Source organism: Lathyrus oleraceus, chromosome 1 (genome assembly GCF_024323335.1).
Source record: "Lathyrus oleraceus cultivar Zhongwan6 chromosome 1, CAAS_Psat_ZW6_1.0, whole genome shotgun sequence".
NCBI lineage: Eukaryota > Viridiplantae > Streptophyta > Magnoliopsida > Fabales > Fabaceae > Lathyrus > Lathyrus oleraceus.
This window is the reverse complement of record NC_066579.1, coordinates 341,418,011-341,490,099: the sequence shown is the minus strand read 5'-3', so window position 1 is coordinate 341,490,099 and position 72,089 is coordinate 341,418,011. Positions and strand designations below refer to the sequence as shown.

The 72,089-nt window shown below is 35.0% G+C and overlaps 2 protein-coding genes across 2 annotated transcripts; one reads left to right on the top strand and one right to left on the bottom strand.

The window, feature by feature from the left end:
- Positions 1 to 30,633: 30,633 nt before the first annotated feature.
- LOC127105772 (uncharacterized) lies at positions 30,634 to 31,671 on the bottom strand. The gene is made up of 3 exons (XM_051042979.1): positions 31,525 to 31,671; positions 30,890 to 31,184; positions 30,634 to 30,785 (listed from the first exon to the last, which is right to left on the bottom strand). Exons 1-3 carry the CDS (start codon positions 31,669 to 31,671, stop codon positions 30,634 to 30,636), a joined length of 594 nt encoding a protein of 197 aa, XP_050898936.1.
- A 26,477-nt stretch (positions 31,672 to 58,148) lies between these two features.
- On the top strand, positions 58,149 to 59,895 carry LOC127135460 (pre-mRNA cleavage factor Im 25 kDa subunit 1). The gene is made up of 7 exons (XM_051062163.1): positions 58,149 to 58,559; positions 58,654 to 58,699; positions 58,778 to 58,871; positions 58,952 to 59,019; positions 59,155 to 59,241; positions 59,327 to 59,437; positions 59,536 to 59,895. The coding sequence occupies exons 1-7, from the start codon at positions 58,417 to 58,419 to the stop codon at positions 59,605 to 59,607; spliced, it is 621 nt and encodes a 206-aa protein (XP_050918120.1). The 5' UTR covers positions 58,149 to 58,416; the 3' UTR covers positions 59,608 to 59,895.
- The last annotated feature ends 12,194 nt before the right edge of the window (positions 59,896 to 72,089 follow it).

Here is a 72,089-nt window from a genome sequence, read left to right as displayed (position 1 = left end):
GTCAAAGGTAGTTTTATGAAAAACTAGTGCTTAGATAACCTTTCAAGTCTCTAAAATCTTCTAAGTTTTTGACGTATGTAGAAAGTTTCGACCTCGACTTGGTATCGAGTGATTAGTTAGATCTGCTTTTGAGATTTTTCTAAACCATGTTCAAGATCTGTTTCTAAGACTCTTCCAACCCATATTCAGCATGCTAGTCAAAACGCTCCAATCGACGTATTTGACATGTCGAAACTGGTATTTAAATGTTAACACTTAGAATTCTCTCCACACAACATTATTTGTTGACTCTTTCTCCAACTAGAAATTCTAAACTAACATATGCCTCCAAAAAATATCACTTTCGATCATGTGTCAAATAGAAGAAAGATGACGTTTTTTTGTAAACCATCGATATTGTTCAACTAGTCTGTACATGTCACAACAACTAGACGTTTTATCATTATTTATTTGTATCTGTGGGTCGTAATTATGAATTTTTACCAAACCATCATGTCATACACGTGCATGCTGCTCATCATCATCATCACATATTTCTTATGAGATTAATGCATAATTAACTTAAATGAGAAAAAGGAAATCATTTAATTTCTTCCTTTTCATCTTTTCCCGTAATCGCTTGGTGCCAATTATCGACTTGCATGTGCCATGTATCCAAAATTATTAGAGGGAAAAATTGAAACGTTTTCTTCCATTTGGCTATTTAAATGTTTCTTCCTCGACTTTTTCTCTTTCACCATTTCCTTCTCAAAAAAAGAAACGAAAAACTCTAGAGAACTCTCTGCAATTTATGTCATCTTCTTCATCGAATTTATTTCCAAAACTTGAGAATCAACATTGGTTCCCAAATTCAAACCTGCTCACCGTTCTCCCTTAGTCGCTACCATTGAAGAACCTCTATTCATCAATGATTGTGCTTACGTACTTGAACCTCCCATGGAATATGGGAGAAGAAATGTATGGCATGTTGATACATTGATTCTCTACTCTATTTCAGGAACCATTTTCTCTTTCATGGGTCCAGTTCCTAGACGTGTTAAGAACCCCATATGCTAAGAGATTTCTTCCCCAAATATAACTCCCACATGCTTATTGCAACCATGTGTTTATGGGATACCTCCACCAACACATTTCACCTTTCCTGTGGGATGATAACCCCAACACTCTTTAGTATTACTGCTATTGTTGGCCTTCGACCAACTGGAGAGTCCTTTGATCCTTCAACAAAAACCAAAACTAAACTTGGGTTTGTTTTCACCAAAACTGCCTACATCGCATTCATCTAAGGTCATCATACTTCGACAGATCGCATGGGTAACCATGAACATATAACCTTCATGACTTACTGGGTTGTCTGCTTTGTTTTATGTTCTCGATCCGTTCAAGTGGCTAAATAAATTTCCCCTCGACCACCCAACTTTATGAAGGGATGAATATATGCCTCATCAAGCTGATTTTATGGGGTATGTATGAATCTATGGGGTTAGCATCTCAAGAGCTCAAGAAAATAAAAAATTATGACAGTCTTTAAATGGATGGCCTCATCTGGCTCTTGTAGATGTGACTCAATGCCACTTTAGAACCTTCCCTAAAAACCAGAATTCCTCCTAACTCAAAGGTGGGAGTCGGAGGCATGATGATCGCCTAACTCACGCAAGATGATGGTAAAGTTCTGTCTAAAGAAGTTTATGAGACTTACTTTGACATGTTTTTACAAATGTAAGACATTTCTTTCGACTATGACACTTTTTGCCAGTTGACAATATGTACCTGCATGGTTCAGAAAACCATTTCCAAATCCCTAATGTAATGAAGAGAGGTAAATACATAATACTTAGTTGGCATGCTTCCACCCCACTGTTATGTGGACAAGGCTTACCTCCTTCAAATCAGGGATAAGAGCAACTGCCTACCACTCAAACTTGGTGGCTAGGCAGTTTGGTTTGAGCCAACTACTTCTTAAAAGCTTGATTCCCAAAGCAGGGGCTTGTTTCTTTTCTACCAACACACCAAGCGATGAATTGCTTAAGAGTTTTCATAGTTTTTGTAAGAAGAAATAGATAATCCTCAATTCTTTCAAATTATCCCTTTCTTTCCATTGTACCGAAGAGTTCGGAGACTGGTGGCCCCTTTATTACGAAAGCATGTCAGACCCTACCCTTATGGTCTAACGCCTAAAAGATGTTTTCTCCTTTCTATGGGACTTGGAGAAGAAAAACAAAGGTAATTTTTGTCGACTGGTTCTAGAATGTAAGAAATACTTTGGATATATTTGCTTTAACTTGTATTGATTTCCTTTTAGGTCCTAACCCGTTTTCATTGACTTTTAGAGGCGTTCCCTATAATCCAAAATCATCTATTGTTGTCTCTCAAGGAATAAGTACTACAGGAACTTTACAGGTAGATTCCTAACTATTTTCCTTTAGTTTTATGTCGATGTCCTAATATTTTGTTTTGCTCCTTCATGGTCGAAAGAAGGCAAAGACTTCTTCTAGTGCAGGGCCCTCATGACAAATGAGCAAAGGAAACAAGGATGATGTAGCTTCAACCAATGAAGAAACTCTAGTTTGTACTCCCTCCGATCTCATATATAAGCAACTTTAAATAAATAAAAAATTCACCCTTTAAGAAAAATATCTAAATGCATTTAAGTCTTACGCTCTTTCTAATTTTACCCATACTTTTTTCTTTGGAAATCGTTAAAAGCATATAAATGTAAAAAAAAATAGGGATATATTTGGAATAATGACATTGGATGTAATACAAATAAGTGAGTTTTTCTTATATTTAAGACCATTGAATTTTTTTGTGGCTTATATTCGAGATCGGAGGGAATACTCTTTGTTTCTCACTCTTCTTCATTTATCTGTCTCTTTCATCTTATTGACGTTCTAGCGAAACTCGCTAGTCTCCATAGAAAGAGGCAGAGTTCAAAATCAATGAAGAAAGTTTGCAGTCTCCTCAATCTAACCCCCTAAACATTAGCCAGATGCAACTATCAAAGTTGTTGGTGCCAACTTTGCAGAATAGAGGGAAGGGAATGCACATGTCGAATATTTTGGCATTGGAATGAAGAAGAAGAAGAAGAAGAAGAAGAAGAAGAAGAAGAAGAGGTTAGACAAGAAACCATTGCGGTTTTTGATGACGAAGGGACTAAGGAAAGCAACATTCATCTGCTGAAAAAGAAAAGAGGTAACGGAACTCCTTGAAAATATGCTCAAAGTCCTAAGAGTGTACACCTAAGTTCACATCCAATTGCTAATAAGGTAACTCATTACCTCGTTTTTTTTCTTTAATGTATATCTTTTTAAACTCTAATGTTAATTCAAATTCCTTACTTGGGAAACATGTCGATGTAGACCCTACAAACCCCCAAGTACAACCATATGCATCATGCAGTCATGTTGACTTTTCCAGCATCAAATATATGACGCCTTCGACAACCACTTCACCATCTATCCATCCACGTACCGACGTTGGCGATGGCGGGATAATTATTGACCAATCAGGAAAAGCTACTGGGGGAAATTTGGACCCCATTGCAGAAACTGCTGAAAGTCTAACAATTGAATCTCCACCTGAAGGACAAGGCTCACCTATACCTCTAAAGCAAATCCTCATGAGCTTGAAAGGGTAAAGGCTCCAATGCCAAAAACACCATAGGTTGTTCCAGTCGAAAAGAACTCAGGTATCAGTACGCCTGACAAAGTTCCAGAACATATTGGGTCTCCTTCTCATAAGGGTATTCAGGAGCATAATCAGTCATCTCCTACTCCAGGGTCTCAATCCCAATCTCTAAAGAACCTTAGTAATACCTCTGATTCGATTATACATCCCTCAGAGATTGGATTTCACGTTTTCATCAACTATATATTTAAATAATTGAAAACTAAAATTGATATAAGTTGTAACATTATATTTCAATAATTCTCAAGAATCATTTTTGGTACAATGTTAGGACTTGGCTTACTGAATCAAAATTGTTTAATTTTTTCCATTTATGTTTAGTTTTATATTCAGGTTGTTGTCTATCTCTTAATTTAATTTAATAGTAAATTGAGTTGGTTCAATTTTCTAAGCGTACCAGTCATGGAAATCTATGTTAATTTGATATTTAGTTTTGTTTAATTGACAATATTATATCTATTCATGGAGGTTAGTAGTTGATTAATGAAACGATTGACTATTGAATAGACTTGGCCTTTATTATTCGGTAAAGTTGGCAATGAAATATAGTGGACTGTGGCCATTATTAACTGCTATGTGTGACCGAAACAAAAAGAAAATAATATTACAATACTATGTGACACCCTGTAATATATTAGCTACTTTAATATATATATATATATATATATATATATATATATATATATATATATATATATATATATATATATATATATATATATATATATATATATATATATTGGTGATTTTAGTATCATCAATGTATTTTTAGTAGTAATGTGATTTACTATAGGTCGATGCAATTATGCGTTAAAGCTTGGAAACAAGTTAGGGGTAGTGCGGAGTGCACGCTCGTCGAGTCAGCGTATAATTGAATGCGAATAATTGAAACGGGGTTCCAACGTTCAAAATTTTCTTTTGAATTTCGAATCCTTTCCCAACCGACGTAACCGTTTCTGAACAGTTCCGTCTTTTCGGTTTCTGTTATTGATCTCCTATATAAGGAGTCATTTGGCCTCAGTTTGAAAACACATAACGAAACCAAACTTTCTCTCTACATTCCGAACATTTCTCTTTGCCAGAAACAAATTGTTCTTCAAGAATTATCCCCACAAAGATTTCGTGAACCCAAGCAAGAATAGAGTCGAAATACTTTGTTCGGAAAGTGTACGAACACGATTCTTCGAAGTTATCCAGGATTATTATACCCGAATCTCTAACAAACGAACAAAGTAATTTCTGATAATCATGGCTGAAATTCTAGTTATCAGACTTTAGATGTCACACGGGTTGTTATGACATCCAATTCTGCGCAGACAAGAATTATGCAGAACTTAAAAGTAAGTGCAGTAAATAACACAAGTAATTGTTTACCCAGTTCAGTCCAACATGACCTACATCTGGGGGCTACCAAGCCAGGGAGGAAATCCACTATCAGTAGTATTAATTCAAAGCTAAACTCACCCGTTTACAACTCTTCACTTAATCCCTATCCAATGCAATTTCAATCTTACTCTAAGATCAGAGTTCCTACTCACTCCCCCTCAATCACCTCAGTGATTACTACCTTTAAAGAAAATTTTGAAGTCACACTTCAAACAACTCTTGATTGTGCTTAACAGCTTTAATCAAGATACACAGCACTCACGCTTAAAAGCTTTGAGCGACACAACACTTACAACTCAATGAACACCCTATGCCAAAGCAATCATCTACGTGATAGTGGCTTGGCTTACAAGATATGTCTAATACAAGACTCACAAAAATACAGCAGTGAAGTATGATGGACACACTAAATCTTCACGCCTTAAAATCCCCAGTTCTGAATGAAGGAACGACTTCCTTTTATATTGCAGTACTTGGGCCTTTGCACTTGTATTCTCCTGAATTTAAGGTCACGCGAGTTCCCCTAAATTCCACATCTAGGTTACTAACAAATAAGCTATTTGTTAGGTTCATTAAATGTAGCTTGGTTGTTGATTTCCTGGATTTTCTCTCAGCAGTTGAATCCCTGAAGAATAGCCTGAGAAAAAGCTGAAACAGAAAACTGAACAACCTACAATATAGCATATGCTGTCAGGAATGAATGTCACGACATTCAGCTTGACATCAAGGATCATATGCTAAGTCTGTTTTTCCAGAAAACAGACTGTACAATTTTGTTGACCTGTATATGACCAAAATGATCATACTACAGTAACAACTTACATTAATAAATGTCACAGTATCCAATTTGACATTTACACATTTGGCCTTAAGTCAGTTATGTTATCCTCTTGAAGAACAGACTAAGAAACATGCTGAAGTATAGCAGAACACCACTCTGTCTATTGTTCAGTATATGCTGTCAATGATGAATGTCATAACATCCAGTTTGACATTCAGACAGTAGGCCTTATGCCAGGTCTGGTATTTCCTTGATAACCAGACTGGAAATAAATACTAAGTTCTAACAGAACACCAGCTGTTTTATTCCTTAGTATCTGCTTACAAGGATGAATGTCACAACATCCAGTTTGACATTCAATAAATCCTGTATTAGCTAATCCTGCAGTACCTACTCAAGTGTGTCATGACATCAGTCAAGACATCATAGTACAGTTAGATATTCTAACCTACAGTGCAGTCACACATACACACCATGTCATGACATCAGTCAAGACATTAGAATCCAGCTAGTGTTTTACCATCTAATGCAGCCAATTAAACACCTACAAACTCCCCATTTGGCAAATTTTTGGCTAAAACACTTTGATCCCCATAACAGAGTTCATAGCAGCGGAATCACTCATCTAGCAGGAAATAGACCTAGCTAATACACTCGGAGTGGCAGCACACTCACACACATGGAAGTTAAATAAAAACTTCTAATCGCAGCACACATACAGAGGTACAAAAGCTAAATAAAAGCTTCAACACACATCAGCTGCAGGGGAGTGAAGTTAAATAAAAACTTCATCACACATCAGCTGCAGGGGAGGGAAACTTGAATCTGTCATGAATATCTGTTTTAACAAAATAATCTGTTGTCCTGGGGTATCACCCTTGTTACTCCCCCTTTTGTCAAAAATGTTGCCAAAGCAACACTTGAAATTACAGAACCACAAATAATAAACAGAATTACACACAAATGACAGAATTAAAAAAAAAAAAAGCATTATGCCTCAGCCTCCTCCTCAGAACTGGCCTCCTCCTCACCCTCTGAGCTTTGCCTTGCAGCTCCATCTGTATCCTCACCAGACATCTCCAATTGAAAAATCAGCTTTTCCAAGGCGAGCTTCCTAACCTCCAGCTATTTGCAAGTCTCTCTGAGCACAGCAATGACAGCAGCCTTATCTGGATGGTTGCCAGCATTGGATGTTTCTCCAGATGTCATGACAATGTCAGGAACATGCTTACCCAGGAACAGTTTGTAGCTGAAGGCCAGTGGACTCTCTCTTCTTTGCACAAAGTCATTGTCTGTCAAGATGTTTGGGAATTGGTTCAACACAATGCCACAAATGAGAGACGGAAAGGCTATAGGTCCCTTCACACTGAAACTTCCAGCATGTTTCATGGTCTGATCAAAGATGTAGGTGCCATAGTCCACCTTTGCCTTGGTACCAACAGCATAGATGAACTTTCCTAACATCACAGACACAGTTGACTTGTGATTAGTAGGGACCCAGTTTGCAGCTCCAACTTTGTGTAACATGGCATATTTCACACTGAGTTGGCTGGCCACCAGCTTCCCTTTAAGAGGCCACTTCCGGACTTGATTTGCAGTGATGACTTGACAGATTCTGTTGTCAGTCACTTCAAGCTCTGGGTGCACTTCATCTGCTCTTCCCAAATACAGATTGATGACTGAGGGGGAAAAGGTCACACACTTGCCACGCACATAGACCTTTCTAAATTCTCTGGACTTCCCATCTGCACACTCCTCTGACAGATTGACTATGAACTCCTTCACCAAGGTCTCATAGCACTTTGGGAGTTGAGTCACAGTTCTCATTAGCCCTGCCTCTTTAATCAGGTCCACAATACTCCAAGGCATTCTGAGCCAGTTCCCTCTCCAAGGCCAGTCTTTTGTGGTAGACATACTTCCACCTGTTCACACTAGAGGCAAAGTGGAAGGACACATTGTCAATGGGTACCTCTGGAACACTAGCAGCCAACTTGCTAGAGGTTGGCTTCTTCTTGGACAGGGATGTCGTGACATCACAAGGAACATCCAAGTCAGACTCCACCACAGCAGCCTTGGTCTTCATTTTCTTGGGCACCTCTTTGCTCCAAGATTTTGCAGGTCCAAGCCCTTTTCTTTTGCGTGCACTCTCTGTCACTGCTTGCTTGGGAGAGGTTGTCTCATCGACCTCCTTGGTTGGGTACCTCTGTACCACAGACTTTTTCTCCCTCCTAGTCCTAACCATCTTGGCTATGCTAGGAACAACTGAAGCCAAGAGTTCATTATCGGAGAACTCTTCCAGGTTGACTGTTTCAGCTCTAGGGTTGTCATCAACACCTTGAGTGACATTGACCTTCTCACCTCTCACCTTGTTTACAGGTTTATCGTTCTTAGGGACCTCTTCAGGTATTCCAGACACATTATCTCTTACCACGACTGCGGTTTCTCGACATGCAACCTCATCGGGTATGATAGTGTTCAAGGGAACGGAAACCCCAGGAACATTCTGATCACCAGACAGAATCTTAGAGACAATAGAGGCAATGGCATTATGCACATACCTCGATCCTTCCTTGGATGGTTTGTCCAGAGCGATAGCTGAGGAGACTCTGGAGACCGTTTCTTTCGGTCTTCTTGCATGAGAAGATGTTGCAGCGTCAACACCAATCTCCTCCCGGTTAGGGTTGCAGGACTCCGTGCTGGGGGAATCGGACACAGTAGTGTAGGAGGTGGAATCGGATTGGTGAGCCATGCTGAATATCTCAGAGGGGAGTTGAACCGTTTCTTTGGAAGAAGGTTTGCACGAATGAGAGTTGAAGCGACAAAATGTGAAACGCTTGTTGCAAGAGTAAGGTCTATTAGTTTTTGACCACTCAGAGCACACTATTTGTTGTTTAATAATTTGACTTACTAAACAGTAGCTACCTGACTTCATTAGTTGCTATAACTTATCAGACGTATACATTCCCTCTTTGCCCTTACTATTTTTAAGCTGATTAACGTACAATGTCATGACATTCTGGGTGACATTGTACTCAGTCTGCATCAGGTTCCTCCATACTGGGGTTGACCACCTGCTACCAGAGGCTAGGTATTTGGTTTCTGCAGATGACAACAGTACACCCATCTGTTTCTCCCTTGCTGTCATATCATGGCCAATATGTGCCACTGGCTCAAAACCTTCAATCAGACATTTTCCACAGTCTGTCTTTTTATCTAAAGACAGATATGGGACTCCTCTCATAGTTCCCTTAGAAATGCTCTTCTTCATTCCCTTTACATGAAGTTGGTCAGGTCTTCCATGTCCCAGCTTCCCTTCCTGATCTCCCTTGGCTAAGGAGCACTTGGGAAAGTGGTCTGAGTCTTTAGATTTCCATAGATAGCAGTTATCTTTGGATCGGTCTCCTCTCATCACTTCCTGATTGCACCCATTCAGCACCACACATCCTCCCTCAGTGAATTCCACCTTGAATCCCTGGTCACATAGCTGACTTATGCTTATGAGATTTGCAGTCAGTCCTTTTACAAACAGTACATTGCTTAGTATTGGAGCTTCAGGATAATCCAATTCACCCACACCCTGTACTTCTCCTTTAGCTCCATCATCAAACGTCACACATCTGATGGTAGAGGGTTGTGGATTCCCCAACAGGTTGCTCATCCCAGTCATATGCCTTGAGCAGCCACTGTCAAAGTACCAGTCGTGTCTGGTAGGTGCCCTGGGAGAAGTGTGAGCTAGTTTAGCAACACATTGTTGATTCTCATGGGAGAGATTAATCTCAGATGTCTGCTGCTTTGGTTTGACATGAGGTGTCTGATTCGCAGCCCATTTTTGTTTCTTAATGGGGGCGTTGTGCTTGGATGCCTTCTTCTTAGGTCTTCCCTGAGAAGTCTAGTTTGGATAACCATGCAGCCTGTAGCAGAAGGGTTTTATATGACCGAATCTCCCACAGTAATGACATCTCCATTTTTGAAATTTCTTCTTCTGATGTTTACTCATTCTGGTTCCCTGATGTTGAGACATCGGATGTGACTTCCGCTTGAATTTCTGACCTCCAGCCTTAGACCTTTTTGGTTCAGACGAAGAATTCTTAGCGAAGCCTAAGCCAGACATGGATCCTGACATCTGTCCTACCTTTAGAATCTCTTCCAAGGTGTCAGTTCCTTTATTCAACATCTTGATGGATTTGGTCATTTGGTCTAGCTTAGAAGTCAGCAAGGAAATCTCACAATTTAGACCCTCTATGATTTTCAGCTGCTTCTGTTTCTCAGCTTCCAGCTCTTTGATGAGTTTCTTCTGCTTCTCTCCTTGGATGCATACTTCTGCACTTTTAACACATAGTTCTTTATATGAGGCAGCAAGTTCATCCAAGGTAAGCTCATCTCCGCTTGAGTTATCCTCTGAGGCACACACACTGGTCAGAGCTGTGACATGTTTAGCAGACTCTCCTTCAGATTCACTCTCAGTGTCTTCTTCTGACCAGGTGGCAGTCAGCCCTTTCCTTTGCATCTTGAGGAGGGTAGGGCATTCTGCTTTAATATGACCATATCCTTCACATCCATGACACTGGATTCCCTTGCCTTGGTTGAACTTTTCTTCAGGAGTTGATCTTTTCTTTATGTCAGACGGGATGTTCTTGACATTGGGTCTACCCTGTTGATCAACCTTCTTTATGAACTTGGTGACCTGTCTTCCAAGCATGGCTATGGCTTCTGCAATGCTTTCATTTCCTCCACAGTTTCCTTCTTCTGATTTCTCTTCAGTATTTGAAACAAAGGCTATGCTCTTGTTCTTCCTGTCAGTATCCTCACCTAAGCCTATTTCAAAGGTTTGGAGGGAACCAATGAGCTCATCTACCTTCATCTTGCAGATGTCTCGAGCCTCTTCTATGGCTGTGACCTTCATAGCAAATATCTTAGGCAAGGACCTGAGAATCTTTCTTACAAGTTTCTCTTCAGCCATTTTCTCACCTAGTCCACCAGAGGTGTTTGCAATCTCAAGAATATTCATGTGAAAGTCATGAATAGTCTCATCCTCTTTCATCCTCAGATTTTCAAACTTGGTGGTCAGCATCTGAAGTTTGGACATCTTCACCTTTGAAGTACCTTCATGGGTTACCTTGAGGGTATCCCACACTTCCTTAGCTAGTTCACAGTGGTGCACCAGCCTGAAGATGTTCTTACTGATTCCATTGAACAATGCATTCAAGGCCTTGGAATTTCCAAGAGCTAATGCCTCTTGCTCCTTGTCCCACTCTTCTTCAGGAATCTGCACACTGACTCCATCTTCACCTGTCTTTGTTGGATGTTCCCATCCTTTGTTGACAGCTCTCCAGACTTTACTATCTAGAGACCTTAAGAAGGCTATCATACGAGGCTTCCAGTCATCATAGTTAGAGCCATCCAACATGGGTGGTCTATTTGAGTGTCCTATATCCTTGTCCATGGTACTAGAAAGTAACTTCCCTAGATCTCACCCAGAAATTAACAGGCAGGGTGCCTGCTCTGATGCCAATTGAAATTCTAGTTATCAGACTTTAGATGTCACACGGGTTGTTATGACATCCAATTCTGCGCAGACAAGAATTATGCAGAACTTAAAAGTAAGTGCAGTAAATAACACAAGTAATTGTTTACCCAGTTCAGTCCAACATGACCTACATCTGGGGGCTACCAAGCCAGGGAGGAAATCCACTATCAGTAGTATTAATTCAAAGCTAAACTCACCCGTTTACAACTCTTCACTTAATCCCTACCCAATGCAATTTCAATCTTACTCTAAGATCAGAGTTCCTACTCACTCCCCCTCAATCACCTCAGTGATTACTACCTTTAATCAATATTAAAGACAATTTTGAAGTCACACTTCAAACAACTCTTGATTGTGCTTAACAGCTTTAATCAAGATACACAGCACTCACGCTTAAAAGCTTTGAGCGACACAACACTTACAACTCAATGAACACCCTATGCCAAAGCAATCATCTACGTGATAATGGCTTGGGTTACAAGATATGTCTAATACAAGACTCACAAAAATACAGCAGTGAAGTATGATGGACACACTAAATCTTCACGCCTTAAAATCCCCAGTTCTGAATGAAGGAACGACTTCCTTTTATATTGCAGTACTTGGGCCTTTGCACTTGTATTCTCCTGAATTTAAGGTCACGCGAGTTCCCCTAAATTCCACATCTAGGTTACTAACAAATAGGCTATTTGTTAGGTTCATTAGATGTAGCTTGGTTGTTGATTTCCTGGATTTTCTCTCAGCAGTTGAATCCCTGAAGAATAGCCTGAGAAAAAGCTTAAACAGAAAACTGAACAACCTACAATATAGCATATGTTGTCAGGAATGAATGTCACGACATTCAACTTGACATCAAGGATCATATGCTAAGTCTGTTTTTCCAGAAAACAGACTGTACAATTTTGCTGACCTGTATATGAGCAAAATGACCATACTACAGTAACAGCTTACATTAATAAATGTCACAGTATCCAATTTGACATTTACACATTTGGCCTTAAGTCAGTTCTGTTATCCTCTTGAAGAACAGACTAAGAAACATGCTGAAGTATAGCAGAACATCACTCTGTCTATTGTTCAGTATATGCTGTCAATGATGAATGTCATAACATCCAGTTTGACATTCAGACAGTAGGCCTTATGCCAGGTCTGGTATTTCCTTGATAACCAGACTGAAAATAAATACTAAGTTCTAACATAACACCAGTTGTTCTATTCCTTAGTATCTGCTTACAAGGATGAATGTCACAACATCCAGTTTGTCATTCAATAAATCCTGTATTAGCTAATCCTGCAGTACCTACTCAAGTGTGTCATGACATCAGTCAAGACATCAGAGTACAGTTAGATATTCTAACCTACAGTGCAGTCACACATACACACCATGTCATGACATCAGTCAAGACATTAGAATCCAGCTAGTGTTTTACCATCTAATACAGCCAATTAAACACCTACAATGGCTGGAGGAAGCACCGTCAAGGAGATGACTACAAACTTCGGAAAATTTGACAAGTTTCAAGGACAAGACTTCAGGCGTTGGCAAAAGAAGATGCATTTCATGTTGACAACGTTGAAGGTGGTGCACGTCCTGTCTACACCGATTCCAGAACTTCTGGAGGAAGACACGGTTGAAAATCTGAGACGTAGATCAAAATGGGAAAACGATGACTACATATGCAAAGGGCACATTCTTAACGGTATGTCTGATCCCTTATTTGATATTTATCAAAACATAGAATCTGCAAAGGAATTGTGGGATTGTCTCGAATCCAAGTACATGGCAGAGGACTCATCCAGTAAAAAGTTCCTGGTAACTGATTTCAACAATTACAAAATGGTTGAATCGAGGTCTGTCATGGAACAATTCAATGAACTCCTCCGAATCCTTGGACAGTTCACACAACACGGATTGAAGATGGATGAAACAATATCTGTCTCAAGCATCATAGACAAGTTGCCTCCTTCGTGGAAGGACTTCAAACACAATCTGAAGCATGGAAAAGACGAATTGTCTTTGATCCAACTTGGAAGTCACTTGCGCATAGAAGAATCTCTAAGAGCGCAGGAGGATGACAAAGGAAAAGGCAAAGAAATTGTTGGACCCTCGGTTAATATGGTCGAAGAGGGTGGTAAGAACGGTAACAACAAAAACAAAGGAAAGAAGCGTGCTTTCAAGAACAATAAGGGCAGTTTCGGTACTAACAAGAAACCGAAACTAGAATGCTGGAAGTGTGGCAAAACAGGCCACTTCAAGAAGGATTATCGTTCCGGCAAAAAGCATGATAACGCGAATGCAAGTGGTTCAGGAAAGGGGTCTAAGGACCAATCCGAAAACCAAGGTCAGAAATCAATTCGTGATTTGAATAGTTTGATTAAACATTCGGTTTCACTAAATTCTGAAGCATTCTATGTGCAGGATGATGCTATCGCGTGGTGGATTGATTCTGGCGCTACAACACATGTTTGCAAGGATCGTTTCTGGTTCAAGACTCTTGTTCTAGTGGAAGATGGTTTTGTCCTCTACATGGGAGATGATCACTTCGCTCCCGTTGAAGGCAAAGGAAACGTGGTGCTAGAATTCAGTTCTGGAAAGACTATTACTTTGTTTAATGTTTTGTATGTTCCTAAACTACGTAAGAATTTAATTTCTGGTCCTGTATTAAATAAGCTTGGATACAAGCAAGTGTGTGAATCCGATAAATATGTTTTATCGAAGTCTGGTGTGTTTGTAGGATTTGGATATTATAATAATGGTATGTTTATGATGAATTTGAATGGAGTTCCTAATGATTCTAGTTCTGTATTTATGTCCTCTTCGAATGTTATCAATTCATCGTTATGGCATGCTCGTCTAGGACACGTACATTATAAAAGAATGCATGAAATGTCTAAAGATGATTTAATTCCTGTTTTTGATAAAAATGTAGAAAATTGTAAAACTTGCATGTTAACAAAGATCACTAGGCAACCTTTTAAAAGTATAACAAGGAAATCTGTCATTCTCGAGTTGATACATAGTGATTTATGTGATTTGCATGCTACTCCATCATTAGGACATAAAAAATATTTTGTCACTTTCATAGATGATGCATCTAGATTCTGCTATGTTTATTTGCTGCACGCTAAGGACGAATCCTTAGATAAATTCAAAATTTATAAAACTGAAGTTGAAGTGCAACAGAATGTGTTGATTAAAACATTACGTACAGATAGAGGTGGTGAATATTATGATCCTGTATTTTCCCAATCCGTAGGAATCATTCATGAGACTACGGCACCTTATACACCTCAACAAAATGGTGTGGCTGAAAGGAAAAATAGAGTGCTTAAGGAAATGGTGAATGCCATGTTATCTTACTCTGGTTTGAGTGAAGGGTTTTGGGGAGAAGCTATGTTAACGACTTGCTATTTGTTAAATAGGGTTCCTAATAAAAGGAACAAGACTACCCCATATGAACTTTGGTATAAGAAACGACCCAACTTAACATTTCTACGTGTTTGGGGTTATAGGGCCGTGGTTAGACTCCCGGACCCAAAAAGGAAAACTTTGGGTGAAAAGGGTGTAGCTTGCATCTTTGTTGGATATGCTGAGCACTCCAAGGCCTATAGGTTTTATGTTATAGAACCTAATGACTCGATTTCTATTAACACGATTATAGAATCGAGAGATGCCATATTTAATGAGAATTGTTTCTCTTCTATACCTAGACCAAAGGACTCTATACCTAATTCAGATGAATCTCTAAGGGATGATCATTCAAATGATGTGCCAAGTGAGACACTTGAACCCCGTAGGAGCAAAAGAGCTAGAAAATCTAGATCTTATGGATCTGATTTTCAACTATATTTAGTTGAGGGATCAAAGGATCAGATTGACACTCAATACTATTATTGCTATAGTATAGAGGAGGATCCAAGAACGTATGATGAAGCTGTGAAATCTCGAGATTCAGCTTTTTGGAAAGAAGCAATTGACGAAGAGATTGGTTCTATCATGGAAAATAATACTTGGGTATTATCTGATTTACCACCAGGTTGCAAACCATTGGGTTGCAAATGGATCTTCAAAAAGAAGATGAAAGTCGATGGTAAAATTGACAAGTTTAAAGCTAGATTAGTTATCCAAGGCTTCAGACAAAAGGAAGGGATTGATTATTTCGATACCTATGCTCCTGTTGCCCGTATCACTACTATTAGATTGTTGTTTGCCTTGGCGGCTATTCATAATCTAGTGATTCATCAAATGGATGTCAAAACAGCATTTCTAAATGGTGATTTGGAGGAAGAAGTGTATATGAAGCAACCTGAAGGATTTGTAATGCCTGGTAATAAGCATAAAGTGTGTAAGCTAGTTAAGTCGTTGTATGGGCTGAAACAAGCTCCGAAGCAGTGGCATCAAAAGTTTGATGAGGTTGTTTTGTCTAATGGTTTCATTCTAAACCAAGCTGACAAATGTGTATATAGCAAATTTGATACTTCCGGTAAAGGAGTTTTCATTTGCTTATATGTTGATGACATGTTGATCTTTGGCACCGACCAAAATCAAGTTGATAAAACAAAGAATTTCTTGTCATCAAAGTTCTCCATGAAGGATATGGGGGAAGCGGACGTTATTCTTGGTATTAAGATTAAACGGGAGAATAAGGGGATTGTAATTACGCAATCTCATTACATTGAGAAAATACTTAAGAAGTTCAATTATGAAAGTTGTTCTCCAGTAAGTACTCCCATGGATCCGGGAGAAAAGCTTATGCCAAATACAGGTAAACCTGTGGATCAACTCGAATATTCAAAAGCTATAGGCTCTTTGATGTATGCTATGATTAGCACTAGACCGGATATTGCTTATGCGGTTGGAAAGTTGAGCAGATTTACTAGTAATCCTAGTAGACATCATTGGCATGCGATAACTAGGGTATTCAAGTACTTGAAGGGTACAATGAATTATGGATTGTCATATATGGGATTTCCTTCGGTGTTAGAGGGTTATTCGGATGCTAGTTGGATAAATAATGCTGAAGATTCATCCTCTACAAGTGGATGGGTGTTCTTGCTTGGGGGAGGTGCCATCTCATGGGCTTCCAAGAAGCAAACATGTATAACTGGTTCCACAATGGAATTTGAGTTTGTAGCATTAGCTGCTGCTGGTAAAGAAGCGGAATGGCTAAGGAATTTGGTATATGAGATTCCGATATGGCCTAAACCGATATCACCAATTTCTATCCGTTGTGATAGTACTGCCACATTGGCTAAAGCTTATAGTCAAATATACAATGGAAAGTCTAGACATTTGGGTGTTAGACATAGTATGATTAGGGAATTAATCATGAATGGGGTGATATCTATTGAGTTTGTTCGGTCGCAACAAAACTTAGCTGACCACTTGACGAAGGGGTTAGCTAGAGACTTAGTGAAGAAGTCGGTAATTGGGATGGGATTAAAGTCCATTTAAATCTATTAGATATGGTATACCCAATTCCCTTCTAATACAACATTAGAAGCAGAATTCAATGTGGAAAGATCATAGTTAGAGATTGGAGCAATTGTGTTTATCTTCCCAAGGTATGTGCTCAGACCTGCAAGTGATGGCTAGGTTGAATTATATCTTCTTAATGGTTCTTTTGGAAAATTGCAAATGCAGGTGCAAGATTAAAAGAATCACCTATGTGACCATGAAGTTTTGCCACTTCAAGAAGCTTGGACTTGGCTTCCTATATGCTTATTAATGGATAAGGACACATGGCTTGTAAAGTGTCAAGTATGAATAGTAGAGTATTGTAAGAAACATATGTGTACTATATCTTCAGACACTCAAATGGATTGACGGGTTCAATCGCTATGACACCCCGATTTTCGAGTATTTGGAATGTGTATTTGTACTAAGATGAAAATTCAATCGCAAGACATTTTCATTTATGCATTTGTTTGATCGTTATACCTGTGTGTTATACCCTTGTATATATTATTGTATATACTGAGTAAATCAAGGATTACACTAAAATGGGGGGGATTTGTTGGTGATTTTAGTATCATCAATGTATTTTTAGTAGTAATGTGATTTACTATAGGCCGATGCAATTATGCGTTAAAGCTTGGAAACGAGTTAGGGGTAGTGTGGAGTGCACGCTCGTCGAGTCAACGTATAATTGAATGCGAATAATTGAAACGGGGTTCCAACGTTCGAAATTTTCTTTTGAATTTCGAATCCTTTCCCAACCGACGTAACCGTTTCTGAACAGTTGCGTTTTTTCGGTTTTTGTTATTGATCTCCTATATAAGGAGTCATTTGACCTCAGTTTGAAAACACATAACGAAACCAAACTTTCTCTCTACATTCCGAACATTTCTCTTTGCCAGAAACAAATTGTTCTTCAAGAATTATCCCCACAAAGATTTCGTGAACCCAGGCAAGAATAGGGTCGAAATACTTTGTTCGGAAAGTGTACGAACACGATTCTTCGAAGTTATCCAGGATTATCATACCCGAATCTCTAACAATATATATATATATATATATATATATATATATATATATATATATATATATATATATATATATATATATATATATATATATATATATATATAAATCAAAATGCCAAACGAACTGTGTAGCCGATAGTTAAAATTTAATATTTATCGATGATAAAACAACCATTTTTATTTTATAGTTGTTTTAGTGGTGGGAAAAATTTATGTGTGTTTGTCTTAGTATATTTTTATTTTTATCATACATAGCACGACATACGTATATATGTGTGGTGTCTTAGTGACGAGTAATTTTTCTTATTGGTATGAGATGAATTATGTGTGACGTTTTAATGACAGACTGATTATATCCGAATTATGTAATTTAAGAGCATGCACATTTTTGCATATAATACTTGGTGATGGTTGTTGTTGATAATCTTGAGATGTGACGTTATCGTTACAGTTCGATATAAATAACTTTGATGAATTTTTCTTTTATTCAATTCCATTGGACATGATCTATGTATTTATATTTGTATGATTTTTTAGTTCTTGTTTAGTTTAGTTTGACATGATTTGTAGTTAATAGAAACTGACTCCTTACAACAATACTTTAGGTACAAATGTGGAGTTTCAAAGTGATTGATATCTGTTTGATGCGTGATCGTGGGAAAGAAGAGGTTTTCAATAAATAAAAAATACTTCAGTAGTTTATAAATTAATTGAATTATATTTTAAGTATTTATTTATTTTCCTCTGAATGGATTAGAAATACGCTGATTTTCCGTTTGTGAAATTGAATTGTCACCGAATTTGATTATTTCAAAACCCACATATTTTATTTGAATAAGTATTTTTAATAATTTTTTAGTCATGTTTTTGATGAAAAATTGGGGCGTTACAGGATCCAATAAAGAGAATCCAGTCAAGGCCTTCAAAATGATTATGGATAGCCAATAAGAATTTCCTGACGTATCTCCTACTTCGCCTGATGTTCAGACCGCTGATTTTGCTGAGTTGTTAAAGTCAAACTTGTCGATATGGATCACATTCGAACAATTAAGGACGACCCAATTGTCCTTTTTGAGATCCATGGATTGTTGTTAAAGTTAAACAAGTTGGAGGTGCCAAATCCTATTGCTGACTTTATCTTAGACTTTGAGCCTCTTCTCAAACAAGGTGTTCAAGTTATTAGGCTTAAACGAGATTTTATCAATCGACTCAAAGAACTGAGGTCATGCTTGAGCAACAAAACCTATTTTCTCAATCTCAATGTCCAGTTGCTGAATTGGAGGCAAAGGGAACATGCTAAAAACAAATTGACATCTATGGAGGCTGACATCTTATCCTAGACTCAGCAGATGAGTTGGCTGCAACTGAAGATCGAGGCAGCGAAGAAGGAGAAGGCGGAGAAAAATACTTCTGAACTGGCCTATGTCGACGAGTAATTAGTTGCCAACATTGGCATAGAGTGTGCGAGGAATGCTCGCATGTTAGATAAAATGCCAGAACTCCCAACTTTTCATCTAAACCCTGACAAATGCCTTTGACTGAAGAATTCATAATAAAAATGTAATGATTATGTTCGAGTGAAAAACTCGGGGTAAAATTTAGGGTATGACACTTCTTAGAAAATATAATCTCAATTTCTAGGGCTTCAGACTCGCCTGCATTAGAACCATTGGACGATCCTTTGATGGTTAAGATTTGGCTAGCATATCTTCTACGAGCGCAACCTGTATTTTCTCCCTTGCTGAATCCTCATACGATAGTATTGAGGGTGTGCCATACAGCTCTATCGTCACTCCTCTTGTTTGCTTCCTTTCCCTTTTTGACCTGAGACTCCAAAAAATACCTCTCCCCTGAGAATTAGATTTGCATGGACTTTGATAGGAGTCTATATTGACATAATTATTTAGGTGGTCCTCTTGGATTAGGAACTCTATCTCATTCTTAAGTTGATATTAGTTCTTAGTATGTTTTCCCCTAACTTTATTGAACTTGCACCATCTACTTGGCTCATGCCCTATGACATCTGACATTGGAGCTGGAGGTTGAGGGATGTCGTGCATCTTGTGGACTTCTCACCATATTTGTTCACAAAGAGTGTTCAGGGGCATGAAGCTTTATATGGGGTTTTTGCTCTACTTGAACATTATCTTGTCTCTGTCGAGCGAGGTGTAGTGATTCTTTCATGACTGTTGTGAGATATGAGTATTAAAGGTACACTATTTTGCATCTTTGTCCTTCTTTTCAGCATTGCTTTCCTCGCCCATTTTATAACTTTCTACACGTGTCACCACCTCACGTGTACAAGTTTGGCTGGACGAGCTTGATGGTTGCCTCATTGAAATGAGAAAGGTGCTCCCTCAAATATTAAACGGGGCCTTGACGAATGTTGAAAAGGATTATGGTGCCCATCTTTCTTTGCTTGCTTGCTACAAACTGGTGAACTAGTTTCTTTACCAAATCCAAATAGTTGGTGACGGGGACTCGAGACAAACTCATATACCACCTTAGGGCCACATGTTTAAAGGTTCCAAAAAGGAGCTTGCATTTCAAGGAATTAAAAACTCAAATGATTTCAATGTGCTTGTTGGTGGAGGCGACATGTTCATACGGGTAATTGCACCATCAAACTTATCCAACAAAGGCAATTTAAAATTCGATAGAATGAGTGCCTCTAATATCTCATTCGAGAGAGATTATGGGTCCAGTATCTGCAACTCTTATGTGGGGTTATCCATATACTGGTGTTGTTGGATATGGAGGAAGTTATCCTCCAAAGTTTGGTTCTAGCGACATAAGTCATCCATGGCAGTTCATATCTCTACCATGGCGCTTTCCTAGATGTCGGGCTCATTGTTGGATGAAGTTGCTTTTTTAATCACCATGATGGATAAAGATGTTGTAATGGTGGCCCGTGTCATTTTTACCGACTCTGATGGTGGACGCTAATTGTACTTGCTAAAAGTATAAGGCGTGACAACCCTTAGTAATTAAGGGTTGTCAGAAGCTTTTAGGGTTTGTTGTAGGATTTATAGCTAATTCATATTAGGAGGTGAGAAGCTCAGTATATGTAATATTTGTGTAATCAGATTGGATCCCTTCTTAACCTCACGTTTTAGGTATTAATATAAGTTTTTGGGTTTGTGCCTTCGTCTCCTATGAAATAACAATTGCTCCCAAGATCATGGGAATGAGCCAGTTAGTCCCCCCATTATTAGGGACAACATGGTATATACCCCTTTGACTCTCACTCTGCATTTTTATGGATTGGGACACGCCACTTCCATACTTCACGTGGAAGGTGACCAGTCCAATAAATGTGCGCCACGTCTAAACAATGGGCACTCGCAAATAAATGGGAAATTAAGATATTATTTGGGTGATACATTATATTTATCTATGTGCCTGCAGGTACTATTAAGGTGATTCAAAATGGCGGAGTTTGCTGATATCAAAGTTGCAATCAACAATCTACTATTTAATTTCGACGATGACAACACCTGATATCCAAAGATATCTAGTGAAGTCCTTATCTCTTAAAGATAGCTCAAGCGGTCAATGATGCTCTCAAGAACAAGGTGTTTCATTAAGATATTGTCCTTTTGAGGATGCTCTTGTTCAAATTCCTAGAAGAATTACCTCTAAAATCAAAACATTTCTTTGAAGTCAACTCTTCCATCTAACGATGTTCAAGTAAAGACTTACGTTTTAAGATTCTTTAGTGGTTTGGTCTCTTAACTTGTGATGATGGTAATCAAATTAAAGACATCACAAGCCTTATCAAGCTACAATATTTGAGGTTCTTGTAAGATAATGATACAAAGACTTAAATCTTTAGAGTTGTGAAAGAGAGGATGTATGAAAGATTGTCTAGTCGTGTCTTTTTTAGGGACTAGAGTCTTGTAAAGGCACAGGGTATATCTGGAATTACTACGGCAAAATCACACACGCGCATTCACACACACACACATAGATACAGACACACAGACACACACTTAAAACCTTTGAAGAACCTCTCTTTATTTATTTAAACCACCTAAAAACCTTTTTAAGGCCTAATAATTGATTAGGGAACTGTATGGATAATAAGGAGCTATTTTACAACTGGATAATCAATTATACGTATGTGAATAATCGACTATTTCATTTTGTAACGCCTATAATCGAATGGAGTAGTCTCTTAATGGTTGAAAATATCTAGAAATCAAAACATTCCATTTTGGGGTCCAACAATAGATTGGCCTAACCGATTACGAAACTTAATTAGCTTATGGGGTGTTTCCATTTCTGAGACACACTTTGTCCTATAAATAGAGAGCCACTATACTATTTCAAATTACTCAAAAAAAGATCTTTTATCCTACTTTCTCACTCTCTCATCTTTTTCTATAAATTTCTCTTTTTCTCACTTGAATTTTCCCTTAGTGTTTTGAGAGTGCTCTTGTGCTTAGTGAAGACCTTTCTTATGAGTGAAAGGCATGTTTACAATTTACCCAAGAATGTATTATCTCTTGATTAAAGTATCTTCTGTAAAAAGTTGTTTACTTCCGAGATAAACCATTAAAAACACTTGTTTGGTTTAGAAATTGTCTTAGAAAGTCTCTGTTTGGTTCATGAGTTTCGCATGCAGCAAAAGCTCTCGTTTGGTTCGTGAAGATTACCCACCAAAATCTGCACAAAGGTTCTTGAGCTCAACCCATTTAAAATCTTTGTTTGGTTTCGAGATCAACCAGTGTAAAATATCGTGCAAGGTTCTTGACTTAAGCCCGTATAAAAGCTCTGTTAGGTTCTGAGATCAGCCTGTATAAAATCTCCTACAAGGTTCGTAGTTCATCCAAGTGTAAAAGATCCATTTGGTTAGGTGGTTAGTCAGTGTAAAATCCCATTTTGGTTTGGAGATTAGCTCGTACAAAGTCTCTGTTTGGTTTGTAGGATAGCTAGTTAAAACTCCAAGTTTTGTTGTAAGAAGATTAGTGGTCAAATCTATAAAAAAATCTCACAAAATACATATTGGAAACTCAAAAAAAAGTTGGGGAGAGAAGTAGGACACATTTATTTAGACTGAACTTCTATAATTTGCTAGTGTCTTTCTCTTTCCCTTATCGCTTTAATTTTTCCAGTTATTTTCTTTCCTTTGTTTTTCCACCCGTTTCTTTATTTCGTGACTTATTTGTTTATTTGTTTTACAAATGATTTTAAACTCTAATCAAAAGTTTTTCAAACCTTCACAATTTACCCCATCCTCTTTTGTGTTTGGAGCCACCCGTCAAACATGTTAAGCTCATTTCCTCTCACTTTGCCCCTTATGGATATATCAATACAAAACATAAATATACGTTTCACGCGTATTACATTAAATATGAAACTCATAACATAAAATCCACATGACATAAAATGTGATATGTATGACGATAATCGATGGTTTAATCAATCTTAAATAAACTATAATATTATATTAAAATTTGAGCTTGAAGTAACTTATATTATATATTTACAAAACCAACTTTATATAAATAAATTACATCCAATATATAACAATTTATAGGATGTTTATTTTGACTTTTGGAAGAGTCTAAAGCAATTTTAGAAATGTAGAATTTTGTCTTAAGTGATTTTAAGGTGTTTGATTCTTCTAAAGTAAAATTGATTCTACTTGACGTTATAATTTGTAGCTCCTGAGTTTAAACTATTAAGAATAATAAGTCAAGTGTGAGTTTGAGTCCCATATTGGTTATAAATATGGAGACTTGAGCATTTATAAGTGGGAGAACTCACACATTTATCACCTTAAGGTTTTGCGTGAATATGTGGTGTGTCTCACACAAAGGTGTTGCTCTAAAAAGACGAAGTCTCATAATTTTCAATGCTCCCTAGTGAAAAAAACTCACCAACAATTGATATATATAGCTCCAGTTCAGATCCCCAGGGAAACATGAGTGAACGGTGAGGCGTTGTGTGATTGATTTCGTTTCTTGAGTTCGTGTTGAACTCTGGATCAGAATCATAACATAATCACATTTCTTGATTCCACGGAATTGGGAAACACTAGTGTTTGGTGAGATATGAGTTTTACATAAGGTTGAAGATGAACAAAAACGGTAATATGAATACCAAGCTTCCAGTGTTCGATGGGAATAATTGGAATCGTTGGATGATTCATATGTGTGTGTTATTTGACACTCAATATGTTCTTGATCTCGTCAAATGACGGTTACATTCCGGTTAAAATTCCGAAAAATGCAATGGATGCACAGAGAAACTCTCAGCATGATATGAGGAAGAAGGATCATAAGGCGTTGTTCTACATCCATCAGTGTGTGGATGCGAACGTATTTGAGAAATCATTGATTCAACGAAGGTGAAGGTTGCATGGGACACACTGGTACAATGCTATGGTGGTGATGCATCAGTGAAGAAGGTGAAGCTTCAGTCTCTATGTAAGTAGTATGAGAATCTCGGCAAGAAGAACAATGAGAAGGTACCTGACTACATATCCAGAGTGATTATGATCATAAATGAGATGGAGTCATGTGGAGAAACTCTTTTTGAAGAAAGTATCATTGAGAAGGTACTTAGATCCTTTACTGCTCAATTTGATTACATCATTCTAGCAATTGAAAATTTTAAGGATCTTAGCACCATGAGGATAGAAGAGCTGTAAAGCAGTCTAAAGGCACAAGAGTTGCGTCTCATTGAGAGAAAGTTGAAATGGAGGTAGAGCAACAAGCTCTAAAAGCAGCTTCTGGTAAGAAATACTAGAAGTTGTCTTGGTCAGAAGCCATTAAGATATCTGATGGTATTCAGAAGTTAGAAAACTCAACTTCTGGAAGGAAAAAGAGTGCTCAGAAGGGGAAGGAGAAGTATGACAAGATAAAGGTTCAATGCTACTGTTATAAGAAGTTTGGCCACTTCGTTGATGATTGTTGGTCAAATAAGGAAAGGAAGTCAGAAGAAGCAAACATATCCAGAAGAGATTCTAATGATGAATCTATGCTATTGATGGCTTATGAATCTAATGATGCGTATTTGGCAGACTGGTGGTATATAGACACTGGTTGCTCAAACCATCTTACTGGAAATAAGAAATGGCTGGTTGATTTTGACTATGGGAAGAGGACCAAGATCAAATGTGTTAATGATACATACCTTAATGATGAAGGTATGAGAAATGTCAGAGTAGTTCTGAATAATGGTAAAGCAACATTGATTTATAACGTGTGGTATGTTCCTAGCATGAAAAGAAATCTGATGAGTGTAGGTCAAGTAATTGAGAAAGGATATTCAATTACCATGAACGAAAATATTTTGAAGTTGTATGACTATAATCAAAAGCTAACTATGAAGCCAGAACAGAGGAGAAATAGAACATTCAAAGTGAATGTTAAAACTACAGACTCAGAATGCCTTAATGCAACAAGTGTTGTGAAGGAAAATGAGTTATGGCACAAAATATTTGGTCATATGAGCTTCGGAAGATTAAGGCATATGTATTCAAAGAAGCTAGTACATGGAATTCTTGCAATTAAGAAGCCAGAGAAGTCATGCAATATGTGCATGAGATGGAAACAACCAAGACTGCCATTTGCATCTAAAATGCGTACAAGAGCAAAACATGCTCTAGGTGTGGTGCATTCTGATGTGTGTGGACCATTTACAATACCTTCACTTGAAGGGAATAAATACTTTGTGTCATTTGTTAATGAGTTCATAAGGATGATATGGGTATCCCTCATAAAGGTCAAACACGAGGTGCTTGCTGAATTTAAGAAATTCAAAATCAAGGTTGAGAATCAGTGTGGTCAGAAGATGAAGATTCTCAGAATTGATGGTGGAGATGAGTATAGCTGTACAGAGTTCAGAAAGTTCTATGGAGAGAATGGAATTGAGCATGAGGTGACTGCTCTGTACACTTCTCAACACAATGGTCTTGTTGAAAGAAGAAACCAAACTTTGGTAGATATGACAAGGAGAATACTGAAGGAGGAGAAGGCACCTCATACTTTGTGGGGAGAAGTTGTTGCCGCCTTAGAATATATGCTAAACATGTGTCCAACCAAGAAGCTGAAGGAAATTGTTCCTTTAGAGAAATGGACTAGAGATAAGAAAATTGTGATCTATATGAAGGTATTTGGTTTTGTTTGTTACAAACATGTTCTAGATGCTAAGAGAAGGAAGTTGAATGACAGAAGTAGAGTCATGTTGCTTGTAGGGTACCATAGTACATGTGCTTATAAGCTATATTGTCATGTCACTAACATGTTGAATTCAGAAGAGATGTGATTGTGAAATAATCAGAAGCGTGGGATTAGAGTGAATCTCAATCCAACTCTGGTGTAGTGCCAACTTCTGAAGGGATTTATGACTCTGAAGGAGAATCTACCTCTGAATGGGATTCTTCCTCTAAAGGTGAATCTGATTTTGATCCAGATTCTGATGATGATTCAAACTCTAATGGAGATCCAGATTCTGGGAATATTCTAGACTCTAAAGGTGGTCATGCCTCTGAAGGTGGTACTTTTAGAGTTCCAACATCTAATATTTTGTTCCAACATCGGAAGGAGATTCTTAGCAAGTTCATAGGCCACAAAGAATCGGAAACATTCTAAGGAGATTTGGAGATTTTGACATGTTGCAAGATACTGAAGTAGACTATAAAGGAGAAGTCATTTAATGTGCCATGTTAGTAGACTTTGAACCAGTCAGTGTTGAAGAAGTGCTCAAGAAGAAAATATGGTTAAAGGTCATGAAAGAAGAACTTGAGGCTATAGAAAGAAACAAGACTTAGAAGTTGACTAGATTACAAAGGACAAGAAAGCCATCAATGTCATATGAGTTTTCAAGGAGAAACAAGAGCCAGATGGATCAATTGGAAAACACAAAGTAGGGTTATCAGCATGAGGTTTCCTACAGAAACTCGAGTTAGATTACTTTGAAGTGTTTGCTTTTGTAGCGAGACATAAGACAATCAGACTGGTGATTGCGTTAGCTGCTAACAGGAATTGGCCTCTGATGCATTTAGATATGAAATCTGCATTTATGAACGGTCCATTGCAAGAAGAGGTATACATGTCACAACCTCTTGGATTTTTGAAAAATAACCAGGAAGGAATGGTGTACAAGTTGCATAAAGTCTTGTATGGACTGAAACAAGCTCATAGAGCTTGGAATTTGAAAATTGATTCATTTTTCAAGCTTCAAAGATTTAGAAAGTGTGATATGGAGTATGGCGTTCATGTTCATCATACTTCTGAAGGCAATATGATTCTGGTGTGTCTCCATGTTGATCATATATTGCTAATAGGGAGTTGTGAACATGAGATAGTTAAGTTCAAGAAGGTGCTAATGAATGAGTTTGAGATAACTGATCTAGGAAATATGACATATCTCCTAGGGATGAAGTTTATGTACTCTGAGAAGGGTATCATTTTGCATCAGCTGAATATGAACTTGGGCTTATGAAGAGATTCGAGCTACTTAATTGTAAAACGGTTGTCACACAATCAGAAACAAATCACAAATTGGATTCTGATTCTGAAGGTGATGATGTAGATGCTGTAACTTTCAAGCAGTTGGTTGACTCTCTGAGGTATTTGTGTAATACCAGACCTGACATTTGTTATGCAGTTGAAATTATTAGTAGGTTCACGAGTAAACCTAAGTAGTCTCATTATCAAGTTGTTGTCAGGATTCTGAGGTATATAAAGGGGACTCTGAAGTATGTAGTTTTGTTCCCTTCTTGAGAGAAGACTAACTCAAAGATGATGTGTTACTCAAACTCTGATTGGTGTGGAGACAAAGTTGACAGAAGAAGTACTTCTGGATATTTGTTTAAGTATATGGGAAGTCTTATCTCTTGGTGTTCCAAGAAGCAACCGGTTGTTGCTTTGTCAACATATGAAGCATAATATATTGTAGGTCATGTGGCTGTATATCAAGCTGTTTGGCTTCTGAATTTACTGCAGGATCTGAAGATCAAGGAAAACAAGCCTCTAAAGCTGATGATTGATAACAAGTCTACAATCAATCTTGCCAAAAACCCAGTGCTGCATGGGAGAAGCAAGCACATTGAGACTAAGTATCCTTTTTTTGAGAAGTTAGGTTCATAATGGAGTGCTAGAAGTTATTCATTGTTGTACCTAGAAGCAGTTGGCAGATGTTCTGATGAAAGCAATCAAGACTGGTGAATCTCTCCATTTAAGGATGGAATTGGCGCTGTTAGTTTTGATGAGCTGAATATGAATTAAGGGATGGTGTTAGAAGCAATTAATATTCAACATTAGTAGTATTTGTTTTGTTAAACTTAACCTAGTTAATGTAGGTTAACATTGTTGCCTACATGGTATTATTATTTGTGTATATATAGTATTGTAGCTGTCAGCAGTTGTATCCACTGAGTATTGTAGTGCAGTGTGTGTGAAACCTTTTTGTTGTAACCGTTTTAGTAGAGTATTAGAAGTTTGTTATTCTCTCTTCTTCCTCTTCTTTCTCTTCATCTTCTTCATCGTGTGCATCAACAATTGGTATTAGAGTCTTTGGTTTGAATAAATGGACCGACTTACTTGTATAGAAATTCTCAGAAAGCGGTGTCCCATTGAAATCGAAATGCCCAGGAAGAGGTGTATCGAAATGCCCAAAAAGAGGAGTTAACGGCAGTACAAGTGTAAAATGTATGTGGACAAAAGAGTTTTCACTTGAGGGGGAGAATTGCGGACTCACACTTAAGAGGAATGTTTTAAGAATAATAAGTCAAATGTGAGTTGGAGTCTCACATTGGTTATAAATATGGAAAATTGAGCATTTATAAGTGAAAGAACTCGCATACCTATCACCTTAAGATTTTGGGTAAATATGTGGTGTATCTCATACAAATGTGTTACTCTAAAAAGAAGAAGTCTCATAATATTAAATGCTCCATATTAAAAAATTCTCCCCAACATAATCATAATTTTTACACTAAAATTGATTATTCAACTAAGTTTTACTAAAAATATATATAAATGTAAATCAATTATACCCGACCTAATTCTATAAAAATCAATTATATTCACTGTGATTCAACCAGACACTTAATATTATTTTTGTAAAGTGACCTCAATATAAAAGTCTAATATTCACCCTTCAATTAAATCTACTATTATTAAGGTCAAAATAGGATATTGAAAAAAAAAATGAAAATATGTACTACTTTATCTATGATCTATACTATAGACATGGCTGAAAAGGGAAAAAGCAAAGCCTATTATAGAATCACTTATTTTGTCTCCAAGTAACTTTCTTTCTAACTTGCCTAAGCTTTATCTCTGGTGAAAAATTAAAATTTGTTTTGGTATCCAGCTAGGTATCATAGACAAAAACACATAACCGTACATGTTTTAGTTAAATAACTGGATTTAGGAGCGTGGCTGCAATGATTGAATCTAGTGTCTTTTTTTACAACTAGGAAAGCGCACTTTCCTCTAAAGAAGGAACATAAACGCAAGTTTTGTTCAAGTTTTTACTATTTCACTCATTGAACATCTAAAACTTTAACAACAATATCGAATAACTTCATTATTCAATTAGTTATTGGGTTAGAGTTTCTTAATACATATATTTGTTGATTAAACTCGTTCACATGATATTAATAATTTTCTATTTTTTATTATTATTTTAAATAAAAAATAAAATTAATATAGGACGTAAATTATTATTTTGTTTTAATTTTTCATCCATCAATGATAATTTATTATATCAATAAATTTGGGCCGCTCATTACATTATAAGATGCCTTTTAAGATGCTTTCTGGTTTTCTAAAAGGTTATTGAATGAAGGTGGGAAATTTAATCTGTAGTATATTAATATATAGTTTAAAATTTAACTTTCGGATATGGTGTGTCCGAATGTATTTTTCAGATTTTTTTTTTACTTTTATTAGGTAAAATAAATCTAATAGATGTTTTTGCGAGATAACTTTGAGATAAAGATGTTTTTAAATATTTAGAGTTTATAAGAAGGAGATAGAATGTAATGAGTAAAGGTCCATCGAATCCTATCATACAACCTTTATGGACTCTCATAAATATTGGAAAATTTTCTAATACACCCTGGATACTTCTTAGCCACCATAAGAAATTATTTAAATGTCTTCAGTTTTCGGAGATACATCTCCGAGCGCGCCTATTTTTGAATAAACGTTAAAATATTCTGAAGATGCATCTTTGGAACAATTTCTAACATTCAATACAACCAACTCAAAAGTCATTTATATTTGAATTGTATTGGAGATGCATATTCGTGGATATTCTAGAGATACATCTCCAGAATATATAAGAACATGTATTTAATGCTATAAGTTGTTTATCTGTGTTCAAATGAAGTATAACATACGATCTGGAAAAAAAATTGACGTACATAATAATAAGAGACTATTATTGTGTGTGTCAAAAATAAAATATCAATACATGTCAAAAATATCTTACAATCGAGATCCAAAATGTAGTAAGACCGTCAAAATAAAGTACATAATATAGTACAACAACAAAATAATAAGAGACTACAACTGTGTGTGTCTGCGAACCTCTACCCTACCTCATCTACCTGATCTACCTCCTCGGCCATCAATCGCCATGTCCTCCCACGATGTCACCGGTACAACAATGCCCTATGTGTCTCCGCCATGATGACATATAGGACTCGCCTGACACCAGATCCATCAGGAAAGATACCCTCGTCAATCTCCACTATGCGAGGATACCAAGGCACGACATCATTAGTATGATCTAGTTGAGCCTACTCATTCTCTAGTATCTCCTGATAAGCTGGTCTCGACGGATCTTCTAGAGCAGCATGCACCATGTATGGATGTGATACCTTGAAGAACCATTTGGTGTACCCTTCGACGTAGCTCCAGTCGTTCTCAGCTATGGTATCTCGTGCCTCCTCTGGTACCAGATAACTCTCATAATTATCAAATAGCTCATATATATATGTCTACGTGTTAAGGCAGGAGGAGCATAGATAGTATGGTGTTTGAGAATGGTCTGACTGTAGCCGAATTGCCACATGACACGCTCGGGCAGATGAGGAGCAGTGAAACGCGATCCGCAGAGCAACCATCCAGAGTATAATATTATCTCATCAAATGACCCCGTTTGGCGGTGATCAACGTAGTTGTTGAAGTGCACGTCCTCAACAACCAAATGGTCAAGATAGACTCTGAAAGGATCAATCGCCTGGTTCCCTCTGAGCGGGATAAAAACACTAACGCGCGACATAATCTTAGTGTACTCAGGCATACTCGCCCATCCAGCGATGTGCGGGAAGTGTTGGAGGATCCAAGCCTGAAATAAAAAAGTTTAGAACACACGAATCATCGACAATGGTTTTGTAAATATGAAATGAAAATGACAAAAAAAAATTTCAAAGATCCAAAATTATTACCACCAATAGTGTCACGTTGCCTGTGACCTGCTTAGTCTTCCACAAACAACCTTATCTCAACTTCGAATACAGGTAGACCAAGCAAGTCGCCCCCTAGTTGTACTCATGGATCCGCTAGAGATCCACAAAGTACCGTAGGTAGACGAAGCTAGTATAACTGACACTCTTGTCTATAAAAATCGAAGTACCAACATAAAAAAGCAGGTATGCTCTTAATGCATGCGATTTGTGGACCTTCACCTGCTTAGCATCACCATCAGCCTGCTCTGCTCTCTGGATCTCAGTCACATAGATGTTGCTCAGGAACTCAAATCTAGCATGAGCACCCCTGGTCCTATCCACTTCCTCAATCACCTTCTCTGGATTATCCCTCAGATACTCTACCATCATCTCGATTGCCTTACCTTTGGTAATTCTCCCATGATTGAGGAATCTCCCCCTGATCGAAAGATGTAACAAACATGAGACATCGTCTAGTGTGATAGACATCTCACCATGCGGGAGATGAAACGAAGAGGTCTTAGAGTGTCATATCTCCACGAATGCATTAAGCATCCCATGGTTGACCATAATGCAACCGGGCATGCATAGGTCCTTCAGGCCAAATAAGGACATAACTTACTGAAACCAATCCTCATTCGACTGTGGTTAACAAACTTTTGGGGATCATGCTCTTGAAATTTTTTCAGAAATAATCAATGTCAGGAATTTATCAACGTTGTCAATTAAAATTTAGGTAAAAAAATAAAGAATCCAACTAATGCTACCTCTCTGTCCCAGATATGTCTGGCAATATGGTCTGGATACAGATGAAGTAATGACAAATCAATTGGACCTCCTCCAAAAGCCTTTGGCTCAACATATGTAGCAGCCCCACCCTCTAGAGTTGGCACTGGATCAACAACATCATTAGTGGAAGGTGGGTCTGGAACAACAACATCATCCGTAGGAGGTGGTACTGGTGAATCCTGACGTCTGCGGGAGGATGGGGGAAGTGACGTGTCAGATGGTGAATCCCGTCTCCTACGGAAAGAAGAAGGTAGAGTGACTTGAGGAGAAGCACGAGCCGCATAAGTAGATGTCTCTTCCTGACTATAGGTACCTGGAGCATCCAGAACCTATTGGCTCCGCTCCCTCCGAAAGGATGCATGCTGAGCAACCCCACCATGCCTCATCCTGTCATGTTTGTCAACCATTATGCCTGTAAGTTAAAGTAATGCATACTATTAGTGCACACGAACAACATACACAATCAAGAAAATAAACAAATATATACTACAAGAAATTCCGAAGATGCATCTCCGGAAGCACCAGGTAACTAAAACGTTGAAACATTCTGGAGATGCATCTTCGGAAGCACCATGGAACTAATACATTTAAATATTTCGGAGATGCATTTCCATAATTTCTTGCAGTATATGAAACGCTGAACAATTTCGGAGATGCATCTTCAGAATGTTTTGCAACTCAGAAGTTGCGTCAATGGCGAATGTACCACATGCAAGTTGAAAAAATGTTATGATCACCATTTTCAGCCAACAAAAAACTTATACAATATGTCTAAACTATGTTACGTGTGATTTCTACACTTTTATAACCCTAATCATTGATTTATATTCATTTACACTAAAACTCAAACATTTATCGAAAACTCGAAAAACTTACTTGGAATTGATGGTTTTTATGGAGTTGGATGATGTTACAAATGAAGCTTGATGTTCCCTTGAGTTCCCTTGAGCCTTGTTTGATGAAATTTGATTTGGTGTATAGTAGTGTATTGAGAGAGTTTGAAGTTGTGTGAAGAAATGTAAAATGAGAAAGGAGAAGAGTCACACTCCAAAATGTTCCAGAGATGCATCTCCGAAATATTTTAACATTATCTTGCATTTGGATGCGTCCGGAGATATATCTCCGAAATCATGGAACATTTATGGAAATTCACATGGTCCATTAGAAACATCTAGGATGCCATAAAAAATTCTCTAAATATTATAGTCCAAAGCTCATTTATTATCAAGGATCTTGGCCTAGTGTGCAACAACCACATGAAACACCTGACACCTGACATATAGTCAGATGATCACGTACTCGACCCATGAATGAGATAGGCGTCACAATATTTGTTTTAAAAGAGAAAACTTACCACAAAATCTCTCATGGAGTGGAATCAGAAAGTCAGATATTGGAAAAAAAAAACAAAAGACATTTTATATTTTACTAAATTTAAAAAATAATAGACTTATTATTAAGATATATAGCATCACACTCGTTTTTATTGTACCTATTATAAGTATATTTTTTAATTGAAAAAAAAATCAAATATATATAACCAACTCTCTCAACATCATCAATGATGATCAATCCATTAACTTTGAATTTGAATTTAAATTTAAATTAAACTAATCATCCACCAAACAACCTATATCTAGAGTATTGTTTATTTCATTGCCTACTTATATTAGGGGGCCACGAGGTCTTTCATTATTTCCTATTTCTTCATATCAAATGGCCATTGCACACAACCCCACAAGACAAACTTGCTCTTCTCTAATCTAACTCAAAAATAAATATCAAACACTATTTACATCGATTAAGCACGTGGATAACACGCAACCATAAACATTAATTTGAGATTATTTTATGCTTAAAAGAAATTAATCTTCTCTATTTATGGGATATGTTTTTCTCAAAGGTGGGGTAGGACAGAGAGATTGGTTTGGAAAGAAAAACTTAGACCTACAAGCAAAGCAAAGAAAGAAACAACACACCAAGTGACCCTTATCTGATGGTTCAAGTATCCCAACAACAGCTACCTCAATATTTAAATTTGATTCATACTTAATACATATTTTAATCCAAGACTCAATAATGACCTAAAAGCTTATTTTTCTTATAAAATTTTAGAACTTATTTTACATGATTAAACCTATTTTAATTTTAAATATGAAACTTTGTTTTTGGCCAACTTATTTTAATTTTAAATATGAAATATTTGTTTTTAGCCAACTGAAGATGGATTGAAAATGTCATAAAACCTTCCTAGTTTAAAAAATATATATACAATTTTCACTATTACAATATAATTTTATTGAAAATTTTGAAAAATATTTGTATTTTTATCGCAATTTTGATAGGATATCAGATATTTTGTAAAAACTATATATTTTTTTACCAATATATACCAACAATTTCAAACTGTCTAATAAAATTTAACTTTTAATGTGTTTTTATTGGAAATTTATAAATATACAATATGGCTATATGAGTTTTTACCAAAGAATTTTGAAATTACAATATTCAAATTGTCAATAAAAATTCATACACATATATCAAAATTTTAAAATTGTTGTTATATATGGTCTGGGATCAAATATTTTAAAATTTGATAGGTCATTTTTAATTTTTTAAAGAGTTTAGAGAAATATATGATATATTGATTTTTTTAGACATCATTGTAAATCTTTTAATTCGAATTGAATATTTTAACTATTTTAATAAAAATCTATACTGAATTTTGTGCCGTCTCTCCAATATTTTAAACCTGGGAGAAACTTTTGCAAAATATGATTAATGATGAAAAATTACAAAAATATTTTTGATATTAGAAAAAGATGTGGGGATATGGCAAAAAATTTCATAAAAAGATAAGAAAGTTTAATAATCGAAGAATTAATTTGGCAGTCTAATTTAAATCTGACAATCCATAATTTTAAAATTGATCTTGAAAAAAATCTAAAACAAGTGGAAGATTTTTACATTATCGGAAGATTTATTTTTTTATCAAAAATTTTAAAAATTTTAATATAAAAAGAAAATTTTCGGAAAAAAAATATGAATAATACTAGAGTTTCAAAAAAGATTCAAGATTTTCTGAATTTGTTATACATTATTGAAAATTTTAAAATTTCTTCGGTAGTGTGAAAAATAAAATTTTGAAAGTTTTAATTTTTTTTTTAAAATTCTGGTATTCTGTAAATTTTTTTATCAAATTTTTTTATTTATATTAAAAATTTCAAAAATTTCAATAAAAATAGAAAATTCGAATTTTTTTAATACATATTTCAAATGTAAATTAAAAAAAAATAGTTTTTACAAAAGAATTATTATGATAATTTTTTTTAAATGCGAGGTGCAAAATCTAAATGGAGGATGCTCCTAACAACTACATATTATAGGCCCACGATATTAAACATCAGCGTCCATTCAATGGACTGGATTGTAAAACTACACTGTATTAGCACACTTCAACTATTTTTCATACTCCAAAAATTTAAATTATAAAGTAGTTCTATAACTTTATTTTAGTTCCAAGACTTTTTGAAAAATTATTTTTATAAATTCCAGTTTTAAAAAAATCAATAACCTTTTTTTTAAAGTAAAATAATTTCAGAATTAATAATTATAAATTCCAAAATTTTAAACGTTTTAGGTTACTCATAAAACTCGGATGTCAAACTCAAATAAAAGTGAAAAATACATAGAAATATATATGACCTCAATCAAGTTCACATAACATTATTATGATCTTGTGACAACTTTTCACCATTGAATCTAATAAGATGATAGTTTGTATGAGTTGTCAGATCAAGTAAGAGTAGTTGTAACCATTCCTTTATATAAAATTCTTCCCGCATCATTTAAGACGCGGAATTTCAGTTAATTAAAAATAGCCATTTTTATATGTTTTAGTTTGTTTATTTAATTTATTTTCTATTTTAATTCTAATATTATCGAAAGTAAAACAATTATAATTATTAGTATGTTGGAACATTTATATTTGACCTTTTTTATATTATTAAACCATGTGATCTTGCCAGTGTTGTCAAAGAGTTTAGAAGATATTATTTCAATTCTTAAATAACTAAATTCTATTTGTTATTTAAATTTTCAACTAACTCTGATTTTCACAAAAATTTGAAAATAGATTTTATATTTTGATTAAAATAAAATATAAACATGTTTTAGAACATTGTAAAAATATAGAAAACTATAGCGAAATTTCCGTAAAAAATGTTAACTTTTAAAGTTTTCAATTGAAAATTTGTGTTAATGAAGAATTTTTTGGCTTATTTTAAAAGAATTTTTCTTGTTATGTTAAGTGTGAGTATAATCTCTTATATATATATATATATATATATATATATATATATATATATATATATATATATATATATATATATATATATATATATATATATATATATATATATATATATATATATATATATATATATATATATATATATATATATATATATATATATATATATATATATATATATATATATATATATATATATATATATATATATATATATATAGTTTAGTAATGAGTTATGAACTTAGTAGTCATGGCCACTATTTAGCCTAAGGGTTTGAGAATCTTGGTTTTAAATCGAATATTGATTTCGAAATCTAAGGAGTTATTGTAATTGTTGTTAAAGAGTTAGGAAAGCATATGGGTAAAAGCACTTTCTAATGCCACTTTATACTCTTAAAAGCATCATATTCTTATGTACTTGATTGTAATCGTTAAAATTTAATAATGCATTTGTTGACACAAGTGAATATATTTTTTATTATTGTTATGATCTTTATTAAAAATTTGACTTAATTATGGTGAGTATCATGCACATTTTGATGTGATTTATTAAATATTTTATTAGAAATCACATTTTGAAGTGATTTACTAAAAAAATTATTAGATAATAATTTCTTGCATAAATATATGTTCATACTTATCATAGCACGTGTAGTTTAGTTGGACTGCACCAGGGTGTGATTATCGATAATGAACCCACCTTAGTTATGTGGAAATTATTGAGTTGAAATAGTGGTCATGTGAACGACGTAATGTTGTCAAGTGAATTGCACAATTAATAGGAGATGCATACGACACTTTACAGAGTGGTAAATTTCAGAGTCATTTGCACTAGCTTATATAGTCATTGCATTTAGGTTATGTGCATATTGTTGTGTTTATGTTATTATTAAATTTATGGTGCTCTACATTGTTACATCATGCTATACTTTTGTACTTGTATTTTTTATTATTTGTTGTTATTAGATTGTGACCCTCTACTTTGTTGGAATTTGGGTTATGCCTTAAAACGATGAGAAAACACATGTTTTCACCGATTATTATAGCAACAAAGAAGACTTTGAATTTTCGGGATATGTCGCTTCCCAATGCATGGAGTCTCGACCCAACTTCTAGCATTGCTTTTTACTATGGGTGAGTGGTAGTCACGACTAGACGAGGGAGAAAGGTAGTTCAAGATATCACTAGATGGGAAAGGATTCCAAACCATATTCCTTCATCAGCTGTATTGGGTTTAGGAAGAGGAGCACAAGATGGACTTAAAGATGTTGTTACAGTAGATGTAGTAGGGCCCATAATTGGAGTGAGTACCCACCCTCTTAGTTAGTTGAAGCACGATAGACCATCCACTCCTATTGAGGGACCATTGGGTATGGTACCCCCTAGAGGAGCCTATTGGCGACTGTGACTTAATGGAAAAATATGATTTAAAGATTTTGGTGTCACCTATTCATTTTGTAGAGCTGCCCTAGGTGGTTGTGACACCTCTACCCGTTCATTCGGATTCATATAGTTGTAGGGTGATTACGACACATGGGGAGTTGACGTATGAGTGGATTGATCTGGTGACAGAGGAGTCAGGTTCTTATATGGTTAGCGTGGTTGGTGAGGCGGTATTGATGTCCGAAGCATCTTTTGTTGGTTATTATCTAGTGTGTAGATGACATCGTTGTTACTGTACCTCTTAGTGATCAGACTCTAGGACAAGAATTTATTTCTTGTTTATATCTGACTACAATATAGTCATTCCTTTTGGCCTTGTATTTTAAGCACCGTTGTATATATTCTGACTTGACTAGTATTGTTGATAATCCACTTTATCTTTTGTTATGATTGAGGCGTGTCACAAGAATTATGATTATCCATAGGTGATAGATCATAATTCTAGTGGTCACTTTTGGAAACTCCTTATGTGTATATTTATTCAGGTACTAAAACGATGCTCCTGATGATGGTTATAAAATATCTTGTTTTCATTCTTATGATCAAAATTGCCTCCCTTATTTTATTAACGCATTTTTGGAAGAAATTTTAATCATAAAAAATGAAAGATCACGTTGTTTTACCAAGTTTTAATTCCCTCTAGTTCTTTTAAAAGAAAACTGAAGCTTAGTCTTTAGACATGTTTTGGTTTGTTTTGTAAAAAAATACAATCTTGTGTTTTAAAAATTGGAGTGTTACACACCAAGACTCGTGAACTTTAATCATTCTCACACGCGTACTACTTCTCATTCATTCAATGATTTGGATGTTTGAGTACTAACCTTACAGGTCGACCCCTCTGTAACGTACCAGAAATTCGCTCAAGCTCACCTGAGTCTTATTTCACTCCATCATTAACTATTTCTAGTTCCTCAACGAAATAGTGGTGTTGTCTGTGTGAAGATATCTGATTCCCACAAAATTCCACAATAAACCACAATGTCTTCATCACAACTCGACAAGCTGCAAACTCCTATTATCCTCGTCTGAATCATTGATCGAATTAGTGAAACGATAATAATATTGAAAGTTACTTGATCAGCTGCACAATGCAACACCTTTGGTGTTATCGATTACACAATAAACATTCTCAATATTATGTGGGAGACTCAGCTCTTTCATACGATTGAAGACGATTCTATCATGGTCACTTCTCTTTCCGCTTCTCCGTTGCAATATCTAGACTCTCCAATAGTCGGCCAAGGTACATTCCAAGTCCTTCTAGGCTTTTCAGCAACCTCTCCAAGGCTAGTCTAGGTATGTAGTAGACTAACGATCTAATCAATAATATTTAAAACCTGGTGCAATAACATAACTCACAATGTTTCGCTAAAAGAATACTTCGAATCAAAGAGATTTTGCTGTATGCTCCTTCTCTCGACCATTCCATGTACAAGGTGGCCTCATACAAAGATTGAGAAGACAAGCCACTATCGATCTTTATCGGCACAATGCCTACATTCAGGATAATCCCTAGGTCCCCAAGTCAAACCCGACATTGAGAGTATCATAAACCACCACCGAGTTACGCTCTCTAGTGATCTTTCGTCCCTGCCATTTGTTGTCACCCTAATCCTGATGAGATGAAGGGCACAACATTGAAACATATGCTTCCCAGAAAATATAAATTTATTCTCGAAGCATATCTTCTATAGTAGGATACTAAAGTCCCCCGAGAAGCCTCTTGAGTTAGACAACTACGAAGACTCAGGTGATCCAAGCCAGCATATTGAGCATGTGGACACCAAACTCGACTATTATCACGCCCGATGGGGTGTAAAATGAAAATTGTTCATGCTAATCCTCAAAGGATTCAGAATGGCATGGAAGTGGGGGGAATAAATGACAGATTAAAATGTTAGATATTTAAAAAGGAACTAAGACCATATTGTATGTTCAACAAGAAGTTAGGGCTAGAAGGAGCATATAACTTAAACACTCTTTTAACTAGGGCCCAACCATGTATCAATAATGAAGAAGAACTCATGGTTTATAGAAAAGGGGTGAGGAGCAGAACACCGGGGAAACAAACGACAAAATTTGAAAGAGACAACAATCATCGTAGGGACGAAGGAGGCAGGGGACCTCGAGCTAGGTTCTCATCCTATACTCTCTTGAACACTTCACGGGAGAAAATTTTAAAGGATTGTGCAAATATCAACTTCAAGGAGGTTCAGATAAGAAACCCCTATCCAAAATACAAAAACAACCAGCAATACATGTCACTTACTTGGGAATTTGCTTGCCTCATGGCGTAGAAATAAATAAGCAAGTTTCGTGATATCCACAACTAAGGAAGAATATGTTGTTGTGGGTAGATGTTGTTCTCAGGTTATCTATATGAAACAGAAACTCAATGATTATGGCGTTAATCTTGGATTCGTTCCGATAAGACATGACCACACTAGCGCCATAAACCTCATTAAAAATCGGGCAATTCACTCTCAGACTAAACAAATTGAGGTTAGAAACCACTTTATTTTGGATCATGTTAAAAAAGGGTAATGCATGATTGAATTTGTGACATCATCTAATCAACTCGCATATATTTTTACAAAACCTCTTTCTAAAGAAAGCTCATTTTTCATAAGAACTTAACAAGGAATTCTAAATAAATCATGCATGGATTAGTATGATTATGTGACTCTTTTCCTTCTTCTTATTCCCTTTATATATATGATGCTTTTTGATTTGTGTTATATTTCACTCCTTTTTGCTTATGATAAAGGGGGAAAAGTATACTCTCAAGGGGAGTAGAATTTACTCTATACTCATGAGAGGGAGAGCTAACCATTCCAAATTTTTATGTATTTATCTTTTCATTCACCACCTCTCTAAGAGATGTGTTGTCATCATGAAAAAAGGGGATAATATGAATCTCTGGGCTTACATGTATGAAGTTGATCATCCTGCTGAGAATCTTCCTAATTATTTTAATGACGACAACACTAATGTTTGTTGAAGTCGGTGGTAATAACCTTCCAACTCTCTGATGATGGTAATCAAATCGAAGAAATATCAAGCCTCATAAAGTAGGAAATTGAAAGTTACTTTTAAAGTGCTTATATGATCCTTGTATCTAGCAAGGGAACTTGGAAGCTCATAATTGTGAAAGAGAGAAAGTATGAAAGCTCGTATGGTTGTGTTTGCCTAAGTGACCAAAGTCTTATGAAAGTGGGAAAGTAACTCCTAAGATACTAAGACAACTCACACAAACTTAAAACATTTTTAAAACTTCCTTTTAACTAAAAAAACACTTTAAAATGGTTTTAAGCCTTAGCTAGTTAATTAGGAAATTTCCAGCTTCATTAAAAGACACTTTCAAGAGTGTGATACTATTGAAGAATAAAGTTTTGTTCTTGAGATTAATTATTCTTAAAATATTAGTTTGGTTCAAGAATTTAGCTTGGAAAAGTTATGTTTGGTTATTGAGATCATCCTATAAAATCTCTAAATGGTTTGTTAGCTCAGCCCGTTGAAAAGCTTTTTTGTTGTTAGGGATAAACCGTTGTAAAATATCTAGATCTGCTTGCATCAAAGGTTTGTGGGTGTAACTTGTAAAAGCTCAAGTTTATAGTCAAATATCAAGAAGATCTCTTGGGGACATAAGTAACCCTTATCTTTTATCTTTTGTTATTTATTTTAATATCTTTACTTACTGTTGTTTTTCACTCTAATCTTATTTTACGGGCAATTGATCATCAACATCATCATCTTCATTTGTACACTATGGGACGGTTCCATTGATTCTCTACATCCTAAAAAACACACAGTAACACAAAATAAAATTAACACAATATATATCATACATTTCAGATAACATAACTCTCACTCTCACATACATAATATAACTCTTTTAATTCTTCCATTTCTTTCTTACGAGTTTCCCGCTTCACTTTTTAACTTCTTGTCAAATTCTTGCTTTTGAGTATCTATCTTCCTCTGAAGTTCTTCCAACATTTCTTTTTGCACCTGTCTGGTTCTTTTCTTAGAAGTACCAAAAAACACTCCCAGGGTGATGCCATCTCCAACCCCACAGACACACCCACCATGCTCTTTTGTTTAGATTTCTTCTACTAATATATCATGATATCGTTCTGGAACAAAAGAACTTTCACGAGCTGAGCTAACCAACGAATCCTACACAACATGATAAAACATACATTTTTTATTACCAAAGGGATTTAAATAACACATAACATACACACACAAATTCTTCTTACAATTTTCTCAGCGTCTGCTCCTGAGGCATCTGGAGTGTACTCTCCATTTGGTCTTTGTCGAGCCCTTTTCCATTTCTCATGTCGTGATGGTGGAGATGGTTCCCAATCACGACTCATGGAGTCCCTATCTCCTAATTGTTGTTTTTTAAGCAATCAAAGTTTTCTCTAGTTTTCTGTATCCCCCACGAGACAATCTATGGGGGTATTTTTTTTTAGACTTGTTCAGTTTTCCTACTTCACTTTAAGCCTTTTTTAAACATAGGAAAAATATTAACATCCATGGTTGTATTCATACAATCATCAGAAAATACAACTCGTACTAAACATGATCTCCTTAGAACTACGAGACTTCACAAACTTTTTCCAAACCTTCTTGTCAAGAAAATGATATTTCACCCACAAACGCTCAATATTAGGCTTAGGCTTCGTAATTTAGTCACTAGTGAGTTGTGACTTAAAACTTCTCCAAGTTGTACCAGCATAAGTGATCCAATTTTCAACTCCAGATCATCTTTAAACTCAAACATCAACTACACATTTACATCAATAAGTATGTATTAGTGTTTATATAAAGTAATATTGAATCAATGAAAATTAAAATTAATATACCTGAACGTCTGTCCATATGCTATTTTTTACCTCAACAACTACATCTTTCCAATCATTTAACAATATGTTGACTTTCCTATGTCCAAAGAATGAAACATAACTCTTAAAAATCGATGAATATAGACCATCAAGAATAGTATAAACAAAATTAAACTTGACAGAAAGTTTGACACCCGAGTTACAGACTTTTGCTAATTTAGCCATCATTGTGGCATCTCTTTGACTTTTATTGTTGTCCTACTACAGATTAAGAATCATTTGAACTTGTTTCATTTATACACGTAGCTTTGTTTCTACTAGATGAAGGTGAGGCCATCTATCATAACATAAAACAATCAACAACAACAGTGACATCAACACACAAACATCATCAATAATAGCAGTATAAACAATACGATCATCAAAAAACATCATCAATAATAGCATGATCAACAATATCATCATCAATACAAGCATCATCAACAATTGCATCATATCAACAATAGTGACATCAAGACACAAACATCATCAACAATAATAGCACTAACAATATAATCATCAACAATAGCATCATAAATAATAGCATTATCAACAAACATCATCAATAATATCATCATCAACAACAACATTGACATCAAGATACAAACATCATCAACAATAACAAATACATAAACACCAATGGAAAATGATGGTACTGTAGATGTACAGAGAAAAAGTTTACGTATCAGAAACATGATGAATAAGTAAAAAAATATTGTCAGAATCTTTGAGTTCCTCCTCGACTTCTAATTGAATGCTCATCAAGAACGAAGAACATGGTGTCGGCTTCTTCCTCGACAGTATGAAAGCACGGACGTTGGTTAAAAATGTTGGTTTTTCTTCATGTTTGAAGATGGTTTTGTACATTTCTTAAGGGTTGAAACTGGTTTTGTTTCGTTAAGGTTAAAAATGGTATTTTTTGGTTGAAAATAACGTTGTTTCGTCAGAGGTTGTTTCTTTATGGAAATGAAAATATGGAACTGAAGAGACAAGTTAGCTAGCTTTAAGTGAATAAATCATAACACCACAGTTTTTTTATCAAAACCGTTGTGATATATGATGAAATTTTATACAAAAGCGCTAGGTTTTAAGCAATTAAAATATTCAAAAAATAGTAAAAATTATTATAACGGTGTATTTAGACAACCGTGGTGTTATATAATTTACATTAATGATATTTTTTTAAAAACGCAAGATTTTAAGCAATTAAATTTTTTAAAAATAATAAAAATTATATTATAACGGTGTATTTAGACAAACATTATTATATATAATTTACATTAATGACATTTTATAAAAAATGTTAGGTTTTAAAAAAATAATGAAAACTATATTATAAAGGTGTATTTAGACAACCGTGGTGATATAAATTTCTTTTTATAAATAAAAAGAAAGGTGGTGATAAAATACTGAAGAAATGACGAGTTAGCCGACACTGAAAATCGAACTCATAAAATGTCCAAATATATCACTATGATTGCTTTAAAACCCCGTGGTAATAAATTAACAACGTTTAACTAATATATATATATATATATATATATATATATATATATATATATATATATATATATATATATATATATATATATATATATATATATATATATATATATATATGTATGTATGCGCATGGATTTAGATATATTACCACGGTCCTTCGTAGGACCGTGCTAACGGTGACGTCGTTGTATGTACTTTTTGTAGTAGTGACAATTTACAAATATCATGAGTCATATGAGAATTCTGGGAAGAAAATTTTTAAATGAGGAATTAGTGTGAAAATTCTTAGATGCTTAAACCGTAGTTGGAAATCTAAAGTCACTACAATTTGTGAATCTAAGGATCTAACAACTATGGACACAAACACACTCTTTTTAGTAATTGTAGGAACACGAGATGAAACTAAAAATATTTCCATAGATGAGAAAGGAGAAAAGAAAAGAAAAAGTCTAGCACTTAAAGTCGAGGAATTTGACTTTGACATTGATATGTCTCTTATAGTAAAGAATTTCAAAAGATTCCAAGGGCATGAGAAGCAACAAATGGAGGAATAAGAAAAATATGAGGAAAATCTTCATTTATCTCCTTTTGTTACCAATGTGGAAAGAAAGGAGACATTAGACCAAACTTTTACCTTATCTAAAAAGACAAATCAAAAGAAATCTAAGAAACCTTAGAAAAAAGGCATGAAACTTACAATGCATGGAAATATAAATATATTGAATTCTCATATAATGAAGAGGAAACCAACATTTGTCTCATGGAAAATCATCAAGACATAAGCTTTCATTGTCAAAGTGCTTTACAACCTCGAATGTTAAACGGCACCTTGGTAGAGGTTGTTCAAAGCATATGACAGGTGACAAAATCTTATTATCCTCTTTCTTTCCCAAGAAAGGATGATTTTTATTTTGTGAAGATAATAATATGGGAAAATTATAGGTTTTGGTATCGTTGGTAAGTCCCCTAGTCCAATGATTGAGGAAGTTCTCTTGGTTAAAGGGCTAAAACATAATTTACTTAATATAAGTCAATTATATGACAAAGGTAACAATGTAACTTTTGACTCTTCTGGTTGCATGGTTATAAAATCTAAATCAAATAAAACTTTGTTTACATGTTCAAGATGTAAAAATACCTACATATAAAATTCCTTCAAATGATGTATGTCTTCTGAGTAACGAGGATAAATCTTGGCTATGACATAAAAAAATAGCTCACATCCACATGAACCATTAAACAAGTTGGTCTGCAAGGATCTCGAAGATGGTATACTAGACTTATATTTTGAAAAGAACAAATTATGTGATGCATGCCAAAAAGGCAAACAAGTAAGGGACTTTTTTTAAGCAAAAAACATTTTTTCTACATGTCAATCCAAATAGTGTAAATAATTACTAAACAAGGTTGAGATGAAGAAGTCCAAAGTAATATTAACTCCAATATCAACATCATGCAACCTTGAGGACTAAAATGGAATACTAGTTGAAAAAACCAAATATTTTGGTATGATAGACTCTCTTCTCCATCTCAATGCATCTCTTCCTGATATCGCGTTTAATGTATGTTTTTGTGCTCGCTTTCAAGAATCCTCGAAAGAATGACATATAAGTATGGTCAAATGTATCATGAGATATCTCATTGACACAAAATAAATGGGTCGTCTATTGTACCTCAAATGAGTCGATTGTGACTTAGTTGGTTACACTAATTTTGATTTTTCTGGATGCATATTGGATAGAAAAAGTACCAGCAATACATGTCACTTACTTGGAAACTCGCTTGTCTCTTAGCATAGTAAATGCCATAATATCCATAGTTGAGGCATAATATGTTGTTGTGGGTATTTGTTGCTCTCATATTATCTAGATGAAACAATAACTCAGTGATTACGGTGTTAATCTCGAAGCTGTCTTGATAAGATGCGATAACACTAACACCATAAACCTCACTAAAAACCCGGTACTTCATTCTCGAGTTAAACACATTGAAGTCAGACACCACTTTATTAGGGATCATGTTGAAAAAGGAGAATGCATACTTAAATTTGTGACCTCAGCTAATCAACTCGCATATACTTTTTACAAAACCTCTTCCTAAAGAAAGCTTATTTTTCATAAGAACTAAACTAGGAATTATAAATAAATCATGTATCGATTAGTATGCTTATGTGCCTCTACTTCTTCTTCTTCCTCCCTTTATCTATATGATGCTTCTTGATCCATGTTTTATGTTTTCTGCCTTTTTGGTTATGACAAGGGGGAGGGGGGGGATATACTCTCATAGGGAGTATAATATACTCTCTACTCACAAGAGACGGAGTTTAGCCACTCCAAGTTTTACCAATCCGTCTTTTTTTACCACCTCCCCAAGAGATGTGTTGTCATCATAAAAAAGAGAGAGAATGTGGATCTATGTGCTTGTAGGTATAAAACTGATGATCCTACTGAGAACCTTCCTAAGTGTTGAGACGACGACAACGGTAATGTTTGTAAAAGTATGTGGAAATAACCTTCCAACTATATGATGATGGTAATCAACTTAAAGACATATCAAGCCTCATCAAATAGGAGACTCAAAGTTCCATTGAAAGATTGTATGATCGTCGTATCTTGCAAGGGAACTTGAAAGCCTCAAAGTTATGAAAGAAAGAAAGTGTGAAAGCTCGTCTTATTGTGTCTGTCTGAGTACCAAAGTCTTGTTAAAGTAGGAGAGTAAATCCTAAGATACTAAGGTAATTCACACACACGTTTAAAACATTTTTAAAACCACCTTTTACTAACAAAACATGTTAAAATAGTTTTAAGCATTAGTCTGTTAATTAGGAAACTATCAACTTCATTAACAATTTTTTTGAGCTACCTAATTGATTAGACCCTAAAGCTAATTTGTCATATGAAGCAAAATAAATTATGACAATATTTTAATGATTGATAACACATCTCTATCTGAAGTTTCCAAAGTTGACATGAATAATCAATTATTTGAGGTATCTAATCAATTAGGATTAGGACCTAATCGATTAGATGAGTTAATTGGCACATGGATCATTTTCTTTTTAGCCAATTCTTCTCCTATATAAAGGAAGCGCCTCTCCTCCTCACCACATACCAGAATTTCAAATTTCTCTATTTCTTTGGAATCTCTCTCTCTCTCTCTCTCTCTCTCTCTCTCTCTCTCTTTATATATATATATATATATATATATATATATATATATATATATATATATATATATATATATATATTTCTTTTCTTTTTCACCAAAATTTCCTTAGTGTCTTGTGAGTAAAATTACTTGTGAGGAAGAAGTTATATTAGTGTCGTGTTATTGTTGATACTTTAAATAGTGTGACACTCTTAAAGAATATAATTTGGTTCTTGAGATTAATCAATTTAAAAATCTATGTTTTGTTTAATAAATTAGCCTGAAAAAGTTCTGTTTGATTATTGAGATCAGTATGAAAAATCTCTAAACGGTTTGTTAGCTCAGCCCGTTGAAAAAGTTTATTTTGGTTAGAGATAAGTCATTATAAAATCTCTAGATCCACTTGTATCAAAGGTTTCGGAGCATAATATGTAAAAGTTCAAGTTTATAGTTAAAATCTAAAGAAAATCTATTGGAGACAAGAATAAACAAATGTTCGACTGAATCTGGATAAATCATTGGTGTCATTATAACCTTTATCTTTTATCTTATGTTATTTATTTTACTGTCTTTACTTACTTTTGTTTTTCACTCTAATTTTAATACTAACTCAATCTAGATTTTTAAGTATCAAAAACATAAGTTTAATTGCGAATTTTCAATACTACAATTGATCCTCCCTTTTATGCTGAAGTAACTTGTCCAACATAGCCAACTTCGATGTGGCGAGAATCCTCATAGACATGGGAAACCCGTGTGACGTCATGTATACAAAGGTAAATACAAAGGAAAGCCGAAACCAGATTTTTTATTAAAAATAACCAACATTTTCAAAAATAATTCCAAAATAACAAATTTTTCAATTTTTTTCCAAAATAACCACATTTAAAAAAAGGTGCACCATATGAACTGGCGCATCCGTTTGGTACCAAGAGGAGGCGCCTAAGGCCTTGGCGCCTGCATTGGAAGCCTCATAAGGAGGCGCCAATGCCTCTGGCGTCTGCATTGGGCCTCATAAGGATACGCCAATGCCTATGGCGCCTACTTAATGCATGTGGTGTATGCACCAATTCATCTGGCGAATACACCCTTGTATTGTTTTTTTTTAATTTTTAATTTTTTTCTTTTAATTTTTTTTATTTACGAGATAATAAAAATTAATGTAAAAAAAATTTATTCATGATATAATAAATGTTATATGGGATTGACAAAAATTTAATGACTGACCCGATCGAAACATCCCCCTGTTCCACATCTAGGTGCGTTAGTTTGTCTCCGAGGGCTCCCACGATTTTCCTGAGGTGTTTGGGGTCTTTGTGTGCTGATCTGATCAAATGATGGCTAGTGTGAAGTTCCAGCGGTATTTGACAGATGTGTCATGATTTGTTCCCAATATCCGGATGGGCTCTGGCCAACGGCGCTTCTGTAATGGATTTCTGTGCCCATGCCATCGTAGTTAGGTCGATGGGGTTGGGTGGATTGTGGACGGTATAGTTGCCCAAATGGGGACATTGAATCGTTTTGGAAATAAAGCAATGGTTCCTAGGGCATACTATAGTTAAACAATGGTTGTGTGTTTTGGTGATGGGATGTTTGAGTGGTCATTGGTGGGGGACTACGATAAAGTGACCCATATGAATCATCTAGGCTATAAACGGTTGTGGTTGAAGCGTATGGTTGTTGGTGGGTAGGGTTTGATTCTTGGTTTTCTGGTTGGGTGGGTGGCATGAATGGATTCCGACATTGGGTGTTTGGTTGTTGGGTGGATGGCATGAATGAGTTGTGAAGTTGGGTGTTTGTTGTTGGATGTATGTGGTAGGTTGATGTTGTGAGGTTGGTTGTTGGGTTTGGGTGGTTTGACATTGGTGTTGGACGAGAACTTGTTGTTGGGCGTACGATGACGAAGTTAGTTGGCGTGGATCCATCAAATACCGCGGCTCAGACACAAACTGTTGAGTTGTTACCGACCTAAACCATGCTATATATTATTGAGTTGGTCTTGCATAATGGATGGATGGTTCGTTTAAGATGTGTTGTTGTCGATTCCTCCATTGATGACACATCTCTTTTGCAAAGTCTCTCCAGTCGGAATAATCCCATTGGGCATCAACTCTTTTTTAATGCCAATTCCCCAAACACGTGGGATGTTCTGGAATCTGTTATTGCATGCCGAACTACAGTTTGACCCGGTCACTCTGGTGCATTTCACAATAGTGAACCAGATAATTGGTGTCTTTATGTCCAAACTGCAGCATCGTCATGGTTCACATCATGATCAAGTCCCAGATATGGCCTCTAGATAAACTATAAAACAATACGAAACAATTGGATGATAAATAATTTGATAAGTATTTTTAAATTAAAATATAGTTGTGTAGGAGTATTACATCGTCTGGTCCAATGTGGTCCAATAGATTGCGATAGACTATTATAATGTGTTTCAGACACCTAGTGTAGTTCATCCCCCTTACTGACCATCTTAGATAAAAAAATGAAAAATATTATTTACTGTTAATTGTAATATAAAATATAATTAATTAAATGGTAAAGTGTTACACTTACTTTATTGCAAACGGAAACATGAATGAGTTCTCATTTATCGGGGCGAGTGACGGTATTCTTGACCAACCCCATGCTTGTAGCAAATACGCACATAAAAAAAACGTACAAGTATTATTTTTTGCATTTTTACATATTGCACTATATAGATGAGCCAACACAGTTGAACCCCAACTATATGTGCTTACCGTATTAATGTTACGTAGCAACGGTAAATACATAATATTTACTGAATTACCTGTACTTTCTGGAAATAAAAATTTACCAAATAAAATCATAATATAATACCGAGCTTTAATTATTTTTTCGTACTCGATTGATTCTTCAGATAATATTATACTCACATAATATTGTTTAAGGTATTTTAACTTTATACCTTGTCCCCTTCCTTGACCGGATGACTCTCCCTCAGTTTGGTCGTCACACAAAGGGACACCCAATAATTCATTGCAGATAGAGTTGTCCTGGTTTACTCTACCATTCACAGCCTAACAATTTATACGGAGATCCAACAACATGTATACGTCCTGAAGTGTGACGGTACACTCACCGATAGGAAGGTGAAATGTGTGGGTCTCGGGTCTCCATCTCTCCAACAAAGTAAGAATGAACTTGTAGTCCACCGAGTACGAGACAATGTTGAGGAGATTCCCAAATCCACATCCTCTAATATATGGTTCTATCAAAGGATCGTGGGATACATATTCATGCACACGGCATCAAAAGCGCTTTGGGTCCTAATAACACATAAGTAAGAAATACAATAAGAAGAACTATATATAATACAAACATAGATAACAAAGGTATACGAAATAAATATGAAATAAGTAAAAAGAGAGTGATAACATACAAATGTCGATATATTCTCGAGTGTTCCTCTGTGTTCATCACCCATAGTCAACAAAGACATAATTTAATGTTGCAAAGCTTGAGTGTGGTAGAGAAAGAGTGTGGTAAAGAAAGAGTATCGATGATTAGTGTTGGAGATGATTTGAGGTTGTGATTTGAAGCCTATTTATAGATGAGAGAGTCTTACTAGGTTTGCAACATACGCAGCATGTGATTGGTTGCATGCATGGCAAAGTAGAGTAGCCATAGTCTTAGGCGCATGCATGTGATATTCACATGCAAGGAAGAGGCTCCCTTGCTCTTGGCGCCTGCATGTGAATATTCACATGCAAGGAAGAGGCGCCCTTGCTCTTGGCGCCTAGAAGTCTTTGTCATGAAGAGCGCCCTTGCTCTTGGCGTCTAGGTTGCTTTATGCGCCTAGGGAATGGGCACCTGTTTGGACTATTAGGGAATAGATTCTCTTGTGAGATTCCTTGTGTGTAGAGATTCCTTGGGCGCGTGCATTGTGTGTTCTTGGCACTGCATGCATTCCTTGTATGTTCTTGTCACTGCATGCATGGTCAAGTCTGTGCAGATGAATATAGTGATCAAAGTATTCAATGTTTACGCTATTTAAGTGCATTTGAATAACATATAAATTCATTAAATTTCAGTATGGAAAAGAAAGTTAGAATTAAAAAAATGTCTTGCTCACAACATTACATGATCAGTGCCCATATTGAAGGTGAAATATTTGAGTATCAACTATTCGGTTTTTGTTTTCGCAACACAGAGGTAACTCGGTTTACAATAAATCGACTGATCAGTGCATTTTGATGCACGTTCTTTCATGTTTGTACTCAAGCATTTCTTCGGTTTGCTTTGATTATTTTTATGTTTTAATGTGTTTTCATAATTTATGTTATTTTTGCACTTATTTAATTTTCGTATTTAATTTTCAGCATTAGCAGCTTTCGCGAGAAAAATTATATCTTGAGCTAGGAGTATCGGATTGAGACGTGCTACCAGTTGATGGAAAGCTAAGAAAAAAATCTACAACTTTCACGAAGAAGTCAGAAGCTGATTCGGCCTGTAACAGGGCCAGAAAATTCGTTGAAGTTGCAGCATTAATTTTATTTAAGTTTTGGATCATTAGTTTTGGGCTTGGGTTATGTTTTCGATCCAGTTGGGTTGTAAACCAAATTCTTTGTTTTCCATATACCTAGCAGCCGCATAACATTAGGAGGAGGACTATTCACGAAATACTTGAAAGCTTTGGCAAGAATTCTCATGAAGAACTAATCGATCCAAACAAGTTGCTGTATTCGGATTCCGATACCTTGAGATTTTAGTAATTCTTATTCAGGTTTTTTATTCCTTTCAATATTAATATATGTATTTTGTTTGCTTAATCCGATTTACATATGCTATATTGATTTAATCCGATTGATTGTGTGATCCTAACTATAGTCACGATTTCGTTTGCTTAATTCGTTATCGAGTCCGTTTAATTCATGTTTGCTTAATTCATGAAACTTAATCCCGTTTGCTTAATTCGGATAATAGGAACATACAACTTATACTATCAATTGCGCTTGTCAGTTGATATTATAATCGAATAGGAATAGTTAATCTGCGGTTGGAATTACGATAGTCGATGATAGGCAAAGACCGAATCAGTAAATTGTTGCTACAGCTTATTTCAATAATCACTTATTTTAATTTAATTTTTTTAATTGAATCCTAAACCAACCAAAACCCCATTAATCATTACTATCATTGGTTAATTCATTCAAGAATCCTTGTGAGAACGATAATCCGAGTCAATTTGTCGCTAACTACGTTTTGTCAAAAATACTCGTTTTTGATCCGCGCGCGACAGTTGATCAAATTGGCGCCGTTGCCGGGGATTCTTGTTTCTTTTAATCGTTTTTAGAGTCATAGGTTTAGTGTCTAAGCGTATAGGTCATAGTTTCCTCGCAGTTTCGTCCAACTTGCGTATTGGTCTTTTTGCGGTTTGAAAAATAAATAAATCTGTTTTTAAACAAATTGTCTCAGATTATTCCGATTTTTTGTCGATTGATTAGGAAAAAATCAGTAATCAAAAGCCACTATTTATGGGATAAATAGTGGATGCCGCTCTAAAAAACCGAAATTCCTTATTTTTCTATTTTTTATGATTTATTTTCGGTTTTGGTAGTTTTAAAAAAATCTGAAAAAATTCTCAAAAATTTTAAATGACGTCATTAGATTAATTTCGGTGTTAGTTTATTTTTCTAATTTTATTTTAATCGTTTTCCTTCATTGTGTTTGTTTTTGACTATGGCTGACCAAAGAACTTTAAGGCAGTTAGTTGTCCCTGATGTGAATTATAATGACATGTGTATTGAATATCCTGAAGCTGGCACTCATTTTGAATTGAAATCTGGTTTAATACACTTGTTTCCAAGGTTTAGTGGTCTTGCAGGTGAGGATCCGCATGAGCATCTGAAGGAATTTGAGGTTGTGTGCTCTGGACCTTCACTAGAAGATATTGTCAAACAAATTGCTGCAAATAATCTCCAGTTTCAACAACAAGTAGATTCTACTTTAAAGACTTTGCAAACACAGATTGGGCAGCTTGCCACTTTGGTGAATGCCATGCAGCAAGCTCAAGGATCAAACCAACAACCCTTGGAAGAACATTTTGTTTTTCAAATAGATTTGATTTCTGAAATTGTTGATGATACTTGTAGTGATTTGTTTGCATCTGATTTTCCATCATTGTCTGGTTTTGATGATGTTTATTCTTGTGATATTTGTACTGAAACTAAAATTTGCTCTGTTTGTGCTGAAATTGAGGCTGCCTTGCAAGTTGATCTTCTTACTGCAGATGAGGTTGCAAATAAAGTTGTTCATGTAGATAAAACTCTTGACATCCCGGCTGCCCCAAACACTCCTTCTATTGAGCAGCCACCTTCCCTCGAGCTGAAGCAACTTCCTGAAAATATGAAATATGCTTATTTAGAGATGAATGAAAAACTACCGGCTATAATTTCTTCTAACCTTGATTTCGATCAAGAAAATAAGCTTTTGCTGGTTTTAAGGAAGCATAAAAAGGCATTTGATTGGACATTGACTGACATTCCAGATCAGATCACCTTCACGTGTCCATTTGACACTTTTATTTTTAGAAGATTCTTTGATCCTGGAATAAAAGGCGAAGATACTAATAAAAATTTCAAGTTCAATGGACATTACCCAAAGTTATTCCATGACAGCCCCACTTTGGAAGAAGAAAATGTAGAATATATCTCTTTGGGAAAGGCTGCTTATGTGATCACCTATCCTCCTTGACTACTCGGTGTGTTCTTTCCTCTCTCTTCTCTGTCTTATTTTATGTTTATTTCTTTCATTGAGGACAATGCATATTTTAAGTGTGGGGGAGGGAATACTTTATTTTCTTTGTTTTTGTTATTTGTTTTGTTTTGTTTTTGTTTTCTTTCTAAAAAAAAATTGCATTTTTGTTGAAAGTTTTAGGCTATAGAATAATTTGAGATTAGTTTGCGGAGACTTGGGAAAAATTCACAAGATCGGTATTGTTTTAACACTGTAAGTCTCCTGCATATGGAAATTGATTCGAATTCTTATTATGTTTTAGCCTTAAATTCTCGTTCTTTGACAGCTCTTGAGTAGTTTATTTCAGCAGTCAGCACCATCTCACACACACTCTACGCAGGGAAGCCGATGAATATAAGTGAGTGTTCCGAAAAAGAAAAAGAAAAGAGAAAAAAAATAAAGGAATGCACCTTCTAAGTTTGGTAACCCTCACCCGGTCACTTAACCCAACGGATGTAGAATCTTCAAAAAAAATTTTTTTTGTCAGTTGGTTCAGCGGTTTCTGGTACTGAACTTGGTAGGGCGGATTACGGTCCGATCCCCCGCAACTACAACTGAATAAGCAAAGGGTTATGCCACGTAAGTACTAGAATCCCGTGCGAAAAGGATCAGAGTCACTAACCGGTCGCCTTGCTATGAGTGTGTGGAGATAACGGGCTTAATGTGATTGCGCCTGAATGAAAAAGAGCCAAAGAAGGATGAGTAAGTTAGGCTTTAATATAATAACATGATTCGAGTTGATTTGTGTATTCAGGAGGTTTATGTTTGCATAACTGTGGATTAGTGTTCTTACAATGTCCTTAGTGTGCAAGATTAGTACTTATCGAAGCAAACTTAACCGAAGATAACTTGTAGCCTAGAATGAGTAATCGTTGATGTGTCTGTGTTTTGTTTTGTTTTTCATTTTGCTCGGAGTGCAAAAGTTCAAGTGTGGGGGAATTTGATCAGTGCATTTTGATACACGTTCTTTCATGTTTGTACTCAAGCATTTCTTCGGTTTGCTTTGATTATTTTTATGTTTTAATGTGTTTTCATAATTTATGTTATTTTTGCACTTATTTAATTTTCGTATTTAATTTTCAGCATCAGCAGCTTTCGCGAGAAAAATTATATCTTGAGCTAGGAGTATCGGATTGAGACGTGCTACCAGTTGATGGAAAGCTAAGAAAAAAATCTACAACTTTCACGAAGAAGTCAGAAGCTGATTCGGCCTGTAACAGGGCCAGAAAATTCGTTGAAGTTGCAGCATTAGTTTTATTTAAGTTTTGGGTCATTAGTTTTGGGCTTGGGTTATGTTTTCGATCCAGTTGGGTTGTAAACCAAATTCCTTGTTTTCCATATACCTAGCAGCCGCATAACATTAGGAGGAGGACTATTCACGAAATACTTGAAAGCTTTGGCAAGAATTCTCATGAAGAACTAATCGATCCAAACAAGTTGCTGTATTCGGATTCCGATACCTTGAGATTTTAGTAATTCTTATTCAGGTTTTTTATTCCTTTCAATATTAATATATGTATTTTGTTTGCTTAATCCGATTTACATATGCTATATTGATTTAATCCGATTGATTGTGTGATCCTAACTATAGTCACGATTTCGTTTGCTTAATTCGTTATCGAGTCCGTTTAATTCATGTTTGCTTAATTCATGAAACTTAATCCCGTTTGCTTAATTCGGATAATAGGAACATACAACTTATACTATCAATTGCGCTTGTCAGTTGATATTATAATCGAATAGGAATAGTTAATCTGCGGTTGGAATTACGATAGTCGATGATAGGCAAAGACCGAATCAGTAAATTGTTGCTACAGCTTATTTCAATAATCACTTATTTTAATTTAATTTTTTTAATTGAATCCTAAACCAACCAAAACCCCATTAATCATTACTATCATTGGTTAATTCATTCAAGAATCCTTGTGAGAACGATAATCCGAGTCAATTTGTCGCTAACTACGTTTTGTCAAAAATACTCGTTTTTGATCCGCGCGCGACAGCAGATCATCGACAATCAAATTTTTCACATCTGAAACAAAGAATAGAAAAGAAATTGCAGTGCATTCCTATTGGCCAAATCATCTATAAAAAAATCCGTTTTGGTTTGCAGAAAACCAGGTGAAGTTTTATCAAAAGAAGATTCGAGATGATGAAGATGTTCAACATATGTTTCTCAGTCATGAACAATCAGGGTACAACGATATAGAGTTGTATATGTTAGCACAACAACAACAAGTGTGTCAGTTCATTGATCAGTCACAAGTGTTTTGTGAAACAGATGACAGACAAATAAGATTGTCAAACACAGATGCAGTACGGTGGATCGACAATATTCCATTGGAGAAGTGGACTAGGGCATACGACAACGGTCAACGTTGGGGCCACATGACAACAAATCTTGTGGAATCAATGAACTCTATCTTCAAAGATATCCGTAACCTACCTATAACTGCTTTGGAGGCTAGGGGCGTTATTTGAGACCAAACGTTCCAAATGGAGTTCAGTGTTGCAATCTGGGCAATTGTTCAGTGATGCTTCAATGAAATTTATTGGACATGAAGCTGCCAAAGCAAACACACATGTGGTCACGGTGTTTGACCAGACTAAAGGTTGGTGTAGTGTTGCCGAGTCCATGGATCACAATGAGGGCATGCCGATGAGACAATACAGAATCAAACTAGATAGAGGTTGGTACGACTGCGGAAAGTTCCAAGCCTTTCGTACACCCTGCTCCCATGTCATTGCGGCATGTTCAAAGGTTCGAATGGATCCATCCTACTTGCTATCTGACGTTTACAAAGTCCCCAACCTATCAAATGTTTATAAAATTAGTTTTTCCGTAGTAGCAAAAGAGGATTACTGGCCAGAATATTAAGGGGACATCGTTTGACACAACGAAGTTATGCGAAGGAAGAAAAAGGATCGCCCAAACAGCACCTACGTTCGAACCGAAATGGATACGGCGAACAAAATGGTTAGATTATGTAGTTCATGCCATCAACCAGGTCACAATCGTACTAACTGTCCTAGTGTTGGAACGAGCACAACCAGATAAATTCACATGTACCTCTATGAAAACCTAATTATTTCATATTATAAGTTTGTGACGAAAATACCATTACATAAACAGTAACACAAACAATTAAAACAACTACAATACAAGAACTATGAGACTACAACCATCAAAACAATTTTGAACATGTAATGCATCATCCTATAAACGTCTCGGTCAGTCTTAATATTCACTCATTCACGCACTTCTCCATTTTGGTTGAACGTGAACACAAACCATTGGATTCTTCTAATCCTTTCACCATCTCTAATTTCTCCATCTAACCAACTGTTCAACGTCCGATTAAGACGTACAAACGAATCTATATTCCAGATTCGAATCTTTATCGGAGACACAATGACGGAAAATATTAAATCGACATTTCGCTTGTGAATGTATTTAGACATGGTTAAAACACAAAAACTTGAAGGAGAGTGGAGTTGAATGAAAGAAAATACGATAGTAGGGGAAGATTTTGTGTGAAAAATATTGCATCCAAGACGAGATATTTATACAGAGGAGAGATAAAATGCATGCGCCAAGAGGCTAAGTGTCTAAATATGTCAGGACATGCAGGCGCCTTAGGCATTGACGCCTCCTCATAAGGTACAATGCAGACGCCATAAACATTGACGCCTCCTCATGAGGCCCAATGCAGACGCCAAGGACATTGACGCCTCCTCATGAGGCTTTCAATGCAGGCGCCAAGACCTTAAACGCCTTCTCTTGTTACAAAATGGATGCACCAGTTCATGTTCATCTGACGCATCTTTTTTTAAATGTGATTATTTTAATTTATTTATTTTTAAATTTATTATTTTGAAATTATTTTAAAATATTAATTATTTTAAATAAAAAAATCCCGAAACCACACATAGCCAAAAATCGACTATATAAATTGACTACTACATCTTACAAAAATAAATTAAATCAATATTGAGTTGAACTGAAGTAAGTATCTTTGGAATTAAGGTTACTACGTTGCTGTCTCTTTCATTTGAGCAGCGACCAACATTATCCGAAAAAACATGTCGGTGCGAGTACGTCGAGGTTCCTGTCGCTCCGCCACCTGGCATATCATTCTTCCTTTTCTTCAACAACCTTGACACGCTACTTCCTCTCCACTTCCACCCTTTCTCAATTTTCTTTCTCTTACGGTATAAAAAACCAGCCACCGCACTAAAACAGAGAAAGTACCACCATCTTTCAATTTTTTGATTTCATTGCAGATGGGTGCAGAGCAAGGTGAAAACGGAGGAAGCCATGATTCTGAGAAGGTGGAAGTTAACATATATCCTTTGAATTCTTACTATTTTGGATCCAAACATGCCGTTTTTTCCAAACATCACTCCCTTCAAAGATTCAAATCCAAGTTCGTTTTTATTTTTCTTCTTATTTTACTATACTTTTTTGTTGTTGTGCATCAGTAAACTCATTTGTTTGTTTGATTCTGCATGTTTTAATAGCTATGCTGCAAATGGAATGCGAATTTGTGTGGAAGCTGTTCTAATGGTTACTACTTTACCCATTTTTGTTACAAATTGTTCTCAATTTGTGTATCAGTAAACCCATTCTGAATTCTTGTTTTAGGTTGAGTTGTTCAAACATCCTCATTTGCTGCTCTTGCAAATTAAAAATTCCATCTTTAAACTTCCCGGTGGCCGTTTGAGGCCAGGTGAATCAGGTGTGTGAGGAATTTTTCAAACATTGAGTTTGAAAGGTTTGCCAATTTTTTTACTAATGATTCAATTTATTGATTTTTAGATACTGATGGATTGAAGCGCAAGCTGGGAAAGAAGCTTTCTCTTGATGAAGATGAGGCACAGTGGGAGGTATTAAACTCACCTTCTTGTTAGTTTAATGGTGTTATATAGACACCTTTGGTGTCGATGTCAGATGTCAGTGTCGGCGTGTCTGTGTTTTATATGACAAGTTTGAATAGAAATGAAGTAGTTTACTTGATTTAGGTAGGAGAGTGTCTTGGAATGTGGTGGAGGTCTGATTTTGAAACATTGATGCACCCTTTCTTACCACCTAATGTCAAACATCCCAAGGTACATTTTGAAAAATGGAAAATTTTTAAGCAAGTTCTTAAGAGAGTGAGGTATCATAATTTCATGATCTTCCTTCATGATGTAGGAGTGTACAAAACTCTTCCTTGTAAAGCTTCCAGAAACTCGAAGGTTCACCGTGCCAAAGAACATGAAGTTGCTTTCGGTTCCATTGTGTCAAATTCGTGAAAATCATAAGGTATATGAGTCATACTCAACACAATTCAATACTCTAACAGACATGCTGCTGTTTGAAGTTAATGCTTCTGTTGACGCCTTTACCTGTGCATTTTGCAGTTATACGGGCCAATTATATCTGCGGTCCCGCAGCTACTCTCAAAGTTCTCTTTCAAAATGATCGGAATTTAAACCTTAGCTGCGATTTGGTTGCAATCTCGTTAGGCATGCAGTTCAGTCCGATCTTCATTAGGATTCTAGATAAGGAAGGACTTGTAAGTATCATAGGTTTTTATACAACATTGATTATGCTATAATGTTGAAACCAGAAATATATATAGCTTGAATGTTTTTTTTTTCTTGAGATATACATGTTTTTGGTGGTAGTTTGATTGTTGCTTTGTTACAAGTGCTTAGAGAAAATCTTGTATCAGATTTCTCCCCATATTTTATCAATATGTGTTTTGATAGGTTTTAAGAGATCCTCATTTTCCTTCAACTAACACGTGCTATAATTATTAATAGTATCTTTCTATTAAGTTTGTTGGAGAATTTTTTATCCAAATATCCCTGTTTTTTTTAAAATAGTCCTGTTTTCAAGTTTTTTCTCAATCTACACCATTTTAAAGAGGAGGCGTTAGATGAATTGGTGTTTGCTCTTAAATTTAGAGAGGAGAAGTCAATTGGATTGACTAGTGCTCCTTGTGTTGTCAATCTAATTGACGCCTATGTGTTAAGTTTTAAAGGAGATGTCAATTGGTCTAACACCTGTGTGTGTTTTGTAATTTTTTTAAAAACATTGTACATGATAGATAAAGTCGAAATCAAACAAATTCATATTAATATTAATACTCGTTTACATAAAAAAGATTAATGTCGATGACCGGGATCACCTAACCGATTTTCGGTCCCACATCCCCTAGCTACCCGAACTCGTGGCCCTAATCCACGTTGATGATTCACCCCAGGTGTTTGAGTATTTGAGGGTCCAGGAACATCACCACCAACTGCAGGAGATTTCTTTAGATAGTCATACAAATCAGCGTAGTCTTGTGTATGCATCGAAGGGGTACCGTTATAGCTAAATTCATGACACATGCCAGAGTAGTTGGGTTGTGTTTGAGTTGTTTGAGGGCGATCGAGACGATTGAAGGGAGAGAATGGTGGAAATGATGCGTCAAGGAAAGGTTGTAATGATTTGTAATGATTGTTGTGGTGTTTGGTAGACATATGGTTGTTGAAGGTTTTGGTTTTGAGATGTTTGGGCTTCTTAGCTATGGTAGGAGGAGAGACGATTGATGTTAAATGATCGTTGAGTGTTTTGGCTAAGGCGACTATGGTAGGGTGATGTGTTGGGTGCATAACGATGTTGGGTCTCTTGATGATGATCTAGTTGTTGTTGGTGGTACGGGGTATGCTCTTGGTATTGTGGTTGTGTGTATGGCATTTTAGAGTTGTATGTTTGTGTGTTTGTGGATCGAAAAGTTTGATGGATAGGGGGTTGTGAGTAGTCGGTCTGACAATGTTGTTAGGGGTTAGTTGTTGAGCCTTCTGGTGTGTAAGTTGCCTAGCGTGGGTCGTATAGGTACATATCCTCGGCGATGAACTCAAATCCAACAGATCTGTACCAAGCCATATAATTACGATTTGGTTTTTCTTCAGTTGGCATCACAACGTCTGTTAAGACATGGTCTTGGCGGTGCTTCCATTTGCGACACTCAGATCTAGCGAAACTTTGCCACGGGTTAAAGTTTCATTGGTCGTTAACTTTGCATAGATGCCATTCTCCTAGGTTTGCCGGGGGATCTAGGATGTGTTGAAGCATATCAAACTGTAATTTAACACGATCACTATTATGCATCTCCACAGTGGTGAATCTTATGATCGGTGTGCATGCAGTCCAAACGGTTGCGTCTTGTTCGTTTATTTCATGGTCATGATCAAATTTAGATATGGACGTCAAATGAACTGAAATGTGAACATATATTACATTATAAATTTGGTAGAAGAAATTAACAAATTATTACGAAATAATTAGGTTAATGGCCATACATCTGTCGGTCGAACGTGATCCAAGAGATTGCAATACTGGGTAATACAATGTCTAGGACATCTATTATAACTCATACCACGTGCCAACCATCTGCACCATAAAAGTAAAAATCTTATTTAGAGATAATAATCGGTAAAGTAAGTAAATATAGTCCATTTTTAAGAACTTACTTTTGTGCATACGGGAATGTGAATGAGTTGTTGTTGACGGGCGCTAGGGACCGTAGTCTGGATCAACCCCATGCTTGGAGCAAAACAACACATCCAGAAAATGTAGATCTGTCTTTGTGTGCATTTTTACACAAGTAGCTATAAAGATAAGTCAAATAAGTGGACCTCCAACGGTAACTTCCTATTCTATCTACATGTCTTAGTAAAGGTAAATACGTAACATGCATACTATAACCACTACCTTCGGGAAATAAAAATGAACCAATTAAAAGCATAATATAACACCTAATTTTTATTATTCGAGCATATTCGGTAGAATTCTCATCTAACTGTAAGATGTTATAATATGCCTTAAGGCGTGAAAGGAGTATACCTTGACCTCTCGAGTTATCATCTAACAAATCAGCATCCAAGAGGTCAAATTGAATAAGCATGCAGAGCCATGCGTGCGCCAGGCTAGGTTAAGATGAAGCATGCATGCAAGCCTAGGAGACGCCTATTGGACCTCTTGGATGCTAATTTGTCAGATGATAACTCGAGAGGTCAAGGTATACTCCTTTTACGCCTTAAAGCATATTATAACAGCTTACAGTTAGATGAGAATTCTACCAAAGAGACTCGAATAATAAAAACTAGGTGTTATATTATGCTTTTAATTGGTTCTTTTTTATTTTATTTTCCGAAGGTAGTGGTTCTAGTATGCATGTTATGTATTTACCTTTACTAAGACATGTAGATAGAATAGGAAGTTACAGTTGGGGGTCCGCTTGATTGGCTTATCTTTATAGCTCTTTGTGCAAAAATGCACACAAAGACACATCTACATTTTTTGGATGTGCTGTTTTGCTCCAAGTATGTGGTTGGTCCATACTACCGTCCCTAGCGCCCGTCAACAACAATCCATTCACATTCCCTTATGCACACAAGTAAGTTCTTTAAAATGTACTATATTTACTTACTTTACCGATTATTATTTCTAAATAATATTTTTACTTTTATGGTCGGCATGTGGTATGAGTTATAATAGATGTCATAGACATTGTATTACCTAGTATCACAATCTCTTGGATCACCTTCGACCGACAGATGTATGACCATTAACCTAATTATTTCGTAATAATTTGTTAATTTCTTCTACCAAATTTATAATGTAATATATGTTCACATTTCAGTTCATTTGGCGTCCATATCTAAACTTGGACCATGACCATGAAATCAACGAACAAGACGCAACCGTTTGGACTACACGCACACTGATAATAAGATTCACCATTGTGGAGATGCACAATAGTGATTGTGTTAAATTGCAGTTCGGTATGCTTCAACACATCCCAGGTCCCCCGGCAAACCTAGGAGAATGACATCTACGCAAAGTTAACGACCAATGGAACTTTAACCCATGACAAAACTTCGCTAGATCTGAGTATCGCAAATGGAAGCACCGTCAAGACCATGTCTTAACAGACGTTGTGATGCCAACTGAAGAAAAACCAAGTCGTAATTATATGGCTTGGTAGATATCAGTTGGATTTGACTTCATCGCCGATGATATGTACCTATACGACTCACGACAAGCAACTTACACACCCGAAGACTCAACATCTAGCCCCCAACAACATTGTCATACCGGCTACTCATAACCCCCTATCCATCAAACTTTCCGATCCACAAACATACTACCCTAACATGTCATACACCCAACCACAATACCAAGAGCATACCCCGTATCACCACCACCAACTAGATCATCATCAAGAGACCCAACATCGCTATGCACCCAACACATCACCCTACCATAGCTGCCTTAGTCAAAATACTCAACGATCATTTAACATCTACCGTCCCTCTTCCTACCATAGCCAAGAAGCTCAAACATCTCAAAACCAAAACCTTCAACAACCATGTGTCTATCAAACACCACAACAATCATTTCAACCTTTCCTCGATGCATCATTCACACCAATGTCTCCATTCAATTGTCCCGGTCGTCCTCCAACAACTCAAACACAACCCAACTACTCTGACATGGGTCATGAAATCAGCTATGACGGTACCCCTTCGATGCATACACAAGACTACGTTGATTTGTATGACTATCTGAGGCAATCTCCTGCAGTTGATGGTGATGTTCATGGGTCCTCAAATACTCAAACACCTGGGGTAAATCATCAACGTGGATTAGGGCCACGAGTTCGGGTAGCTGGGGGATGTGGGACCGGATGCCGGTTAGGTGATTTCGGTCATCGACATTAGTCTTTTTTGTGCAAACGGGTATTAATATTAATATGAATTGGTCCGATTTCGACTTTATCTATCATGTACAATATTTTTCAAAAAAAATTACAAAACACACACAGATGTCAGACCAATTGACGTCTCCTTTAAAGCTTAGCACATAGGCGCCAATTGGATTGACAACACAAGGAGCACTAGCCAATCCAATTGGCGTCTCCTCTCTAAATTTAAGAGCATACGCTAATTCATCTGGCGCCTCCTGTTCAAAATGGGATAGATTAAGATTTTTTTTTAAATAGGGATATTTTGATTTTTTTTTTAAAACAAAGGTATTTAGACAAAAGATTTATTAGAACGTATATTCGGATCAAGCAACACGTTTAAAAGACTTTTAATGTACAAAATGATTGAAGTAAATAGTTGATGGGTCATATGGGAGCAGTACATTAGGTCGTGTTACCTATAAATGGTCAACATCTATATTTCAAGCAATATAACACTTTTAATTCAACGATCTCTTCTTCTTTAATACCCATGTCCATCCACTTATATGGTCTTTTTTGAAACACTTTTACTCATAATGTATCACCGATAAGATCTTTATCATGTCATGATGATTTAACATATCTTCAATGAAAATTTATTTTTAAGCTCATTTAATAATTAATTGGATTTTATAATGGATTAATAATTTAATAAATTTAAAAAAAATCAACTTTTTAAAATTATAAGTAGGATCAGAGTATTCAACTTTACTTTTTTTAAAATACCCTAGAACTTTCAACTCATTCAACTTCACTCATTTAATAATTATTTAAAAAAATCAACTTTTTAAAATTATAAGTAGGAATAGAGTATTCAACTTTACTTTTTTTAAAATACAGTAGAACTTTCAACTCATTCAACTCCACTCATTTAATAATTAATTGGATTTTTTAATGGATTAAATATATTAATTATTTAATAAATTTTAAAAAATCAACTTTTTAAAATTATAAGTAGGAACAAAGTATTCAACTTAAAAAAAATAACTTTCAACTCATTCAACTTCACTCTTTTTAAATAACACAGAACTCTCAACTCACATTTTATTTATGAGAATTATCATCTCACATATTAAAAACTATTTGAGCGATGTATTTTAAAAATGAATAATAATTATATTTTAGTTTAAATGTATTTTTGATTATTTTTAAAAAGAATATTCACATTTTAAAAATCAATCTTTACATCATCTTATTTAATAACTTTTGAATTTTTTCTTGTCTCCAATATTGGTACTTTAATATGTTATTTAATTAGAAAATAATATTATAACTTAAAGTAATATATTTAATGAGAAAAATTATTTTTAGGCATTTTTTGAAGTTATAAAATAATGTTAATGAAAATAATATATTTATTAAAATTAAAAAGTTAGATATTCATAAAAAATAAAATCTGATAAATTAGAATTTAAATAAAAATAATTAATTTTTTAACCTTCTTTTATCTTCTTTGCCCTCTCATTCTCCATCTGTATCACCAATTCCAACTAGTATTTTACAAATTAATACTCCCTTATAAGTGATTTTAGAAAAAAAAATTATCATAATATAATTCATTTTATATTATAAATGAATAACTAATATTTTTTTATTATATTCTTAAAAGTTTATTATTCGTTCACTTTTTAATTATAATTTCTTATTTTTATATAATAATTATAATTTTTTTAATACACGTGAAAAATAAAAAATAATTTATAATAAAAAATGAATCTAATAAAAAATAAATTGAGCGAAGGCATAACATTAAAGATATTTTGAGATTTTTTTTTAAAATAATTAGATTTTTCAAAAAAATATAAAAATAACCATCTTTTCAATTTTTTTTTCAAAATAACCAACTTTGGGAGAGGATGCGCATCCCCCAAAAAATTAGAAAGACGCCAATGTATCTTGCGCCTCAGTGTGTTGCTTGTGAAAAGAAAATTTAATTTTACAGCCAACAAGAATCAAATACACAACCTTTTAATCAGGAGTCAACTATGTTACCACTGCACCACAAACCGTTCATGTTAATTTGTTTCATCATATATTTAATATATCGTGTATAATTACAGTAGATTAATAAATTACTAAAACTTAGTTGAAATTTTAGTTTTAAAATAATGTATAATTACATTAGATTAAATTGTTTCATCTCTATATATTTGTCTTAATTATTTTCACTTAGAACTTTTATATCTATTTTAAAATTTTAAATGAACTAAATATATATTTAATTTTATTTTATCATTGTTTTAAAATATGAGATTAATTGAAATATACTGTCAGTGTAAAAGGGTTTTACACCATCACTTAATTATAGACGTTGAATATTAAAAGAAGTTTGACTTTTATTTAAAAATCTATAAAGTAATACAAATAGGTGATGGTGATGAACCGATGGTGTAAAACTTTTTACGCTGACAGTGTATAGTAATTAATCTCTTAAAATATATAAGTTAAGAATATTATTTAATATTTGCATTTTAATTTCTTAAGAGTACAATCGCAATTTTATATTATAACATTAAATATAAAATATAGATAATATTCATCCGACATATCAAATATGAACGTAGATAGTTAAAATATTTATGTTTATTTTAAATTCATTATAATAAAATTAAATAAAATATATATTTTTTATTTTATAAAAAGAATTATTTAATAAAAAAAGTATTGTATAAAAGAATATTTTAATTTTATGAAAATAAACATTAAATAAAATAATGGACGAAAGTAAGGTTGTGTGTTCGATTCTCGTTGGTTGCAAAATTAAATTTTCTTTTCACAAGCAACACACTGAGGCGCCAGATGCTTGGCTCCTCTTCATGGAGGGTCATGCAAGCGCCACAAGCATTGGTGCCTCTTCATGAGGCCCAATGCATCTGACGTCTCCTCTAATTTTTTGGGGTGTGCCAACTTCCCCGACACATCCTAAAATTTGTATTTTGACTTTTCATACTTTTCATAAATTGCTATATGACTCTTCATAACCATCATTAATTAGCCAATTAATTATCCATCAGAGAGATAGTAAAATAAAAAAAAATAAAAAAAAATAAAAAATCAGATTGAAGTTAAAATCACTCGCAGAATAATTGAATGCAAATTCACTATGTATCACCCTTCACCATTTCGTAGGATTTGCACGATATTTTATGTCGTTAAGAAAAAATTGATTCTCTTTCATTCCTTATTTATATTTTATAAATATCTATCTTAAGATGCAATAAAAAGTGCTTTATTGACAATGAGAAGTTGATAATATGACTCGATTTAATTTATAAAATTTCTTCTATGAATTTATGAGATTTTACTATGAAAATCATATCATTCTACTTAACAAATTTCTAATTTAGATAATATTAGTAATATTTCAAATTTATCGGTAGAAATTAGGAGTGTAATCGATTTGATTTAGATCGATTTTTGGTCAAAATAATATTTGATCTAACGATATCTTAGTCGGTTAGGTTTTTGTTTTAGTGTTTTTTTAAAAAAGGAATTGAACTAAACTATTCGGTTTGGTTCGGTTAATCAGTTTATATTGTTTTTTTAAAATATTATATTAATTTGTGTATCCTTCACTATTATATTTTTTGGTATATTTTTATTATTATTTTTTCAAATAACCTATAGATTGTATTTAATTCAGCAGTGATATGACTTCTATTGTATTATGAAATAAGTCGATTATCAAATACAAAAGTTGATAACTGACATTGACAAATACAACCAAAATAAATTAACCATAATATACAAAAATTGCTACTTGAAAGTGACTAATACAATCAAAATAATCTTCCCATCAAATTCAAAAGTTGGCATTTGGTAGTTGATAATACAATTAAAAAAAACTCACCATTAAAACGATGATGATGAGAGCAACAGAGATATGGTCATTAATAATAATAATTTGGTGAGAGTAAGTTTTTGTTTAACTGCGTAAACAAAAATGAAGAAGGATAAAATTTGATCTTAATAATTGATTGAATAAATGAGTATATGGGTAAATATAGCAATCCGTTTGGTTCATTGGAATGATAGTTTTAAAAAAAATCGAGAATCGAACCAAACTACTTTGGGTTTTTTTATTCGATTTAGTTTTTGAACCGAATCAGAAAAATGTTTTTTTTTTCAATTTAATTTAAATTGTCTATTTAATCAATTTTCAGATTCACTTACGCCCTAGTAAAAGTCGGACAATAAAGAGTTGATCCCATTTTTGTATTTATTTCTAAAACTTCTTAATGGCCTCTAAGATTCTGGTAGTGGTCGGGTTCATTATTCCCACTCTTATCTCGTATTGGTCGATGATGAATAGTTTTTTCTTATGTTGGATTGGGCAACACACATGGATAAATTATATTTTTTTTAGATGTTAAGCTTTCATCAATTTTCATTTTATGCCACAAATTGTGCAATTTTAAACAAATTCTTAATTTTAATGATGCCATCACTTTATCATTTATATCTTCATATTAAATATAAATATTTATAATAAATGAGCTTGACCACATTAGTTGAAGATTAAGGATATCTCCCTTATTAGTATGTTATGTGGTTGTAGTTTTGCTTCATCTTCCACGTCAAAAAATATAGGTGGTGTTGTGAAAATATTGTTGACTTGTAGTTACAAGTTCTGATGTGTAGTTTGAGATAGAGAAAATTGATGGAAGAATAATTGTTTTTATCTGAATTGTTGGTTAGTTGTTAGCACGGAATTCGATTGACATTGGTGCGAAGTGTACTGCGAGATTAGGTCAGTGGTTAAAGAACTTCATGGCAACATGGAAGTTGCACCATAAGTTTTCAATCTGATTTTTTATTTATGAAAATTCTTGAAATAGTTTAACTTCAAGTGAAGTATATTCTTCTTTCGATGGAGTATAATAGTTTTTGAATTAGGATTGTCGATGAACACAATACGAAAGTTCTTGAAGTGGTGTAACTTCAAGTGACTATACTCTTTATGATGGAGTATGATAGTTCTTTTGAACTACGATTATTAGTAAAGACAATGAAAGTTGATGTATTATTTTCAATCAAGGTGGAGATTGTTGGTGTTAGTTAAAAATATACATCTTGAAGAAGTCCCATAACACTTAATTTGGTAAAGAAAGAGGAAATCAAAAGCTATATAATGAATTCAAGTTAATCATTATAAAATGCACCACTAATAAATACTTTAAGCTTGTATTTGATTTCTTTCTCTTTTCTCTTACACTCTTATGTTATAGTGTTGTGACATGTAGCTAAATATTTATTTTAAGGGAGTGTGGGTGTACAGGAAGTCGTAGGGATGGTTGAGGGTAGATTATTTGTTGTAAAAATTTTCACTTTTTTTATTCTTTACTTGTCATTTGACAGCGACATTGTTTTTTTCTCCGGTTTTGAAGTTTTCACGTCCTTGTGTTGTGATTGTGTTCCTTTATTTTCTTTATGTCAGTGTTTTCCAACAAATGTATTCTGTAAGAATAAAGGGTTTCTTGAATTTTCTATTATTATCTTTTTATAAAACTACCTTATTTTCTCTTAGTGGGTATGAGGCGTATGGAGATTGCTAAAAATATGATGGGCTTTCTTGTCCTATGCGACACATTTTTTTCAAGAAGTTGCCAAAACTTTTATCTTCATGGAATCTGCCAATTTTTTCTCATTCCCCTTATTTTCTTTAAATATTTATGTCCAATTCTTCTTCATTATTCATCATCAGAACTTTTATAGTGAAAAAACAACATAATTTATCCAAGTCTTCGTTAATCTTCAAAATATTTATTTAAATCTCTAAAAACATAATTGATTAAAGGTAAAAGCACTCAAAGCTACAATAAAATATGCTAAAAAAACATATAATGACCGATTATCATCAAGAATCATTGGACACAATGGCCTTAGAGTTGCCGTCATCACATCTAAATTGTAATCACCCCCCTTTTCCAGGAGCGCCCCTTTTGGGATCTCACAATGTGTTTTGTGCATGGGACAACTGAGAGGCATGAAAAAGAAAAACCTAAACTTGAAGTTCTTCAAGGAAAATCCATGTATACTAAAAAAAACATATGGTCCTATTTTTGATAAACCAACCCTTGAGTCTGGAATGGGTCTGAACACTTCCTAAAAATATGGAATAAACGTAAGAACACTGTCAATGTAGGAAGACTCTTTTTGTATTCACATTAGTATTAAAAAGCTTTCACATATATGAGGAGCCACACACCTCATAACGACAACAAATTCTCATCTCTGGTCTAGGGACAATTACCTCTCAGTTAGAGGATGGTCCAACATTCCTACATACCCGCTTCAACCTGTCTTTGGTGCTAAATAAGGTATAACATCCCAAAACTTTTCAGTCCACCCATAGATAGTCTTCAACATCAGCATGGAGTTCACATTCGACGATGTTATTTTTTCCTATTTGTGGAGCCTTGTTTTGCAGGTGATATTCTTTTAACAAGGACGACGACTTTTGGTGAAATTTTGATGATGACAACTTATTGATGATGACTCTAATATCCTCTAACAAAGTCAAGCATACATGATTAATCAGATAAAGATGCAAGCCTAAGTATTAAGGTTTGATGGACTTGACTATCTGATGATGTCACCAAATTGAATATAAGCTAAAGTCTCATCTCAAGTGAACTCAAGCAAGTGTCTACAAAAAAAAGCATCTAACAAAGTATTGAAGTACAAGAAAGTCTTGTCTTAATCTGAGTGAATAACTTGTAAAGCAAAATGGGATTCTCATAAAGTTGCATGGCTAAATCACACACACACACACACACACACACACACACACACACACACACACTAAAACATATTTTTTAAATGATTATTTTTAAAAAGTATCTTAAAAAATGTCTTAAATTTGTGTCATATGTATTCATAGCAGTCAAAATTGTTATGGGAAAAGTTTTGCCTTTTCTAATCGATTGGAACACTTGCCTAATCGATTAAATCAGTTTAAAGCCGAGCTCTAATAGATTACGACAACATATTAATGATTATAATGGCTAGATATCTTTCTTTCCTTTTTGGAACCCATAATTATTACCATATGAGATTCTAATCGATTAGCATTAGGTTCTAATCTATTAGATTGTCTTAAAAGACATTAAAATCAATTTTCTTTTTTATCCAACCTCTAGCTTTATAATAGAGATCCCTTTCTTCATTTCATTTCATTCAGAATCGTGTTCTTACACCTCTCTCTCTCTCTCTCTCTCTCTCTCTCACACACACACACACACACACACACACACACACACACACAAAATAAAATAAAATAATAATAATAATAATAAAATAAATAATAAAAATTCCCTACTAGTATTTTAGCTGAAGTGCTTATACGAGAAAGTTCTTTTGCAAATGAGGATAATTTGTAATTTGGGGAGGGTAGATTTGTAAAAATCACCAAGGGAATATTTTGTTTACACCTTGGTTGAATATTATCCATTTAAGTATTGTTTGGGGTTAGAAGTTAAACTCGTAAAATTTTTGGTTTGGGCATTGTGTGATCAAACCCTTATTTAGGTCCAAGCTCGGCCCGTAATTAGAAGCTTAATAGGTTTGAGACTAGCACATGATAAAAGGTCATTAGGTTCTTGGTTAGCCCATGTAAAACCAAGGTTAGGTTCAAGCTTAACCTGTGATAAAATCTTGGATAAGGTTCGAGATTAACCCGGTATTAAAATCTCCCAAGTTATTGGTTATCCCATGTAAAACCAAGGTTTAACGGTTCGTAAGCTCACCCCATGGTAAAAGCTTACAAATTTTGTTTAGAATCTTGAGACTAACAGTTTTGGTCTACCATTTTTGGAAATAGGACTAACCGTTTCAATCCACCGTTTGGAAGAGGAGACTCAGTTTCCAAATTTCAAGTCTTGTTGTTTAGGTTAGAAGTTAACCAATTTTCCTTGTATCAGGGGGTTTCTGAGTATTACCTACTAAAAGCTCTTAAAGTTTATTGGATACTCTCAAGATCAATTATTGGGGAGAGGAGTGAGTCATTTTCTTGTTTGAACGAACCTCTATAACTCTTGATGTTCCTTTGTTCCCTTAACTCTTTATTTTCCGCTGCTTAATACTTAAATGTTTTCAAAATATTTTAAACTCTAATTTTAGTCCGCAAGTTTTTTAAAAACCATACTTTTCGGGATGACATAATTCACATGT

Excerpts from the sequence above, each read along its gene's own strand:
- LOC127105772 (XM_051042979.1), bottom strand. The coding sequence starts at position 31,671 with ATGGTAGAGTATCTGAGGGATAATCCAGAGAAGGTGATTGAGGAAGTG. Across the intron at positions 31,185-31,524 it reads CTGATGGTGATGCTAAGCAG|GCTTGGATCCTCCAACACTT; the intron begins GTGAAGGTCCAC and ends TTTTTATTTCAG. Across the intron at positions 30,786-30,889 it reads CATGTGGCAATTCGGCTACA|AGGAGGCACGAGATACCATA; the intron begins GTCAGACCATTC and ends ATCTGGTACCAG.
- LOC127135460 (XM_051062163.1), top strand. The coding sequence starts at position 58,417 with ATGGGTGCAGAGCAAGGTGAAAACGGAGGAAGCCATGATTCTGAGAAG. Across the intron at positions 58,872-58,951 it reads TTTGAGGCCAGGTGAATCAG|ATACTGATGGATTGAAGCGC; the intron begins GTGTGTGAGGAA and ends ATTGATTTTTAG. Across the intron at positions 59,242-59,326 it reads CTAATGTCAAACATCCCAAG|GAGTGTACAAAACTCTTCCT; the intron begins GTACATTTTGAA and ends TTCATGATGTAG.